General features: G+C 33.5%; 3 protein-coding genes across 7 annotated transcripts in view; all 3 read left to right on the top strand.

The window, feature by feature from the left end:
* Positions 1-30,934, top strand: part of LOC123705113 (roquin-1) — a 35,457-nt gene extending 4,523 nt beyond the window's left edge. For 2 of the 4 annotated variants that reach the window (XM_045653742.1, XM_045653740.1), the window contains exons 5-17: positions 1-71; positions 960-1,067; positions 1,556-1,889; positions 2,222-2,380; positions 18,116-18,251; positions 20,088-20,284; positions 21,540-21,666; positions 22,492-23,024; positions 23,244-23,335; positions 23,602-23,661; positions 24,980-25,042; positions 26,339-26,458; positions 26,836-30,934. The exon at positions 1-71 is cut by the window's left edge and continues 67 nt beyond it. In XM_045653742.1, the coding sequence (XP_045509698.1) occupies positions 1-71; positions 960-1,067; positions 1,556-1,889; positions 2,222-2,380; positions 18,116-18,251; positions 20,088-20,284; positions 21,540-21,666; positions 22,492-23,024; positions 23,244-23,335; positions 23,602-23,661; positions 24,980-25,042; positions 26,339-26,458; positions 26,836-26,904 (2,069 nt within the window). In that variant the 3' untranslated portion in view covers positions 26,905-30,934. The remainder of the gene's footprint in view (positions 72-959; positions 1,068-1,555; positions 1,890-2,221; positions 2,381-18,115; positions 18,252-20,087; positions 20,285-21,539; positions 21,667-22,491; positions 23,025-23,243; positions 23,336-23,601; positions 23,662-24,979; positions 25,043-26,338; positions 26,459-26,835) is intronic. The other 2 variants (XM_045653741.1, XM_045653743.1) reach the window with 2 other exon arrangements.
* A 5,525-nt stretch (positions 30,935-36,459) lies between these two features.
* LOC123705486 (neuronal cell adhesion molecule-like) lies at positions 36,460-43,748 on the top strand. Its single transcript, XM_045654269.1, has 13 exons — positions 36,460-36,526; positions 36,832-36,985; positions 37,068-37,240; positions 37,502-37,615; positions 38,537-38,737; positions 38,953-39,107; positions 39,339-39,483; positions 39,875-40,026; positions 40,355-40,568; positions 40,835-41,050; positions 41,227-41,394; positions 41,517-41,608; positions 42,581-43,748. Exons 1-13 carry the CDS (start codon positions 36,460-36,462, stop codon positions 42,680-42,682), a joined length of 1,953 nt encoding a protein of 650 aa, XP_045510225.1. The 3' UTR covers positions 42,683-43,748.
* A 3,199-nt stretch (positions 43,749-46,947) lies between these two features.
* Positions 46,948-71,592, top strand: LOC123704918 (calpain-C). 2 transcript variants are annotated; one of them, XM_045653409.1, is made up of 13 exons: positions 46,948-47,052; positions 55,980-56,128; positions 57,350-57,419; positions 58,556-58,667; positions 64,966-65,106; positions 65,188-65,410; positions 66,644-66,741; positions 67,004-67,236; positions 68,063-68,282; positions 68,610-68,949; positions 69,396-69,660; positions 70,438-70,496; positions 71,323-71,592. In XM_045653409.1, exons 2-13 carry the CDS (start codon positions 55,991-55,993, stop codon positions 71,347-71,349), a joined length of 1,926 nt encoding a protein of 641 aa, XP_045509365.1. In that variant the 5' UTR covers positions 46,948-47,052; positions 55,980-55,990; the 3' UTR covers positions 71,350-71,592. The 2 variants fall into 2 exon arrangements, with proteins under 2 accessions (XP_045509365.1, XP_045509366.1); XM_045653410.1 differs by lacking the exon at positions 70,438-70,496.
* The last annotated feature ends 497 nt before the right edge of the window (positions 71,593-72,089 follow it).

Genomic DNA, 72,089 nt, shown 5'->3' with positions numbered 1-72,089 from the left:
CGGCGATGCAGGAGGAAGTTCTCAAATTAGTTTTATTAGCCCTTGAAGACGGCTCTGCATTATCGCGGAAGGTACGTATTGAGTATTGAAACTCAATATTTTATACCTAAACTCAAACTCAAAATGTTCTTTCAACTAGACTCCATAGTGCATTAGAAGAGACAAAATATTGTACCGGTAAGAAAGCCACTGTTTTATCTTCACTTACAGAAATTTTCCTTAAACCCCAACTTTCATTTAACTTGACAACTAGACTCCTTATAACAGCGCATTAGAATAGCTAAAATGTAATATTTACCACCGGTTCGGAACGCCGGTTTCTGCAGAGCAGGACGGGTAATAAAAACTGTATTATCCTAAATTTCATTAGTAAATACTTGAAATTTTGGTCTTTGTATCTTGAAGTGTGTATTTTTAACTCTTATTAGAATTGTCCGCAATTTGACAATATAAATAATAGTGTTCTGACTATTCTCAGCTGTCTTTCGTAGCTGTTTTGTAAGGAAACCTATATTTTACAAATCTGCATCGAACGAATGAAAATTATGATACTATGTATCATAGCAATCTGTGCTAAAATAACTGAAAAGAGATTCTACTAAGGAATTGTGGCATATTTCTCAGTTGCCGATTTCCTACTCAAAACTGTACATATATCAAAATGTTTGCTAGATAAATTATTTATAAAACTTCCGTAGTGAATATTTCGGTTCAATATGTTAATTTATGGGAAAACTCTACACAATTCTACCAATGTCCTCTAGTGATTGGGTTTAAATTCCTTAGTGAAGATTCTTGACAACTCAAAAGCGCTTCTAAACGATGTCTAGTTGAATTAATAAATGTTTGAGTTTGAGTCAAATGCGTTAAATTAATTGTAATTTATTTTATTTCTGATTGCAATAATTTATATGTATAATAAATGTTGTGTGATTACTTACATTGAATAAATTTCACAGGTCCTAGTGATGTTCGTAGTCCAAAGATTAGAAGGCGATTTTCCTCAAGCGTCTAAAACAAGCATAGGTCATGTTGTTCAACTGTTGTATAGAGCTTCTTGTTTTAAGGTAAATATCATTTTTTAATCTATTATAATTGAGAACTAAAGAAGAAAGTTCAGAATGATTGGGCAAAATGAAATCGGTATCATATTCTATTCTTTGAGAGATTTTTAGTGTTCACTGTACCTCATGGCAACTAATGCAGTTAGTAAAATACTTTTACAAAATTAGATATGATTATTTATTATTTGATCAAGCATAAGTAGTGCTCTTAAAATGAATCGCTTGTATTGTGCCATCTGCATACTGTCCCACTCTGATATACTATATTTTTAGAATATCGATGATATTCGGATCAAGAATTGTGATTTTCCGAGCTCTATTTAGCTCTATATTTTAGCTCCATTATCTACATTCGCAAAACACATCTACTTTACTATTCAAAGTATTATCAAACAGCCAATTTACTAAATAAATAATTAAAGACTTAACAAAATCTATTAACAGTGAATGCCATATTAAAATAAACTAAAATAAACTTACCTTATGTCCAGGTATCGAAACGCGAGTGTGACTCATCATTAATGCAACTAAAAGAAGAGTTCCGCACGTACGAATCTCTGCGTCGCGAGCACGACGCGCAGATAGTTCAGATCGCTACGGAGGCTGGGCTCAGGATCGCACCGGATCAGTGGAGTGCCTTGCTATATGGAGATACAGCGCATAAGAGCCACATGCAAAGCATTATAGATAAACTCCAAACCCCACAGTCGTTCGCTCAGTCGGTTCAAGAGTTGTTCATAGCGTTGCAGAGGTCGGGAGACCCGGCACAACTCGTTGTTATGAGCATGCCACTAGATAGACTTGCCAGTATCGATCCTAGTCCAGGTATCTTAATTTTGGTCGCTAATTTGAGAAAAAAATCACGATTTTGTGTATAAACAGTTCGTTTTTTTCATTTTCCTGTAATGGTTTGCACTGATTTTGCTAAAAAACGCGTGTAAATATGTTTTTTTAAGTGGAATAATAAATAATCACCATAAAAAAATGTTCTATTTATAAATCTGACAGGAAAATTCGACAACATCGTAATTTTCCATCTTGACATTACGATGACATATTGCATTACGTTCATAAATAGAATATGTGTCCTAAAAATATGTATACTTTTAATATTATTATTTTGTAAAGGAAACAAAAAACGAACCTTTATTGTTTAGATGCAACAAGTCCATCCTGGCAAACGCTAGCGGAAATAATAACAGCCGTAAAAGAAGTCGTCTCCGGTCTCGTTAATTATTTACAACAACAGACGACGGGCCGCGACTCGAATCACAACCAAAAGCACGCTACCCAAGACAAATCGGATTCATCAGCAAGTAAGTTCATTTTTTGAATTACGAATTTTTCAAATTACGAATATTTCAAATTACGAATATTTCAGTACGACTATTCGAATTTATTGTATAGTCTATGCATTGAATGCATGTCAGAACGTGTAGGCGCTTTGACATGCGCAATAATAAAGTACCCCACACGATTGGGGAATAACCAATTCGCTTCCGTCGGTCGTGGTGTCCGCACGTGTGACGCTCGCTTTAATAAAATTGAAATTAATTAACCTGTGCTTAAATATGTTGTACGTGAACATTTTCAACATAAAAGGTAAGTTGGCGAATTTTATGCGAATTGTTTTGTCATTTTTGCAATTGCAATTTTAATTATATACTGTGTTTTCTTCGTTCTTACATTGATATAAAATATGCATAGCCGACATGGACGTGCAACAAGTGTTTAGTAAAGAAACGTGAATTATTTAATTTAAAACATTTTACATTCGTTCCGAGGAAATATTTGAACATAGAAGGATATATTTTACTCTTGATTAATAATAAAATGCTATTTTGTGTATTGATTTTTACGATACTGCGTCGTAACATCTTAAACAAAGGAAAAAAATTTGCAATTCAGCAGAAGCGACTTACTTCAAAAAAGCCTGCAAGTCATGCGAGTTATTCATTTCTTTTGAAAATACCATCTTTAGATTGATAATTTTACTACAGCTGCTCTTTTTTGTACTTTTCCAAATTTGTAATAAATAATCCAAGGAACCAAAAATCATTAAAATCCGTTCGGCCGTTTTTGGATTATAAATTGTGTAACAGGATTTGTTATAACTAATTACATATTACAATCATGAAAGCCACAACACAAATAATGCGGGTACTTGAAAAAAAAGTTTTTTTGACGCGACATCGTTTGACTTGAAGCGATGGTCCGATGGATTCAGACAATTCCTGTTTTATTTCTTATTTATATTAATATTTATTACATTCCTATTATTTAAGATCATATTCTTTAAAAAACTCTTGAAAAATATATCTAGTGATTTGAAAATATACGATTAAATTAGTAATGCCAATAAATTATTTTTATTTATCTTTCTATAATATTGATGAGGCTGCGCAAGCGCATGATATGTTTTGAAATAAAAGTAATACAAAATGTGAACTTGGTTTTAACTTTTAAGTGCTATATATTATACCTATACATTTTATTCCATTTTTTTTGCTGTTTATTATATTCTAGTGATAGTAGAATTGTGTGATATTAACATACTATTATAGTTATAATATGTATAATCTAATGGTATATTAATTAGTCAGAATAGCAACTGCGAAAAAAATATTTTTTATTAATAATATGTACTTTTATAATGTCGAAAATAAAATTTTAATTTAATAATGAACATTTATTTGACTTTCTATGTAAGCGTTTGTGTGAGCAAAGCGAATTTTGGAAAGTTGTTTGATTACCTTCTCGTATATAGTTATTGATAATCCATACTAATATTATAAATGCGAAAGTAACTCTGTCAGTCTGTCTGTTCATCACGCCTAAACTACTGAACCAATTTGCATGAAATTTGGTATGGAGATATTTTGATACCCGAGAAAGGACGTTCCTTTTATTGCGAAATATGTACCACGGGCGAAGCCGGGGCGGACCACTAGTTAATTATAAGTCGGATGGGAATCATTGTAACTACAGCGTATACTGATTAAAATCAAACTCAATTTTCGTTTTTATATGCTTTATTGGTACTATTGGAAAGTTACTCTTTTTAGCAATATTTGTGCATACCCGAATGCGCGATGGTGACAGTCATAATTCGAATATTAGTAGAGTTTATGAACTACTTCAAATTTATTTCAATATAAAATGGCAGACTTTGACGGCATTTAAGTTTCTTCTATACCTTATATTGGTTTTTATTTTCCAATAAACGCAATCATTAACAGCTGCTCCTTTCAGCTGATTTTTCTGACCTTTAAACAATTGGTGGAGGTTCTCTATTAGTAGCGTTTGTCTTAGTCGATCATAGGAAAAAGACACGATAACTTCGAACTTTATTTATCGATTTAAATTATTGACAAAAGAAAGTTACACACGTAAATTTATATTATTGTTAATGAATATAAAAATGGTGTAGGTATAAATTTATAAAAAATAGAAAAAATCGAGGCAGGATTCGAACACGCGTCTTTCAAGCAACCTCTTTTGGCGTGAATGATGCGGGTTCGAATGTAATCGAATTTTTTCTATTCTTTCATCATCATCATCATCATTAACAGCCCATGTTTGTCCACTGCTGGACATACGCCTCAGTCATGGCACGCCATTTAGCCCGGTCATTGTTGCCCAGCAACCCTGCGGATATCGTCACACCACCTATTAAATAAATAAATAATAAATAAATAAATATTATAGGACATTATTACACAAATCGACCTAGTCCCACAGTAAGCTCAATTAAGGCTTGTGTTGTGGGTACTATGCGACGATAAATATAATATTTAATAAATACATATATAGATAATAACACCCAGACCCAAGAACAAATAATTGAGTTCATCACACAAATATTTGCCCTGACCGGGGATCGAACCCGGGACCGTCGGCTCAGTAGGCAGTTACTTTACCACTGCGCCAACCGCGTCGTCATATTCTTCTTCTACCTATTATTTATTCTTTATACCTATTCTTCTTCTATTCTTTATAGATTTATATTTATAAAGCATTTCAATGCCATAACACCAAAAATATCAAAATGGTCTGTATCCCCGTATATTAAGAATACAAACTAAAAGTATATTTATACATTTATTTTATTTAATTTAAAAATACTATATAGATACTGAATTATAAAAAAAGAAATACATATACACCGTAACTGAGTAAGAGTATTGTTATATATGTTACCGGAAATGTATGAAATCAAGGAATTGTATATAAATCCTAGGAAATGTGTACAATTCCGATACCATTTAGGAAATCTATAATCTTCCTAGGAATTGTATACAATTCCAATATCGTATTAGGAAATGTATAAAATAAATGATTTCTGTAATAAGAAAGAAGAAAGAAAGAAAATACGTTTATTTGGCAATCAGTAAGACACAATCATCACAAATTCACAAAACATTAATAAAAGCAAAACAAAAACATACAAAAAAGAAAACAATAAAAATAAATAAATAAATAAATAGAACAATGTAATATGAAAGTGCCCCGGTATCGCCAAAAAGGATCAAGTTCAGCATGTGCCAGGCATATTATGCCTGGCGCTGGTTTTCAACAAGATCCCTTTAAGATCCGACTCACGGATGTGAGACGACGCAATGATAATAGTAATTAAAATAGTGTTTATAATAAGTAGGTAATGCATTTTGAGTGTATATATATAAATATAAATATCACAAATAATTATAAAATAATATAATAAAATAATACAATAAAACAGTTAGGTATACATATATATACATTACATTATACATCATATTAAATTATACGCAGGCCTAAAATAAAGAAAATTGACCCATGCTACAAACACATCAAATATTATAATAATAAAATTCAGTGAAAGAACAGAACACGAAAACAGAAAAAGAAACTAGACACTAGCTTATCATACGCTGCTCATCGATTAAGTAGTTTCTAAGGTGTTTCTTGAACGTGTTAATATTAACCAATAACCTAATCGGTGGGGGCAAGTCGTTCCATATTTTTGATACTGCATAGCGGAAGCTGCCTCTAAAAGTAGTCGATTTATGCTGAGGAATAATAAGTGGCTGAGCGCAACTTCTGCATGCAACATCCCGATTATTGGTTGTCCAGTTTAACTTTTCATAAAGGTAAATGGGCGTACGGGTCTTGATAATCCCAAAAATAAGAGAAGCCAGATGCAATTGGCGCCTTGCCTTTAGCTTGAGAATTCCATGCTTATTTAAGAATGGCGTGACGTGACTACGTGGTGGAATTGTGTAACAGTAGCGCGTACACGCATTCTGTACTCTTTGTACAAGCCTTTCGGTTCTGGCGAGGAGACGTGGACCGTAGACAGTATCAAAATAAAACACTGTATCGGGTAACAGTCTTACCGTAAAAGAATAATAATGTTCATATTATCTTACTAATTAACATTTCTTAAATCAACTTATATTCAATCAAATCAAATGTTCATTTGGTTAGTAATTAGTCCCCTCGTCCCGCTGTCCCCTTGTACACGTCCCAGTCGGATTGTGTAATATAAAGTATTTCTACGTAGTTTTAAAAAACACGAACCTAACCTAACCCACCCCCTTATCCAAACCAAAAATTCTGATGAGATTCTCCCCTCATCGACCTGCGTACCTTCCAATATTATTTCATTATACATTTCCGATTGCTATTTAGGAAATGTATAGATTTCCTAGGCAATGTGTATAAAATAATTTATTTCACACATTTCCGTGCGATTTTAGGAATTACATACATTTCCTAGGAATTGTATAAAATGACGGATTACATACATTTCCGGAAACATATACATCGTTTCGACTGAATAACCAAATATGAAATCTAATAGTATTCGAGATATTCGAAGTTTATTGTTTTTTACAAAAAGTGCCTCCGCTCCTGTCGGGTGAAAGAATTTTTAAAATCGGTCTAGTAGTTTATGAGCCTATTCATTACAATCACTAATTTATAATAAAATACAAATAATCACTTCTTCATTGTCATTTAGTACATATCTCCAAAATCTATTTGTACATAACGGAAAAAACGAAGATCAAAAAAATGAGATCTAATAGATAGGACGATCAGAAATGCATTATAAATAAGCCTTAAATAACGTAACAATACGCCGTTACAAGACGTATACGATCGATATAGACTTGTGCATACAAAATGCTGAATACAATATTATGTATGTACTAGGTTAATAGGTCTAGATGACAAGGATCAAATGCATATCTATGGTACCCTTGTTATTGATTTTGTGCGTTATAATAGACTAACAGCATAGTGTTTTGGAAGACCCAGATACTTTAACAGATACCTTTTATTGACGCAAAATTACATTGTTTGATATGAGAATGTAAAATGAATTAGTTGATACAATAATAATAATACAAGTGATAACTGCGTTAAAAACAACCGACTTCAAACTTGCACTTGCAAAATTTACAAATACCTACAGACAAAAATGCTCATAAAATAAAAACTACTGGGCCTATCCGAATAAAATTTTTATGGGACCAATTCGACACCATTCCGCATCGAACAAAAAAAGAATCACGTAAATCGGTTCAGAAACCTCGGAGTAATCGGTGTACATACATAAAAAAAAAATAAAAAAAAAATATACCGGCCGAATTGATAACCTCCTCCTTTTTTTTGAAGTCGGTTAAAAAGGCTGGAATACTAGGCAGTTATTATTACTTAATTGAATTTTGATATAACGGCAGATCGTAGCATTCTTTAATTTAATTCTTTTTGGAAATTCGCTAACGCTCCGTTAGATAAGCCCATAGCGCGTCGTGATCACACTAAAATATGCACATAGCGTAATTCGTGTCATGGCTCTAACGACGCGTCGTGATGGTCACAGGCAGACCAATAACCGAAATTCGTGTCGTGGCTGATAAACTATTCGTTGCAATGAAGAAAAGCCATGACGTCAAAAAATAATGAAAGTAACTTGATCAAACGTCAAACGTTAATTGCTATGTGCTATATAATATAGAACAAATGAAAGGCAATCTGAAATTTAAAGTTAACTTTACAAGCAATGATTGAAAATTCTTTCACAAGAAAGATTAAAAAATTAACTTTTACTGAATAACATATTATGTTATATGTATTTATACGGGTATTAATAAAAATATGGTAGTATCTAACGTAGACAAAAAGTTGAAGTGTAACCAATAACAAAAAAAACCTGAAGTATGCTCGTTTCACGCATTCAAAATGTGTGAAACAAACGCGCGTTTCAGGCGTTTGAAACGTTCCGGTTTACGAACGAAACGTTAACTGTCACTTAACTGACAGCTAGAATGGATCAATAATGGTTTAAAGTTGAAGTGCATCGCAACGAGCCGGCTCAACATATTCAACGGCGGTTGTTATTGAGTGATAAGTTACGTAATAAACATACGTAAAGGACTTGTTGACTGTATAAATAAATAAAACTTCGTACTTGCGCTCGGCGCCCAGCCGTCTCGTTGAACACGCGGGGGTTGGCGGTTTTTCTCCCCTGCACTTATTGATCGAAGTGCGCACAAAGACTTTCTGTCTAAAATTAAAATCAGTGCTATCAAAGTGCAGGTCATCATGTGTGAGTGCCTAAAATTAAGATTTTTATTTATAGTATTTTTTACCGCTCATTTGCAGTTTTTTTTTTATTACTATTATTAGACAATAACATATATTACATACTCATTTAACGTGTTATTTATGACATTATCTATGATTATAAAAATATATGTATATTGTACTTAGCATACATAATATATATTATATACATGATCAGAATGGCGGTTGAATTTAAATACGATATATCTACAAAATGGCGTATTGCAAGTGGGAGGTGGGAGGTGGGAGGAGGTGTTGCACCCATTCCCCATACACTGTGGGTAGCACAAGTGGGTAGCATGTATATTTCTGGAAAATATTAAACACGAAATCCAATAACCATTGTATTCCTATTTCGAAGAATTCCTCTTGTACCTCTGTTTTTCAATTCTCAATTTTTATGGATGGATAGTTTAATTTTAGATTTAAAAATAAACAAATTTTCATGCATCCGTTTTAAATTCAATAAATCATTAAAAAAATGTTGAATTTAAATTTCTCTTCACTCTTCGCAAGTCGCTTTCCGCACACAAAATTTTCATTAAAATGTATAAAACGTGTCTCGGGCTATTTTTTACCAAGCGTCTTTTAGGTGTTGAGATTCAAGTTCGATAAGAAGAAGTATTGTTACTAGAAAATTCTAAAAAGTGAGAAACTTCCGAGTAAATGATAATGTTATGTAATATGATAATTCATTCTAACAAAAAATGAAACCACCTTCACATGTTTTTAAGAACTGGACAACGTTTAACCAACAGGCTTTCAAATAAAAAAAGAAAAATCCAAACCGCTTCACCCAGTACAAAATTCAGCGGTAAAAAATCCAAAAAACGGAACACGGAACACAGAACACGGTTGAAAAGATGTAAACGAATAGAGTTGTCTAGCAATGTCTAGTATAAATAACTACATAGAAATCTTCATGCGTCGCTCGCTACTCGCGAAATTGACATAAGCGTATGATGTTTTACCTAAGGATTCGGTCACCCTACCAACGACGACGACGACTACGAACAAAATTTTCATCCATTCGAAATTAAATAAAATTGTGCAAAATACAATTAAAAATGAAATATAAGAATTTCCTGTCGTATTGGTGTTTGAAATTTCTTTTTTTTTTTTTGAGATCAATGGATAAAAAAATAAATTCAAATTCAAATTATATTTATTTGCAAGAATGTAGTTACAAATTATAGATGTTTTAATTACAATATTATGTGGCTAATACAATCTACCCATTGATTTGGTGTGCAAATATTAAAAAAGAAAGTTAATTAGTCTAATTATTTAAATGTACACACAATTCAATTTTCACAATTACGCGAACGCACTACGATTTACACGATTATATCACACACGTTATCACACACAATTCAGTTTACACTACTTCAAAGTCATAAATTCTTCAATTTTATGAAAATTGTTTTACCATTAACCAGTGCGTCAGTTTATTTTTGAAAAGATTTACTGGTAGTTCCTTGAAATTGTCCGGTATTTTATTATATATACATATATATATAGGTTTTTTCATAGAAACGGTGGCTCCTAGAAAAAAATGTATTTAACCTTTTTTATAGATAATTTTATGATCTCCAATTTTGGTTCAGGTGATTGTATGATAAACATACCGTCCTCGAATTTTTTTTCTTTCGAGTACCAGTACAACGGGAAATTTTAATATTTTATTTTAAACCAATTTTGTCTGGATGACAATTTTGGTCATGGTCGTCGTCGTCGTTGGTAGACTACCATTACTAAAATGTCCTAAGCTTATGTCAATAATTGTTTGTCTAAATCAAGAAGCTTATATCTAATACACTGGAGATTGCACTATGACCATTAACTTGTAACAAGAAAATATTACCTTGAATGACGTCAGTTATGTTTTTGTCTCTTTCTGTGGAGTGACCACGCAGGATTTTTCGAAATAGAAAAAACTAAAAATCATGGTCTATAAATAATAACGACATATATTTTTAACAGTATTTATATTATAATATTACTGGTCATACTTTATAGGTACATACAATTTTAATTGATATAGAATGATAGTTTTAAATAACTTTTGGCTACAAAGCTTGGATATGAACCAATATATAGCATTAACATCCTTTGTAAATAGAGGAAAGTTTTGTTTTGCGTCAGATGCTGTTAACCAAATTGTAAGCTACTCAGATCTTCTTTTTAAACGCGTTGCTTCGACGAGGCAATTTCAAGCCAAAATCATCAAAGAAAAACTGTTTATAGCAGCCTTGCAGTTTTTAGTCGAGAATGCAGGACATTTTATTTTCATCATGATGGAGTTCACATGAATTAAATCGCGAGCGAAAACGACTATTACGTTTTTATTATAAAAGTAACAAAAAAAAGAAGTGTGGCACTCGGGGACTGCCGCGGTAAATCTATTGCATAGCATGCCTTCAAGCCACACCTTCGAGCCCGTCGGAGTAGGGAGCGTGAGGTTTTTTCGTTACGGAATCGAATAATGACCATGAACCTTTATTGCACTTTACAAATAATCACATTCACGATCGAAAAACCCAACTGCACTACCCCGAAGATCTTTTAACCATTTTACCGTTTTCAAAATACTGGCAGCATACGTTGAAGTTTTGCGTTCCTTCTTACATGTAAAATTATTATTTGTTTAAAAAAAATAAGCCAAATAATCTACAGAAAACTTTTAAACGATGTTTTATCTTTTTTATATTTCCGGTTACAAATTTTACAGCTAGACCGGACATGGACTATATTAATTATTTAAAATAATAATTTAAAAAATACATTCATGAGTTTTCAATCTATAGTGGTTTAAAGTTAACTCAAAAATGGAGCATTTTCGTAAATTTTCTAAAAAATCTTAGAGAAAGTGTAAGAAATGTTATAGTATGCTATATATTCGTGATCTACTCAATAAGCTCTTTCATTTGATACCACACACGACATGTTTTGGAAATTTTTATTTTTTTCTTTGTATGCCATATTTAATTACCGGGGTGGGGGGAGGGGGGACCACAAAACTGGTTGGCAACATCTGTCTATAGGATGTCTGGAATCTATACAATATATATCAGAAGTCAGATTTAGGTCCGCTATTTTTGCAAACGAACATCTCCTTGGAGCCTGCTCTAAGCGTTTTAATATCACAAAACAGCATTTTTTACTATAGTCCTTTTCAGCTAGGATGATTCCTGTGACACTTCATTGTGTTCCGAATTACGTATTTTATGTTTAAAAAGCAAAAATAATTTTAATACATAATATTTTTATTTCAAGGCGGCATTAATACCAAAAATATAAAAATTAAACATCTTAAGCTACTCAAACAAAAACAGTATTGTTTAGTTTAATATAACGAAAAATAAAATAAAATAACACAAAAAAATAATACCTACGCAATTCGTGTACGTGAAATCGAACGTTGAAAAATTATAGAGTTGGAAAATCATATAATCGACGCCCATCTTGTGATCGTTTGTCAATCGCATCAATCGTCTGTACGAGTCCGTCAGCTTTGTATACAAGTTGCATTTTTATATTGATACTTTACGTGATAATGTGTTATTAATATTACTAATTGTTATTGTTTACTTTTTGTCGCTGTTGTTTGCTAAGATTCCTTAGTTAATTGTTGGCGAAATGCCGAAATAACTGATTTTGGTATTTTATTCAAATCGATTTCATTTCCATATAAAATATTATCGATTTTCGGAAACAATTGATTCGATTTCAGTAAAGGCAATCTCTACACGTGTCAACAATCGATGTGTCACAGGAATCATCCTAGTTGAAAAGGACTATAAAATTGCAAACCCATAATTTGATTGCATGACACTAATGTAAAATTATTATTTGTATAAAAAAAATGAGCCAAATAATCTACAGAAAACCTGTAAAACGATGTTTTATCTTTTTTATGTTTTCGGTTACAAATTTTACAGCGTTTTAATATCACAAAACAGTATTTTTTTACTAAAATTGTAAACCCATAATTTGACGTATTGCATGACACTAGATGCGCTATAGCACTGGCGCAGGTTGGTATTTGCTTTTGATTTCGTATTTTCTTTGACAAAGGCGATGGACGATTGTTATGCTCCATCTGCCTTTTATTTTGTAATATACGATTCAAGGTATATTATTAATTTCTTTCATGATTGAAATCAATATTCTGATTCCAACCAAATTAATTTCCCGACTTATTATATTTAGAATTTACCATCATATCAAAACGCCCAAAAATTTCCACGCTTGTCTCTATTAAGTATGATCCTTTACTCGTGTGATACAAGCTGAGCGTGAATATGAAATAAGTGCACCCTACGCAGATAGACTGTTTTGGAGTGAAATAAATTCCACGGTTAAGTGTGGGTAGCAGAAAAATAAAGTCAACTGTTCAAATCACAAACAGCAGTAGCAAATTTCCTGGCTGTGCTGTGGAGACGGCAACTGAGTTTCCTGTAGTTCTGTAAAAAGTTGTTTCCTATGATAGTGAACCACGGCGGTAACAAAAATGGTTCTTATTTCCGCAGCGTTCGGACTTGAAATAAATTTTTATCTTTACCATTTATTCCTTCGTGTCTGAACTCTGATGTATTGTAAAGGCATTGATAAGGGTTGACCAGTGTCACTATTGCCCATTTAAGGGAAATCTTAATACTGTCCTAAACTATATTATCAATTTTATTAAAGTTCGCAATATCCTATGCTTCTTTATCTTTCGAAGGAGGATCTTTTCAAAACTTTAAGGCACGTTTTACACAATTTAAGTAAGTAGCTATCTCCAAGATTTCTGCCAAGACGTTACGATTTATTTATTCATATTAAAATATTATTATCCAAGATTTCTGCCCAAGACGTTAGATTTATTTATTCATATTAAAATATTATTATCCAAGATTTCTGCCCAAGACGTTACGATTTATTTATTCATATTAAAATATTATTATCCAAGATTTCTGCCCAAGACGTTAGATTTATTTATTCATATTAAAATATTATTATCCAAGATTTCTGCCCAAGACGTTACGATTTATTTATTCATATTAAAATATTATAAAGAGACAATTAAGAGCTCTAAAGTTTTAAGTGACTATCCTCAGGAAGGGTCAAGTATTATTTTAGCATTTTTTAAAATCAACATTCAACTAACGTCACCCGTCTTCAGCGTTTACCGTCTTACCTCTGCCTCAATTTTATCGATATCGCTATCAATCTATCGGTACCGAAGAAAGATTCTGGTTTAAAGGGTGACTTGTACGAACAAAATATATAAACAATTGTTCCTTGTATCTCAATAAAAATATGCATAGGTAAATTAAAAAAATCGATATTAGTTTATTGTAAACATTAAAGATTTATTTAAATAAAAATTAATAATTATACATTGCTTAATATTGAATTACATCATATGAAATAAGTTTTCAGGAAAATCCTTTCATTTCACGTATTGTATTGTATTCATTATAAAGGTCCATGCAAAATATATATTTTGTGTCGATACGGATTTTAATACTAACATGATGTATTACGTACTTCAGATACCTGAAAATGCATTCATTTGTTCCTAGAGTTCTGTCAAAGGACATATTTTAATCAACATTTCTCATTAACATTTGCAGGTATTCCTTTTATGTTTACCAAAGGAATACAATATGCGTATTTGGTATATATTTCGTATGTGTGATCTGCTCAACGATACTTATCACATTTACGAAAGGTGTAGGTATTTACAGTCAAATGAAGTTAAATTTGTTACAGATGTGTATTTGGCTAATAGGCCATCCACACGTCTGCCGAACAACGTGACAAACAACAAACACATAGGGACGTGCTATACAGAGAAGCGAGAAGGAAATAAGTACATCTCTTTTCTTCGTGTAGTGCTGTCCCTATGTGTTCGTTGTTTGTCACATTGTTCGGCAGACGTGTGGATGGCCTATAAGATTTGTCGATCAAACTTATACGTCAAAGTAGCTTAATGCATTCAAAGTTTCAATCCGATCGGTTTTGAAATTGACAGAGTTTCATACAACCTTGCATGCCCTATGGGGGTAAAATTTATCAAAATCCCTTCTTAGCGGATGCCTATTGCCTACGTCCTACCTGCATGCCAAATTTCAGGCTGTGAGTTGATCGATCACTATGTACAGTTAGTCACCTTTGAATTTTATATATTTACATTAATTATTGGAGTTTTACGCGTAGCAACGCATTTGGCGATTAATTTTTTTATAAAGATGGTCGCATCATTAGCATTTTGATTAAGGCTATAATCATCATTATCATTATTGTGTAAAAATACACACTGAGATATCTTGAGTATATCAAAATGTAAATTCTTAAGCCCTTTTAAACAGCTATTGCTATGCAGAATCCCATTAAAAAGTCATATTACAATCTGGCAGACAAATATATAGATGTATGAGACCTATATCGTTATCGTCATAGCTACGCCAGCAATTGGATCCTGTCTGGATTTTAGACCCTTTTGGGGCGAGGGGCTTAGCAAAATATTGTTATCTAAATGTATATAACTGTCTGCCAGTCAGTGAATATTTGAGTTGCTCAATACGGCTACGTATTTTTATTATGAGGTACACTTATGTGATTGTTTGTAGGGCCGCCCCAAATGGTGGTATATCTTTATATGTATATACAAATATGATTACAAAGTAAAAAATATTTAAATATTTAAAAATATTTCTTACGTGCATTATTAGACAGATGGTTTTCAAGTTAGTTTACTATTATAATATTGCCTATTACGTGTTCAACAGAAGTTAGAGCCGTTAGGAGCAAATTAGGAATAGGTGCGGAAAATCTAGCTCAGTGATATCGTCGGCCACTTCACTTTTTACAAATTTAAGGTAGTGATCCACAATGGACCAGCCCCAAATTTCGTCAATCACTTAAAGAAGTCATAAGTTTTGTATAGTATTTGAGATTAGCATATCATTATACATGGTGACCGTCAGCTTCATATCCATTGATGAGTTGAGCTTTGGTAGGTAAAAAGGATCATGCCGGAAGAAAGTCATTTCTTATGTCATTTCGTATGAAAATTTGTAAGATTATACCACACCACTGATGATGTGAGAGTGGAGTACATTTCGTCTCGTATTGGGCCAGCTTGCACCAAGAATGGTTCCACACCCCACAGAAGACCGGTGTGAGATAGTAGCATGCTACTACTAAGTTTCATACGGTGAGCGGAGGTCCCGGAGGTCCATTTGCTTCTTCAGGCGCTCGTTAATCCATTCCTACTTTCCTGTACTCAAAACTAAGTTTATTCTTACGCGTTGAAGCATTTTCCCATTTGCAAATGTTCACAGCTGCTGGTGAGCGCTTAAGATCAGGCAAGCCAGCCATAAAAAAAACTGCGTCCGGTGGTCACACAAAGCTTTGAAAAATATTCTTGCCGATCATGCGCCGTACCTCCAGCTGACTTTTTAAATTCTTCCAGATACAAGAAAATAATCTGACAAATTTTCAAAACTATGGAAAAAGGCATTTATGTAATTCCAAGAAGTGGCCGGACCACATCGATCTACAGCTGTCGGTCACCATGCTTAGGAATAATAAATATCCTAACCAGTACGGGAATAATCACAAAATTCCTTACATGAAATTAGCTGACAATAAAGGTAGCATCTATACGTGAAAAACATCTTACAATGACAAGGCCCAAATCTTAGATTGCCCAAATCTTGCCCAAATAATAAAAAAATTAGATATGAAAATCTTTAAGGATATGCCTTGGAAATGTCATGTCACATAAAGAAAATTTTGCGTTCGTTGTTATTTGTTGTTAAATGTTGGATACATTTTTTAGTACCCAAAGTAGTGGGCTTTATCTTAAATATATTTTTATTTCTAAAATTATAACAAAATTGTTAAAATATTAACGTGCCTAGCTTATTTCGGCCAGGAATAAATGATAGACGAAATTATTTTTCGTTCCTTGTTTCCTTTACTTGTTTAAGTAGGATGGACGAGTTTAAGGATTTTAATTATTTGGCGATTTGCAACGGCCGTCTCGATAATCGCCCCATAGCATCGTTGTTGATTAATTGGTACTTGTCATATTGAGTGGAGAGGTGATTTAATTCGTTATAAAATGCGATATATAATCTGCGAACAATTATTTTGTTTCATCTCCGCTCAGGATCGATGATACAGTGCACGCAGGATTTGCACTATTGATTTATACCCCTCTCGAGCGGGGTGGGGAGCGGGAGACGCGCATGAATTTTCCTATCATATCTGGCATTAATCTGTAACAAAATATTTTAAAATAACTTAGAACATTTTTTATTTTTGTAATAAATATATTTTTTCTATATTACAACCATCCAAAGTATAATAAAAATATTTCGAACAATATTTTAAAAGTAGGTGGAAACTAAGTTGTACCTCTAGATATGATGGGTCCTAAGTATCTTGCAAAACTCATCAATTCTTGAATTTTACGTATGACATTTTGTTATATAGTATCGAAGACCTCTGGTTCGAATGATAGGAATGGTAGTTTTCATGTCCAAAAAAAAGTTTGTGCTTTGTGTTGATTCATCAATTTCATTCTAAACTAGCGGTCCGCCCCGGCTTCTCCCGTGGTACATGTTTACGTTTTCTCTACACATTTTGGGATTCATTTTTATATTATAAGATGATGGTAATATATTTTATATTTATACTTTAATATTTCAATGTGAAATCATGTTTTAATTGTTTTATGTTATTTTGAGACATTTGAATTTTGCGTCAATTACACGTTCAGTACCGTCAATTAGCAAATAGTTTCCGAATAAAGTACCCCCATGCTAATTGATTGAATCGAGAGCAGTGGTGGCTCAGTGGTGAGACCTCGGACTTCGAATCGATTCGAAAGTCCGGGGTTCGAGACCAGGCGAGCGCGCAGGAAATAAATTGATTTTTCAATTTATCTGCGCATGTTGTAACATCACCACTGCTCGAACGGTGAAGGAAAACATCGTGAGGAAACATGTCGAAGAATTAAAAATGTTCCACGACATGTGTTATCCGCCAACACGCACTTGGCCAGCGTGGTGGATTATGGCCTGTACCCTCATTGGAGGCCCGTGTCCCAGCAGTGGGAACGTATATGGGCTGATGATGATGATGTTAATTGATAAGCCTAAGTACACATCATTTGTTATCCTGTGCGAATGGGTGCTACGCATAATGGATCCCGTCCGGCAGGCGCGTCGGCCGCGCCGGCCGCGCCGGCCGCACGTGAATTGAAAAATCAGTTTGCGCTGCATTCTCGGCTCTGCGTACGCCGCACTCGCACATAAACGAGGGTATATTGGCCAATGCGTTTGACGAGCGTCGACATTTAATCATCATATTATACGGATTTCAATACTGTTTTCGATCTAGTATATTTAGTGCTCATCAACAACATTTGTCGTCAGGTCAACCGTCGCCGCAGGGTGGTACAACGCCTCCGCATAAAATAAAAACAGCTTTCTGCCGGGACGCGAACACTAGAAGTGGGTGTCCAAGGGGTAATAACTGCAACTTTTCGCATTTCGAAGACGATATGGACAGGTAAGGACTTGCGAATTATAGATTTCTAATTTTCTAGTTAATCTTATATTTAATCACATAAATAGAAGATTGTTTTGAATTATTTCAATTAAATAGTCTTTATACATTTAAAAGTCATCATTCAGACTTTCATACTAATGTAATACTCGAATTATTACATGAGTTTCTTATCCGGTAGACAAACTTTATTGTCAAGTAGTAACTATATTATAATGTGATTGTAATAGAATAGGACGGGAGACATTTTAATTATTATTAATAGAAGTATGCTTTACTTACATAAGATTAGTTAATATTTGTACAGTTTCGCTAAAATAATATTATTATTTGATAAGGTTCATCGTAGCATTCCCAACAACAATAATTTCGGTTAGGTAAGTTGGAACAGAAATGAATTTAAATCGTTGCAAGGGTATGTGCATGTAGGCAAGTAGTTAAATATTTCCATATAGGTATTAAATAATTAATTGAGAAACGAAATTTTGAAGCGTCACATGTTTAAGCTCATTTAAAAATATCAACGCTAAGAGCTATTTTTGTATTCATTGTTTTACTTGATTAAATTCTATACAACAAAATGGTATTTAAATGAATCTCGTCACAATTTTATGAAAGAGATGATAAAAATGTCGATTGAATAAACTCAAAATATGATCCATAATAAAAGGTACGACATGAACATTTAAAATTATAATTCTGATACATTACTATGAAAGGAAAATTTTTCAAGATGTATCAAAACAGCTTCCTGTTTGCATGTGACGTCACGGCAAAGATCAACAGGTTCACTTGTTGAATAGAACGACGCGACGTTCTGACTGATATTCGAATGATTTATCTCCTACGTGATCTTACATTATATACTACATGCATATTCCCTCAACCATATCGATGTTCGGTGTTCTAGGATATATGGAATTCTGTGTCAACGTATTTTAATTTGGAAAATTATGTGTTTTTATTTTGATGAGTCCGCAATGCAAGTGTACAAAATTTGATTGGCTGACGTAAATCTTTGGCTCTGTGTTGATCAATCTTCAGTTTAATTTATACATGTGGGAATGCGAATTATGTATTATACAATTTTAGTTATTCTGTCCGAATATTTTTTTTGAATATTTCTGGAAAGCAATGAATGTGCAATGACTGCATAATTAATTCGGTGTGAGTTGAAATGCTGCCGTTATATTAAGTTGTTTATTTACATATTAATTCTGCTTATTTGTCAAGAATGGATACATCATTGTGTACGAATGGTAGAAGTCGGAACATTACTGTTGTAGTGTTGTTTCGTTGTATGACTCAACAACAAAAACTTTATTTTTTTATATTTTTTTGGGTTCAGCTTCTTTTATTTGGTTTCATATTATTTTTGAATGTTGATGGAAAACCGTCGTAGGTAGTAGACTGAATTTGAGCAAAAAACGTTGTTGCTAAATTTATGTTTTTTTTAGGAATAATATACTTTTATAAACTACATATTCAAATTGGAAAAAATTCACATCACTAAACCACCTAGCATCATAAAGCTGTTTTGTTTCTTTTTCAAAATTTCAATGAAACAGTTGAAAATTAAACACTCAATTATTCTTTAACAAAAACATTACACCAGTAAAGAGTTGAGTGCTGCATAACTAAAACTTGGCTGGTCACGTCGCTGTTATGCATCTAGAAAAAAAAAACAGCTAATATATCATGACAACTATATCAGAGAAAGACAGAACATAATATTAGAGAAAGACACTACAATCACTGTTACACCAAGTTACACGTAGATTCACACGATACACATACACATAACACTGTATGTTTGTTGCACGTCCCGCCTGTCAATAGGTACCGAACGGTGCAAACGAGCACCACAATAACGAACGGGAACTACTCGTACATATCGAGTCTGCCGCCGATGTCGATCCCGCCGCCGACGATGGGCGGGCAGGTGCCGCTGCACGTGTACCAGCGGTTCCCCCCACCGCCGCTGCCACAGGCCCAACACGTCATTCAGCACCTGGAGGCGTTTAACATTGTGCCGAGTGAGTATACGTTCATTGAATCCTTTATTTTCCTTCCTTCCTGAAAATACTCCATTTTCCGTAAGGTGAGATCGGAATATATGGGATTCTTACCGACACAGCTACCTAATTGATGTAGGTAGTTGATAACAAAACGCAGCAATTCAACGACTGTTAATAAAGTGAGGGTAGTTTGATCAAACGTCGTATATAAACAAAGTCCGAGCCCCTAGGCACGATTCGTACGAATACGCCACGAGTCAAAGGAAAGACAATTTATAGTATTCGACACATGAAGTGAGACAACTACATTGACTATTCATCCACAAAAATATTAAATCAAAAGTTATGTCTTACAATTGTATTTCAAGTTACTACTATTTTTACATACACCTTTTAGTTTAGGATATTTAAATACGTGATCTTACGTATTTAAATATCCTACTTTCTTGGACGAATTTTAAAGAGTTTTGTCCATTCCGATGATAGAAATCATTGTTTCGGTATCACAAAGCAGCTTTAACGAATGTATGTTTCGTTCCGATTTGGGTATAGATAAGGTTAGATTAAAACTTTAATGTTGAATTTAGACCACGAGTAAAAAAATCAGAAGCAATTTCATAAAAATAAAAACCTACAAAATACGTCATAAGATGAATTTTACATATTATTAGCTTCACGAGTTTACGGTTTTCGATAGGTCTCAAATACTGGATAGCATATTTGTTATATTAAAGTTTGGATATGATGAAATCGAAGATGGTAGGTATAGCAGCAGCAGTATTTGTAATATGAATTATGTATATTTATAGAAGGAAATAAAATAAGAGCTTTTTTTTGTTATGACCTAATTCTTAAAATAAAAACTCTTTGAACTTTTGAACCCGTTGAGTTATCGAATCCTATGAAATGTTGAAACTCTTTGAAACATGGCGTATTCGTACGGATTGAGCTTTAGTGCTCAGTCGTTGTTTATTCAACGTTAGACCCAACTACATAAGCCCAACTACTGCTATAATAGTCGTTGCGACTGGTTGTGATTCAATTATGCAGTTGTTTAGAGTCGCATTACATTATTATTATATTCAAACTAGTTTTCAGCTCGACCTTAAATTTATAACATATATAAATATGAGTCTTATTTATGTTTACCGATCATAAAATCCAAAGAAAGTCAATTTTTTTAACTTTATTTTATTTCATCTTTTAACTACGTTTTAAATTGATTACAATCGCAAACAATCACACCACTTGAACAATCGCGAACTCATGACAGTTACGTTGGCAGCGATCCATTCCATGTCTTCGCCGATGCCGGCGATGCAAGCGGCGCCTATGTCGCAGGAGATGCCGCTGGCCAACCAGATGGCGGACGCGGCGAGGAACGACAATATGCAGCCGAGGTAATTGAACAATCTTACTTGTCAAATTTATGCTAATAAGAGCCAGCGCGCAAGAGCAACTTTTGTCTCTCCCAATAACTCTATAGGCTAGTAAGAAAGTGCGCGCACGTAGCGACGCAACTTCCTATAGAGTTGACGGGAGAGACAAAATAGTTGCGGAGACAAAAGTTGCTCTTGCGCGCTAGCTCTAAATGTCATTGATACTCTGCCATAGATACTTTTTGGGTAGATTTATATATCCTATAAACCATTTATGCATTCGTCGATAATTTGCAGTTGACAAAATGAATTAGCGCGTTTAATACCATTATTGCACATAGTGCAGAGTGTTTGTCGTCTTAATTGAATTTACAGAGTGATCCAACGATTGGTGGACATTAAATTGGATACTCGGGAATTCTACAAATATGTTCTCTACGGCACGGGTATAATTTTGTATGGAATACAATTACTAATTTCAAAATTTCGTTGAATTAAAGCGAATATATAATTAACGGTTTGAAATCCCAACTAATATTATAAATGCGAAAGTAAATCTGTCAGTATGTCTGTCTGTCTGTTACGCTTTCCCGCTTAAACCTCTTAACTGATTTTGATGAAATTTGGCACAGACATCTTTAGACCCTGAGAAAGAACATAGGCTACCTTTAATTGCGAAATATGTACCACGGGCGAAGCCGGGGCGGACCGCTAGTTCTGCATAGTTATAAATAATCGAACGAACGGGCATTAGGGAATTAAAAAAAAAAGCCCTTGGAGATGGAGCCCACGAAAGTTGAGATTCCTTAAAATAATATCTGAACAAATCTATCCCGCACATTTCAGGAACTATACACCAACTGGTATTTTGACCGGGCAGCAGCCAATGGGGATGAATCAGGGTAACGTGATGATGCAGCAGGAGCGGCCGTACTGCCCTCGCTATAGCGGGTTGCTGACGATTGCCAGTGAGGCGAACCAGCAGTACCGGCCGGATTACCTGAGCGCTATATACCAAGCCAGCTCTATGGCCAGCTCAGCCACCATGGCCAGCTCGGTCGGCGTGCAAAGCTCGGTCGGAGTGCAAAACTCCATGGGCGTAGCCAGCTCGATGGGCGTAGCCAACTCGATGGGTGTTCCCAACACGATGGGTGTGCCAAGTTCTATGGGCGTACCAAGCACGATGGGCGTACCCAGCTCTGTCGGGGTGCCAAGCTCTGTCGGAGTGCCCAACTCGGTGGGAGTGCCCAGCTCGGTCGGCGTGCCGAGCTCTGCCAGCTCGGTCTACCAACACGACCGCAATGCTAATGTGCAGCGCCCGGTTTCGAACCTCTTCGCGAACGTGCCGGAGCAAAACGCGTTCTCCTCCTATGATGATTGTAAGTATTTTTTATAAAAGATTTTAAAGGGATAAAATTTTTGATTAATGTTAAGGTGAACTGTGGGGTTTGGTGGGGTTTCAGTGTAATCTGTAAATTCGTTAGGCATGAGAATTTGAAACAATAAAGAAAAATACTTATCTTATAGGGGATTATGTGCATATTTTTTGTTTACTGTGAACATAATAAGATACTAAATATAATTTTAAATTGTTATAGTGGGCCTCGGCTCTGACATGCAGTTCCGCAGCCCGCCCGGCTTCCCGCCGATGTCCGCTCGACGCCGTGTTGACTCGTGGCCGACTACTTCGGTAATTATATATCAATAAATAATAATAATTCGTCACTTTACCCACACTATACTTTACACAATTACATGCAGTAAAACTAAAAAAAAATATTACATCTAACCAAAAAAAAATCCAGAAAATAATAACACTGTTCTTCTTAAAACAATTTGAAAATGTACTTAGTTAATTATTATTTATATAAAAGTGTAAAAAGATCGCTAGAAACTTCTAGAATAAAAGTAGCTTATGTAAAATTGTTTTTATTAACCACATTCATTTTGTTCTAGAACTTCGATTACAACTCGATGACCGAGGCCATGCCGCAGATGCAAGCGCCCACTGACAATGTAAGTTGTACAAAATACAAATTTAAATATTTTTTTGATAAATGACGGCTTTAACAAAAGTTTAATAATAATCCATGGATATTATATATTTACGAATGCCAAAAAAGGTAATTTATATGATATTATCCAATCATACAACTTTAGCAATTGATAAAAAAGTCTTAATAAAAAACTAAATTTAACTCATGCTTAAAAGTCTCGAAATTTTCTATTTTGTATATGATAATTCCCCTTTTTCATAGAAAATTACTTTGTCCCTATTGGAAATGATATTGCACTTATTTCCAAAGAGAGTCGTATTTTTTCAAAATATAATTTTGTCTCAGATTTTCCATGGAAAATAATTGTTTTATATTCCTTTCGATTTTATTTAATATAAAATCGCCTTATGAACTAAAAATAAATTCAACATCGGCTATAATATTATGATGTCTATAAAGGCGTACCAGGAATTTGCAATTACGCTTCATAGAATGTTCTCGCGATTTTGCCCAAGTATATCACGTTACTGCATCCCAGTTCTAGGAATTGTAATATGAGGATAAAATGCAATTACAAAATCTGTTTACCTGGAATTTTGCTCGCTATCTGTATCGATTCAGTGAGCTGCTCTGTGATTGGTCGACGCTACGCGAGCGCAACGCGTACGATCAATACTGTCTGATAAATTAATTTTCTATTTTACTTCATTGCGCCAACTATTTCCAGGAACAGATTATATTGTTGTTTTTTTTTTTTAATTTAGACGCAAACAAGCGTCTTCCAATTAGTTGGCAAATAGAAAATCCTCTCAATTAATATTTAATCCTGCGTGGGTAGTCGCGAATTTCTCAATAACGCCCACAGACTTTGCAGTTAATTTTATTTTTTATTATGAAATAATTTATTGCAAAGGATGTGGGTGTTGGAAAATATTTTCAAAACGTTCGTCTCACGTGAATTGAGCAAATACACTAACAGAAATACATAAGGTGATCTATCAAAGCGAGCGCTGATTGAAAAATAAATATAGCAGCATATTCTGGCGTTTTCTACTCTGTGATTATAAAAACATAATATTATTTAGATGGTTTTAACTTTGACTGTTTGAGTAAATATTTCAGTTCCTTTCCATTTATTACCCAACTTATAAACATGTCTCTTTCGAAAATACAAGTCATATTAGTTACGGTATGTTTATTTTACTAATTAAATAATAATTGATGAAAAATAATACCTATCGGCGACGCATAAGGAATATTCTTGCAACATTTCGGCTAATATTAGAAAATATATTGTCATTCAAGAAACTATCAACAAATTAATTTTTTTATTGCAGGCTTACGATTTCAATCTCATGAGGGATGCTCTGCCAGTAATTCCTGGACCATCTGATAAAAATGTATGTAAAACATAAACCATATTAAACTGTGAACTTTCTTGCTGAATCTTTAGTTGCAATTTTTCCTACTCTTTGCGCTGGGTGTTACTAATATTTTTAGTTAATAATGCACTTTTATTTGTAGGTCTTTAAATGTTTATTTAGCTTTTTTTCATATCTCTTCTCCTGTCCGTTTAGTATAGGCACTCGACTTGCCGATACGTATCTATTAATTATGATAAAGACTTGTGAGTGTATCTCGGAAAAATCAACAGGACGACATCTGAGAATTCTATTTTTTTTACAATTATATAAGAACGATACGAATGTGTGCTCATAAACGACGGTTTGAAGCTTCGCAATGGATCTTTCTAGAGCGCATGCTGGAACAATCGAGCGTCCAGGATCCTACGTCTTTTGTTCTCAAAATAGATCGAGTAATAATAACTGCCTTTGAAGCGTTTATTTTAATTAAATCCTATCGAGTCTCCACTTTCAGTGATTTCATTTGTTATTTGTTTTCTTTAATTTCTACGATTATGCCATGATTCGTATAAGGGAAGGATGGATGGTTGAGAACAAAACCTCCAAATGGCGACAAGTTCATGATACCAAACTTAAAATTATTTAACGGTTTTTAAGACGAACTAAATCTTTAAAAGTATTAAACTTTTTTATACAGAGTTGGTAGTTATTATAACTGAATTCATGATTTAACAACTTTTGAAAATATTATTTCTGACTTAATAATGTAAAAGTTAAAAATGCAGTAGATTTTTTTTTTTGTAATATTCCGAGTAATGCGATCGATCCAATAGACTATTTTTTAATTCGTATAAAACTAATAGGAAGATTAAGATCAAAAGAGAAAAAATATTTCGGAAATAGCAGAGCTTTAATTTTGTACGTATTTCAATGCTTTTCTAGTTTATTTTTCGAGTTTTGTTTCTACGGCTTAGCCGTGTCAATATAATTGTTATAATTCCAACAATGGAAGTAGCGAGCCCTGCTAAGCATGTAATACTAGAATCATTAAAGAATAGAATTTTTATTTTTTCTTCATGTACTGTTTTACCACGAGCTGAGAGAAATGGCAATAGTCGTCCCTCCTTCGTACGAGCGAGACGGCCTACCTGGCATTAATGATTCTTTTCTTTATTGGTTCGCGTTCAAACGCTTCAGTAGTGTGCTTTACTTTAGTGTGATTAGACTATTGCAATTAGAGTATAGTATGAGCGTTCGAAGCAAATGTTTGTTTAGAGATGTGTTGCATATTCGGTCTGGTGGACAAGTGGCCCTTATTGTGAATGCTTGCAGTTGAACAACAACATGGCGGGCGACAGGCGCGTGGTGGGAGCGGACAGATACTATGTGTTGCTTAGGGATCTGGTTTCCATCCCAGACAAGGAGGACACTACTAACGAGGACGAGGACGAGGTATTCAAACGTACCATTCACGGCGGAAAATGTAAACAAAAATATGCCCATCTACATGCTCCTTTACTATCGAAAAGGTTATGTGGATTTCGAAGCGTTCGACCTATGTTTGTTTACGTTCTCAGCCCACTTTATGGAAACAAGTTTGCCTGTAGGCTCAGGGCCGTACCGAAGCGGAACGGAGAAGAGACCATATGGAACACTTTGGATTTCTCGATTATGTCTTAACTAATAAAATAACAATTTTGTTCTTTATTCAATTAGATCTACTAAACGTCTCGAATTTAACATTTATTTCCGATATCCTTCTTCTTTGTATTTGTAATGTTATTCCTTGTTTTCCATTTGAATGTTTGATATGGATCTGTTTGTTGTAGCACGAGCTCGAGGAGGAGCTGATGGCCTTGGAGCGCCGCATCGATACTGAGTTTAAGAGTACCGACTAAATGAACACCTCCACGCTACATCTTGCACAGTCTTGCAATTCTGTTGATTTGTTTTGTTGTCTTATGTATAAGTCAAATGTGGTGCAATTAATTTTACAACCTAATCGGTTGACTCCGTGTACTTTATTATAGTTTTATTAAGTCTATTTACATTTCTTGTTTTGTTTATTTTTATAGTTTTATATTTACAAAATATGTTATGATTTATAACGTATCTTCCAGTTTCTTCCATGTATTGTAATTTTTTATCTATACACTTTATGAATTTTTTTACAATACCTGATGCAGTTTATCGTCATGGCTCTAATAATTAATAATTCATCGAAGTATATATTTTAGGTTGCATAAATTTTCATAGGACCAAAAATGACCCGCGGCAGTCGATCCCATGTTGGAGCGATTCACGCGCGTAATGAAATTTCGCATTTATAAGCTAAGTGTGAAAAGTATCTTTGTGTCCCGCGTCTACCAAAAAAAAAATACGTTTTTAGCTTTTTTTTGCAATAAAATAATACTAAAAACAATTATATCGGTTTCACCAAATTATACCCACAAATTAAAACAGCATTATCTCGAAAGAGTCTCATTTCTTTTACAGCAATGGAACATAGAAAAGTAACTGCGCCCCTTTTCATTCGAAATCATCAAATTAAAATCTTTGATTAACTCAAATGAATAGGACCATGTTTCATTCATCCGATACCTAAGTATTTTCTTGCAAGCGCGGGTTGGATAAAGGTTTTTCACACCTGGATTGAAATGGTGACCTATGGAAATTTATACAGCTTACTAGATTCAAAGTTTTTCCAAATTTGAAATTGTTAATTCAAATTGATGCTCTGCAGGCAGACCTGTGTCGTTTATGGAACTAAGAGTTCATATATATCGACTTAACTAGGGAAGCCGTCCAAAATTTACTTTGATAATATATTTTATTAACTTAAACCTCTCCGATCAAATTCCACATGTCTCTCATTATTATATTTGTTGAATTTATGATATTTTGCGATCGTAAATCAAATATAATTGCATTCATACCCTGTGTTAGACGTAAGTTTATATTAATTATTATTAACCATCTCGATGTCACAACTGAGTGTAACTTGTTGGTGTAATAGTTATTCAAGTTTATAGTAGCAGCGTGAATCGATTGCATGATCGATTGACGATCTATAATTTATCTCGATGTGAATTTATTCGTAAAACGTAGCATCAGTATAGGCCTAAAGAGAGGCGGATTAACTCGGACCGCGACAATCATCAAAATTCTATTTAGTAGTATTTGAAAATATATCATATTATACATGTTTAATATTAAGTGTTTCCTAAGCATTTCTGTCATTACTATCAGTAGGCAGTTACAACATTAGCTCGTAATCTTATCGTCGTCGGTGTTTTAGCTATCATTATGCCTAGGTGTCACTAGGCCTGTCGAGTCAATTTTATATTCCGATTCTACGTTTCCTTTGCAAATACCTCTAATCAAGATCAAGATGGATTTCAGAGTTCATATGTTTGAACGTGATGTTCCGTTCCGTTAAATTTCGCGCTGTCCCGTGGTCCCAATAATCGCTAGATTCACTTTGGTCGCGACGCGTTGATACTTTACTGAGGGGCGATTTTCCTTTCGAACGTTGTTCACTTATAGTTTTATAAGTTTTAGATGTATTATTTAACGTGCTTCTATGTTTTCGCCTTCGCTCTTCACCTTCACTTTATCGATTTTAGTAAACCAGCTCTCGTCGGAGACGAATAATTTTTTTAAGGATATATATCTACCATTCTTTAACGAAGGAAGAAGGGAAGTTGACGGTGACAAACCTCTATCGATACCGACTTTGACTGATTCAAGTGATAGGAGATGACACTTAGTATCTAACACGAGATGGATTGGAGAGTAGGATAATAGAACAATTCGCAAGTTTGTTCTTGTGCTTTATAATATAATATAATGTCATAACAGGGGAATAATAGAATCCGCGATGTGTTTTGGGCGTTGTGCATACGTATTTTATTATTACCATTTGAATGCTCCGTGTGGAACTCAAATTTCCATCCGGTGAACAACATTTATAGAGAATGATGGTGGGTGTAAAAAAATTGATATATCGGGAGCGATATTTAAGGCTGGTGATGCGTCTATATAATTATATATATAGATGTTTGTGTATAAAAATAATGTAAGGCTGTAATATACATGCAGCTGGAAGATTCAACTCAACGCCGTGCTGCCTACGATGTAATACACTTGATTTTCTTTTTTTTTTTACAAGTTATAAAATATTTACCAATTGGTTTACGAACGTTTTAGTTATATATACCTTAATATTTATATAAAAAACGCGTTATAAAAACAATATGCATTAATTGTTGGTTATACAATGTTGTTCGAATGATTTTTATTGTTTTTGCAATAAGCGTGTTTGAGGTAACTTTGTGCAGTTCTCAAATGAGTTCGTTTTATAGTTTACTGTCATATAATTATCTGTTAAGAATGAAATATTTTGAGTATACATTGATCTCGGATTGTTCTGAACTTTTGTATATTTGTAAAAATAATTGTGAGGACTTCAAGTATAAATTTAGTGCTATTTAACATGGAGTGCAATGACTAAACATATTTTTACTAAACAAATCAATGAACTACTCCTGTATTTTATTTATGGTGTATTAATTGATTTTATTTGTGTAAAAAATCGAAATGGTTTCATTTGTAAATTTTGGACAGATAGTTTTTTTATTTCACTCGTGAATTAGTCTATAAATGTAATATGTTAATGATACTGAGTTATACCAAATTGACTTTGGTGTTGATTTTTTCCTAGGAAAAGTTAGTAAATTGTGTTTTATGATGGTCTGTTTAAAGACCGCGATGCGACCGTCATCTCCGCACTTCGCTTTTGTAAGTTACGCGTGATGCATATAGTAGATTTTAATAAATATGTGCATCTACCATATTGTCTTTATTTTGAATTTAGTATTTATTTTTAGAGTAATAAGTGTTATTCTTAAACCCCAAAGGTTTTATTATAATTCAGCTATCTTCGCCAAATGCTACATTTAAAAATCGAAAAAATCAATGTTTCTTTGCAATGAAATTTAAATAAATCGTCCGATGTTGCTACATTTATTATCGTGAAGGTAAAAGTTAATTAATGTTAAATCAATCATATGTTTAAATACTATTTTTATATAACATCGAGTAACTCCGATACTGTGTTTTATTGTATTGTTGAAATTTGTTATGCACTCATTTTCATGTATATGACAGGCATTGATTGTGTTGATCATTTCGTCGCTACCAACTGCGTTACTTTACCTTGTGATTATTTATCTGAATATATATATATATATACATTTGTAATGTATTTATCATATTATTTATAACACTGATGTGTTAGTGTGATCCGGCGTCGGGTTGCATCTTTCGGTTATATTTTTATAGAGGTATAAATATAAATATCGGAGGCCAACAGTCTCCAGTTAACCTTTGCATTTGTTTAAGAATGCGTAGAAATTTAATTTTGATTTAACTATTTATCTAATATATTTAATGGCGTCGGAAAGCGCTAGTTGTAACCTACTACTACATACAGATGTATCGTTACTGTATTATATACCTACTAAGTTTATCATGTGATTTTTAAGGTTATAGTACAAGAACTGTGAACTGATCCCGTCGTCAAGATAACTGATTACATATGAAATAGTGTTAGTCAATGGCTGGTGTTTTTATTTAAACGTCGGTTATATTGTTGACGCGATCGGGTAAGAATTTATCTAGTGTCCCTCGCTTAATCGTTGGTGTTTAAAGCATTGTGTGAACTTGTGAATCCATAATACATAATATAATCTATGATGTCGATACCTAGAGTACATTTCAGCGACCTTAAACACTTTCGATATACAATGTATGTGTATTTTAAACGTACCGAAGACCTATATAGATGCATTTCTGCGATATTATTAGTTTTTGCTTAAGTTTTGTTAAAACTTTTTTCTTAACAAAATAAAAAGATTTTTTGTGGTATATACTGCTTTTCATTGTGCTACCCCTGTTTAATAAATATTAAAAATATTATTTTTTATTGAGAGAAATCTGGAGCATCTATAGTTATGAGAGTATATCACTATATACTTGAGTTATAAGTTGAGATTTAAGTGGCAACACTTACGATTCAACAGTAAATTCTGGTAACGATGCAGATGGAGACATGTAAAATTAGTCTAACTCTCAATGAGGTTTTGAAAATCATATAAAAAAACTGCAGCAGAATTATTGTCGCGATTAACATGCTATCAAACACAACGCCTTAGGACTAATGGCAAGGAAGAAGAGCCATGACTCGTTCTGAACATTCATTGGTTTACCCAAACACGATTTACAGCCCTTTAGATACCTACCTACTTGAAACAATTTAAAGTTGTCCTATAAGTTAGATCTCACAAACCAAAGCCTTATAAAAGGCAAGTTAATTTGAAAAATATCATAATATTACGAACGAAGAATAAAAAAGGACCAATAGGCGAAAGACTCAAGAAAGGCATTTATAAATACCACATTAAATACCTATATTATGCTGCCATTTTATGGAGGACAGATTATATTTTACATTGAATTGAAATGTACTCCTATCAATGAGTGTTAAGTATGAAATTCGAGGAATCGATTCGGCTTTATAGGGCGCAGTATTATCATAAGGGGTGATAAGTGACTCATGTATGAATCACGCTCTAATAAACATGCTAATGTGATAGCATTATAGTTATACTAACAATAACAAGTACTAACCACAATTCTGACAAATAAATTTTCATTTATTTACTAAACTGAACATTTTCAGGATATACCTATTTACTGGCTGCTGGATTTAGTCGCTGATAACGTCGGTCGTGTTATTTTTAAGACCCTACATATTATATTCTAGATACCTGGAATCATTAATTGTTTTACATACATCCATATATCTTTGAAATGTAGGTGTTATTTGTGTAGTTAAGATATAATTTAAACTCTCCTATCTTTCAAGTTTACCTATATTAAATTGTTAAATTTTATTAAGGTGACTAGTAGAGCAAAACGCGAGTTTGCTGCAAAATTATAATGCTTTAAAGTATATGATTAACTGCAGTAAAAAATCTCAGATAAGTATATGATATTCTTCAGGAGATAAACTAGTTCGATAGTGTGTTGAAAACACAATACAACTTATTCTACTCGATAGAAAAAATCTCAAAGGTACCTCTAAAAAAATCTTTTGATGCTTAAAAACCATACTAAACTACATGCAATCATTTTGTTTTTTCGGCAAATAATTCTACAAGCAACATACTAATATAATACTATGTTATTTTTTTAGTCCAATCAATAGATTTCGTGTAAATCGTAAATTCTTAGTGCCCTTAGTGCCCTTACGCACTAGCGGTTAACCGCGCGGTTAGACGCTTTCCCATTTTAATATGCAACCGCTTATATGATTAGTGCGTACAATCATAAGCGGTTGCATATTAAAATGGGAAAGCGGCTAACCGCGCGGTTAGCCGCCCCCGCGGTTAACCGCTAGTGCGTCCCAAACCAAAAACGTACGCATGTGTGCGTGAACGCCTATGTACCGACACTACCGGCCGAGGCCCGTTCGTAATGATTCGCGTATGGCGTCGGGCTGCAGCTGTGGCGCGGCGTGTGTGTGTGAGTGGAATGAAATGCTTGCTCAGGGCAGCGCCTTAAAATCGATTCATTGACGTGCCCTTACGCACTAGCGGTTAACCGCGGGGGCGGCTAACCGCGCGGTTAGTCGTTTTCCCGTTTTTAATATGCAACCGCTTTTATGATTAGTGCGTACAATCATAAGCGGTTGCATATTAAAATGGGAAAGCGGCTAACCGCGCGGTTAGCCGCCCCCGCGGTTAACCGCTAGTGCGTAAGGGCACTTTAGGATTCTACAGCGGATAAATAACAGATGCATCCATACTAATATTATAAATGCGAAAGTAACTCTGTCTGTCTGTCTGTTACTAAATCACGCCTAAACTACTAATCCCGGGAAACCCACGGGGCGGAAACCTAGTATTTTATATATTATTTTATCATGATCTGCATTCCTAGTAATTGTTGCACTTTTAAGATGTGTTAGTCCTATATTAAATAGCAATATCCTGTTTAAATTACATATTATGTTCATTTCGTATTTAGGTAATTTTCTATGTTGATTGATACAAATACTTCTTTGCAGCCATGGTAAAACAAATACGTATCTACTATCTACTTACATAATATTCTATAATTATTGATGTAAGTATACCGTATCGGTGGCTATTGAACGCAATCTGCACCCTCGAGAAGACGTGATCCAGCGTTCTCGGGGCCCTTATGAAATTAAAATCCGAACATATTTTTGATTTGAACGTCAAAGCAATCACTTGAGTTCATTATGTTTTTCCCTCTGTTCCTTTAGAAGGGTTCCGCAAATGTCTTACTCCAGAAACAGACGTCAAAAAACAATAAGTCTTCCCCTTTTAAATTATAATAAAAAGCATTTGCTCATTGCGTGCGTGTTTAAGTGTGTAAAATACACAATACCTCAATTATTTTTACATTTTAATATATTAGATTTACAACAAAATATAGGTAATATTCATGGTAACTAGTCCATATAATGTAGGTACTAAGTAGGTATTAATATGTTAAAAAACTTAAGGATTGTTTCAATAAAAGCCGTTGGCAATCAAATACACCAATTAAGTCTGTTTAGCTCCAAAAAACTAATTATTTGGTTTGATACTAAATCAAAAATTTATCAAAATAACTTACACGTGCCGTGATGATGCAACTTGTCATTTTAAAACAAGCTATTTCCTACAGATCCTTAATCGTTTATTACGCAAGAAATGTACCTACTCTGACAAGACCTCCTAATGGTAATTGCACGAATGCACACTTAATGAAAAGGGTTTTAATGAACTGGCGATATGTGGCTCTGGGGGAACAGCAAACACCCCAATATTAAACGCCAGTATTTGTAGGCCCATCCCGACGGTCTTTTTTCAAGTAAATGCGGATCCCTAATCTTTGTCGCATAATATCATGACATTTTTTATTAATATAGGGCCTAAGTACAATACGGTATACGAATTAAAACAACTTTATTATCGTTGCCTTAGTGTTCTGAATAAAAAGGACAAATAAAAAAATTTATGTAACGCGACATTCATAAGTTTCATTCTGGGTAAGTTTAATATGGATTTTTTTTTTGTTTTCATTGCCGTGTGGTAATGGTATTTTAATTATTGTCTTCACATGAAATTCAACAAAATACAAATTCGATTCTTTTTATATTTCATAGAATAATTTTGCCATAAAGGAGTACCTTTTCATCTATTCTATCATACATATCTATTTTCTCTTATCTTAGTGAATCTCAAAAAATAAGGCATTGATCTACTTACAAGGTTTTAAAAAATGTGTTGACTATAATAATTGGAAAGTAATGTAATCAAATATTTAAAAATTAAAGCCGAGTGAACTACGGCGAACTGATAAACGCGAAGTATCTAAGAAAAAACTTCAATAGAGATGTGCTGATTAGACGTCTCAATTATAATTTCTTAAAAATAAAGCAACAAAAAAAAACAAAGTAAAAATAAAAAATCCGCCACAAAATGGTTTGGTATGTCCACGTTATGATTTCCCAACCCCACAGCACCAGGTATGAAAAGGCAGAGGTGAAAAGTTTATTTGTAAGAAAGTTTTTAACTGAGGTACACGCATATTGAGTGAACTACATACTAAATATTATTTATTAATTTGTGAAGTAACTTTGAGGTATGTATATTACTTATTTCAAATTTTAGAGCTGAGCGAATTTAATTAATTCCTTCTTATCTTTAGCGAAAGTTTTCCATTATTTATTTATTTTTTAATTTAAATAAACATTTCCGTGTGTGTACTAATAATATGTGAAGTATTGGATTAAATAAGTATATATATGCGTATCACTGTATGGTATAAAACAAAGTCGCATTCTCTGTCCCTATGTATCTTTGTATGTTTAAATCTTTAAAACTACGCAACGGATTTTGTTGTGATTCTTTAATAGATAGAGTGATTCAAGAGGAAAATTATAAATAAAGTATATGATTTATTAGGTTTTAGACAAAGTAGGCGAAGCCGCGGGCGGTAAGCTAGTACATGATAAATTAAAGTAATAAAAACGGCATAATATAATTGTTATTAATTTAATATTATAATAAAGCTATTAAAAATTAATTAGTAAACAAATTAAATTACTTTTTATGATATAGGTACTTAGGTATATAACTAGATATTTTTCAACAAATTTTTTACAAAATTGCTTAAATGAATGCCTACACCTAGTATTACTTATTTGTATAAAAAAAGATTCAAAGACAACTAGCATACACTACAGGAACAACAAAATATATAAATAATATAATATAATATAATATATAAATAGAACTACAAAACTTTAATTACCTATTTCTCGCATATTTTCATAGGATATTTTATCACCTACAAGATACCTCTTTTTAAATCGATTTACTTTTTACTTTGTACCTTATTAGTTACGACATGCAGCTACAATTTTTTTTATTAATTTATAGATAAAATTTTCTTTAATTTGTTATTTATATACTAATTTTTTATAGGCATGTATCCTCTGGACATATTTTATAAACTTTATTTTAACAAAGTTTAATTTTTGAATATACCTAATACGATATATATTACTTACGCTCTCTGCAAAATGAAGAAAACTCGGTTTTAAAGAAAACATTTTTTTTTGTTTGAAAAAACATTTACTAATTACAAAACGTCATCAAAACGCCATAAGGACCTTTTCTTCTATTCCTACCCTAGTTTATAGCACAATACTACACGTGAGTCATGCCGAGGGAGGTTGCGTGTATGGATGCATTTCTAAACTACCACTATAAATTGACCTTTCACCCGCGTGACTTTCCGAGCGACTCCTATTAACGAGAACCTAACGTAACATAAACACAGGAGCTCACCTAACACTGGCTGTGCGACGTAGATAGGGCTGTGCGTCTGATTGTATTATTTTATTTTTTGTTTGTATGAGTCATTGCGTTCATTCATGATTGATATGTTTGGGTTATGTGTGGTAAATAAATTAGGTTTCTATGCTATCGGATATTTAAACATTGCTATTTTAAATAATTAAGAACTATTTTTGTTTAGTTTTGTGTTTTTTGTATATTTATCGCATTGAGCCCCAAGCGGCCCGATCGGTCCACGACACAATAGATTCCCTATTGTGTCTGTGATTCCGGGGCCTGAGTTATTAAAAAATGTGCATCAATATATTATGTACATAATTTAGGAAATTGGGAGCATACGTACACCACATTATATCTACCATTTTAACTTAAGAATTTGTTTCACTTGTGCTTGTTTAAAAGAGGCCGTTTATTTTCGTATTGTTATTCGTTCAATTTCGATACTGAAAAAGTACACAATAAAACATCTTGCGTAAAATACATAACGAAAACCCTTTTGTTTCAGCCCTAAACATGATTTCAAGACTAGTGCTTTTCTGCCTTTACAATATCTTCAAAGGCGCTTTTTGTATAGATCCAGGTATTTCAATTTCTTTACAGTTGTTTATAAACTTCCGCAGGAAGGTTGAAGTACTACCTCTTGTTAGCAGCCTCATTATTTATATTTGTTTTGTTAAATTAATGTGACTAAATGTTCCTTTATAGGTACATAATATAAATTATTGCGTTGTTTTTTTGCTATGTCAAAAGGCAAAAGCAAGTACATATTTCTATAGTATTCTAGAAACTAGACTTAGGTACAAACAAATATCCTTACATACTTACAAACTTTCGCGTTTATAATATAAATATTATTTATAATCAAAGGTATATATTTCCGTCCAGAAGTCGTAGTTCTCCGAGCTGTTCGCGGCCGGGACGCCCGGCTTCCGTGCGGACAGGGTAAAGTGTTCCTTGACGGGCCAGATTCGTACGTGCTGTGGCTTAAGAACGATAGAGACTTTCTATATAGATTTCCCAATGAAGAGACGGAAAGAAGGTAAATATACATTGATTATACGTAGGATTTTGGTATATTTGTTAGAACTTATCAAAAAGTACTTATTATAAATTTGGCGCAGGGTGTTAAACCACGATCGTATATTCGGAACATCGTGTGACACCGGGGCGTGCTACGACGACACTTCACTGCTTCTAAAGAGGGTGACTGAACAGGACAGCGGCTTGTACCGATGCAGGGTGCACTACCAAGCATCGCCCTCTCTGGACTATGTGATAGACGTTAGGTTAGTTGGTAAGTAGACTGTTTGTTTCACACTAAGGAGTTAGAGTTCTACATAAAAAACCTTATAACCTTGAAATGATGTAGCTTTTATGTCATGAAGTAATATGTAGCTTAACAGTTATTAAATACGAAATTAAAACTATTTGGTATTTAATAGCTTAGGTTTTAAGTTTATGGAATGAATGGTAAAAATAATGCAAAAAATATAAATTTCACGTCGTTACTTATCGTCTGCAAAAATATACTTAGGTCGATGATCTTTGCTTTTAGATTCGCCTGGCATTCCACGGATATTTAACGATGCAAAAGAAGAAATTAAAAGAGGTTATGTGGGTCCGCTCAGCCTTGGATCAGATTTAACTTTGATATGTGAAGTAGATGACGGTAAGTTAGTTCAGGATATATCGCCCATTTTTGCAAGTGACTACTATAAAGCTGATTTTCCGTTTGTAGCTTTATTTTGATGAGACACCGAATAATTTCGTGTGAGAAACTCTCGATTGTGGTAGCTAACAGAGATAACAAGGATAAAAATTTTTGATTTGATGGTTCTCAAATATTTATTACGCAATTTGTAGGACAATATGTCTGTTGAATTATATAAACATTAACTAAGTGAAAACAAAAAAATCAGCTTATTAGTAATCATTTATGATGACCTCGTTATCGATACACTTTGGAAAGGGGGACTCTTTGAACCAACCATAGATTTTGTAGGACAAATATTTTTTCGAATAATTTAGGTAATTATCTTGAGATTGAACAAAAAAAAATTCAGTTAGTAATAAATATTTGAGAACCATCAAATCAAAATTTTTTATCCTTGTTATCTCTGTTAGCTAGCACAATCGCGACTTTCGTACACGAAATTATTGGGCGTCTCATCAAAATAAAGCTACAAACGGAAAATTAGCTTGATAGTAGTCACTTGCAAAAATGGGCGATGTATCCTGAACTAAGTGGCACAGAAAAAGAAAAAAAAAACGAAAGCAAACAATATATTTCATGGTTTTGTTATTAAAGTACAGTTTCGGAAAATGTTTGTGATTACTGCCAATATGCTAATAGGCCAATGTACGAAATTATATTAATGTATTGTGCGAGCGCAATATAGGTGACCAACTGACCACTGACCAATGTCACGACTTGTTGATAAAGTCACTGAAAGTCTATTCAAAACTCTATTATTTGTTCAATATATCAAGATGTTGTAAAACCATATTAAAATAATTAATATTCTTTGCATCAATTTTTTTCCAACTTAAATCTAGACAGCAATTGTAATTACATGTATTTCCAATACAGACCAACCGGACACATTAGTGTACTGGCGTAGAAACGGGGTGGTGATAGAGCGCGCGCACTCGGTGAAGCCGGGCATGTTGCGCGCGGACGTGCGCGTGCGGGGCGCGACGCGGGACGAGCTGGACGCGCACTACGAGTGCCTGGCGCAGAACGCTGACGTCACCGAGCCGCTCAGCGCGAGCGTTGTCATCAAGATGTACCGTGAGTACAACTGGCCGTGAACTACCTACGCATAATGCTGTGATGCGACAATAACCCCTTTGTGTACGTCGGAACTTCGTAATGATGCGTCAACTATTTATCGGATCAAAACAATCCTTACTAGTCCTTACTCCTAACTATATTATTTATGTGAAAAAAAAAACAAATACACATTCATTAAAACTGTGAACTCATATTAATCTTCTCTACCACAGTGCCACCAATAAAAGTTGAGATCCGTTTGAACAACAACTTTGATTTCGAAGCGGGCCAGCCACGGGTGGTCGACTGCGTTGTGGTAGGGTGCGTCCCCCCTCCCTCCATAACCTGGCACCTGGGGGACACTTTACTTAGACCCAGTGTTCATAAGGTAATAATTACAGTCATCACCAATAATTACATATGTGATTCGAGAATGGAACACACGAATTCGAGAATCAATCCAACGAGCATCTATCCTAATTCCTAACTGGTCAATTAATTCCATAAACGTAGCGATATTTTTAAAATACAGATCGTTACTTCGTTAATACATTAGCTAACCCTATCTATTTAGTTACACTATTATGGTTTTATATAAATTATAAATGTTTAATTGTAGGAACTGCATGACGGTAACTACACAGTGTCGTCTCTAACGCTCGCCCCGTCGTTACGCGACAGCAAGCACGACTTGGTGTGCCGGGCCCATAACTCTCATCTACCAGCTGGTATTTACGAGGATAAAGTTACGCTCAATGTTGGATGTAAGTTTATTCAAGATTTTTATTTAACTAATTTCGCATACAAGATGCAAATGTATCGTAGACTTCGTCTCATTTCACCTTAAAATCGCTTATACAAAATATGCCTAAGTGTTCATAGTGATGCGATCACTAAGTGATACCGTTGTAGGTACACTGAAATAATAATACATAAACTAGCGTGTATGCCGAGCACACGTGTCAGACGTGAAACTTCTTTGGCAAGATTCAAATTTACCAAAATCGTAGCCTTACTCCAAGGTGTGACGGTAGTGCCATGACGCAAACCTTGAAATTTTACTCTCAACGCGACTAAAGAAATTTCACTTCAACAAAACTGTACTTTTCTATCTTGTTATTCTTTATTCACTTTGTATTATATTTCTTCAAACAGATCGTCCGTTATGTATATCGAGCAAGGAAGAAACGATAGGAGCGGTGGAACGTGAGGCCGAAACAGCGACCTGTGTCGTCGACGCATCTCCAGAACCTCTGCAGTTTAGCTGGACGTTCGCTGACTCTAGAACTCTGTACACTAGTGTAAAGGTAAAAATTAAATATCTTTGTCTCTTTACTGGCCATATTATTTTTAAGCGTTTATTTTGTTTATTGTTTCAATGCCTTTTCAGAAGATATAAAGTAAAATAATGACATAAGATAGCTATTCGGTTTCGCACATCCCTTTTCAACTCGTGATTGTTAACTACAGCTTGCGAATACACTCAATAATATTGCGGCGACCCCAGAAACTTGGCGATAAGCTTCTATTTACAGTTTACATTACATGACCCAAAAATAAAGTTTCGTCCTATAAAATGCAATATCCTGAAATTGTAAAATTTCAATGGACTAAAAATACGATAATGGTATCTAGAAAGTGTCCGGACACCACCACCGCTACTCGTCCACGCTTACCTGGTTGCCGCGCGACAGCGATGTCGGCTTGCTCCTCTGCAGAGCGACCAACGCGTTTGGGGAACAGAAGAGACCCTGCTCATACACTATTGCACCTGGAGGCCCTCCCAGGGCCCCGGATTGTGTAGTGCTGCGATCTTACCCTAATGCTGTACGAATTCAGTGCCAAAAAGGTAAATAAATATTATTTCATATTTTTGATAACGTGTCAAGTGAAAAAAGACAAATTAAAGATATTTGTACCTACTGTACACAAAGACATTTTGAAACTTGTTTAAAATGTCTAAAAAATAATCTACCCTTATGAAATATAATTACATACGTATCAAAGTATCAGAAAATATTGTATACCTACCTAAGATAATATATGCCATAAAACTTTATTTATATCTATTTTTATCCCACACTTCAAGCTGATATAAAAAGTTATTTAAAACAGGTTGGAATGGAGGAAGACCACAGGTTGTATATTTGGAGCTTTTGAACACGGATGGTACAGTCATCCACAATGTATCGAATGCAGCCGGTCACTTTCAGCTCCCTGAAATGGAGGATGAGCGTAACTTGACAGCAGTGGTGTACGCCAGCAATTCTAGAGGACGCAGTGAACCAAAGACCTTACATCTTCAGACAATTACTCCACTGAGCGCATCTGGTAAAAAACCTAATGTTTTGTTATCAATTTGCTTTGCTAATGATTAAAAAAAATTCAATATTTTATAATGCGGCGTAACGCTGCTATAACACCGTCCGAGCGTTAAGTTTATTTATAATAATCGATATTCAAGCTAATAAGGTATATAATAATGTGTTTGATCTATTTTTTTGCAGCAGTAAAAGAATATGCGCACACGCAAACTTGGACGAAGTGTTTAGAAGCCGCTGCAGGAATAATAGCCGTGGTAGCTGCTCTCACCGGCACAGTTCTATGTATTAAAATATTTAAAAACAAGAGAGATAGCCTCGAACAAAATCCTGATTTAGTTCCTCGTTCTGATGGTAAGCATGAAATAATATTAATGGCAACGAATTTAGTACTTATATATTTATGAAAAAAAAACTATTTTATATCTTAGATTCATTAAGCTTGCATATCAAAACTAGGTACCTAACTGTTTCAGGCACATTCCACCGAGAACCAGATTTTACCCGAGAAGAAAGATTGTTAGGTACAACGAATATTACTGTAAATCAATTGGCTTCTTGTCAAAATGTAAGTATTATGCTTTATTTTAGTAATAAAATAAGAATTTTCTTAAACATTTTTTTTCAAAAGTGCGTATTAAAAATCTGTTGTATGTATAATTATAGATGATATAGGTATTTGTGCTATTTGATGATCCTAATATGTTGTTAATTTGACCCCTTATAGTTTCTTAACGTAGAAAATATTATAATTTCTGTTAGAAACGATGCTTTAAAAAGAGCTTTATATTTTTAAACCAAAGTTCTTAACCCTCTTTAACTAACAGTTTATTGCGAAGTCACATATCAAACAACTAACAATTCTTTCTCGTCATTATATTAACAAATATTGAATACTACAATTAACCATGACTAGGCACATGTTCGGTCGAATATGCCTACCGGTACCGTGTTACATCATACTTTTACTACTACATACATTATTATGTTCTACTAAGTATACTAGGAAGAAGTTTTATTTGAATGGTTATTCCTTGAATCCATTTCAACTCCTCCTCGAAAGTTGTCCTCAAATCTTGACGTAGTTGATCTGCCGTATGAAATTCCATAATACCTTCTTATGCAAATAATTACTAGCTGACCCGATAAACGTTGTTATGCCAGTCATTTAACATTAGAGTAAAAAAACAGTACACAACCTATAGACCTTCTTTTTGAGGTCAAACTTCTTTCGACGTGTTGAGAGTAAAATTTCAAGGTCGCGTCATAGCAGCACCGTCACGTCATTAGTAAGGCGACGATTTTGGTATCTTTATATCTTGCCAAAGAAGTTTCACTTTTGGCAGGTGTGCCAACTACACTGTGTTGCTTTTGATAAGACTTCATGAGCATTGAGCATACTACATATCATAAAATTTCATAATTTTTTTTCAAGCAATTTCCGAAAAGTATAACAACTAACATTAGAATTAAATCTTATACTTATATTCATAAGAATAACGTCAAAAGTAGGTATATAAATATACTGAATTGTTTGCAGCAATACACGTCATCCCCAGTGCCTTCATGCCGCGTTCTCGTCGGCTGCGCGCACCCGACGCCCGACGCTTGCCCGACTTCACAACACTCGTATTTCGTATAAATAATAAACGAACATAATAAACGACCCTAATTAATGTATCCTACATTTAGACATCTAGTCAAACTAGTCTACTTCAATAAAATTATTACTACGTTAAACATATCGATATTAACGAATGTATCAACGGAAATAAATTCATGTTTCATTTTACTACTTTTACAATTAATATTGAAATGAAACTTCTTTAGGAGCGTTTAGAGTAAAATTTCAAGGTCATATCATGGCAAGACCGTTACGTCATGGAGTAAGATGACGATTTTGGTAACTTTGCCAAAGAAGTTTCACTTCTGATACGTGAACTTGGCACATTCACTCTTTTTGCATAATATAAAATGCCTTCTATGTATCTTGTATTCTTCTATCGTATGCAAACGAATACATTTGTAAAACGCGAATCAATTCATTGTCATAATTCAAATAAATAGCTTACATTAATGTTACTGTTGTAAAAGTAAATATGTTGTTATTCAGTTTTATTTCAATGTCGCTTTTAAGTTGAAAAACTCAAATGTCAATTAAAATTACCGATTAGGCGGGTCTCCACAGAGCGAGCAGCCTCGCGAAGCAATCAAAATAACCGATAAGTCCATGGAAAATGACAACACAGACTTCCTTGCCAGTGTCACGGCCTCACTAATCGAGCTGTTCACGCAGTGACTGCTTCACGTAGCGACTGCTTCAAACAGCATCTGCTTCACACAGCGACTCCACACAGCGACTGCTTCACGCAGCGACTGCTCGCTCGCTTTGTGGGCTAAACGATAATTGTGAATAAGATGCAATTGTTTAGTTACTGGGACAGTGCATGAGTCAATAAATATGTTAGACCTTTTCACCTTGGAGATTATTAAAATGCCTTGTACATTTTGGGAGAGTTGAAGATTTGTACAACTTTATGAATTATTAAAAAAATATGAAACATGTTTAGAGAGCATAATATTAATAAGTTTTCAAAGCGATATCGAATAGAATTTTGTAAATCTAATATATATAAATCTCGTGTCACAATGTTTGTCTTCAATGGACTCCTAAACCACTTAACCGATTATAATAAAATTCGCACACCATGTGCAGTTCGATCCAACTTGAGAGAAGTTTAGTTTAAATTTCAAATCGTTTTAGAGAAAGCGGGCGAAGCCGCGGGCGGTAAGCTAGTTTAATTATAATTTACAAATTTAAGATTAAGATTTTATATTGTTACATTGTATATTGTACTGCTTTTTCGCGCTGTATTTGTATTATAGATAATTTTATATCCAAGTAGCATGTATGGTATAATCTGATTTTATTGTCGTGACTATTAGCTATTATGTACTCTTTTGTGTTAATCATAATGATGATTTAATACACTTTTACATAAAACAGTATTTTTATTAACATACCCTATTTTGATATCCTTAGATAATGAGTTATAGTTTACTTTAAATAACGTTTTTACTTTAAAGTCTAAGATTTTCTTAAAATAAATAATTTATTACAGATTTAGAACAAGTTTTCAAAATTGCATATAAAATGTTTTCTTTTCCTTTTGTCGTCATATTTTATTTACATGTATCGTTAATATTAAAAAATCTTAACGATATTTTTTTATTTAAGTGTAGACACATTAGCATACGAATTGCAAATGAAATAAAAAAGCATTCCTAACCTTGCGGTTATCTCACAGATTAATCACACAAAAGCTCTTAAGTGTCGACTGTCCGTTTAATTTGCCTTTTAAATAAAAAGTACAAACTTTAAAAAAAAATTAGCAAAAAATATTGAAGTTCTATCTTAAGATTGACCGTTCTTACGCAATTCTTACAATTGCGCGCGTTGATGTCTTTAATTATAGAGATCTTACTTTTATGTGTATATGATATTTGTATTTATTTATCACTTTATCGTTCTCATTATTTTTTTTTCATTAATTTTCTATATATATGTAGTAAAACATCGATAACGTAAAATTGTAATAGATAATTAATACATGTGATAGAGAATTTTGACAGCCCAATGTTTTCACCTAATATATTTAAAATACAGGGTGTCCCAAAAAGTAGTGATGAACGGAAGCTGGGAGGTAGAGGACCTAGAGGGCTATCTGAATCACCCCCATGTATGTTATGCGATTTTTCGTATTTTCGGAGTTATGACGTTTTTTTCAATTTTTCACCTATCGCCGAGTACGATGATATTTTCACTCATGGTGACGTCAATTATTGCGCTAAATGCTTGATTTTTTATTGTTTGCTAAGCTGAAAGATAGGCCAATACAGTATGGTAACATTTACTATCGTTAGATGTTTGAATGGAATAAAAAAAGAATTAAATGCCAAGAAAGATAAAATTATCCAGTATGTTCACAACTTCAAGGGCCCGTAAAAAAATAAAATCACATAAAAAAAGTTTTCCGTTTTGCTTTTAAAAACTTGCTCTATCTATCCGGTAGCTACCCTGAAAATTTCATTTTATTATTCAGAAAGCTTCAATCGAAAAATTGAAATCTAAATGTGGTTAGTGCAAAAATTGAATTAACATGATGAATAATAAAAACAAATTAAAACCAATAACAAGGTGTTAAAATACCAGAAATTTTTAAAATGACCCCCCTGTTGCTTAATGCAAGCGCGACATCACCGTAAAAAGTTGTCTTTTAAATTTCTGAATGCTTTTTATCATTTTTTATGGTTTCTTTTGCTACTATGAATTTCCGGGTTATTTCGTCCAAATTGTGGCAGTCTCTCGTCTTTGTAGTATCCCCACGGAAAAAATCAATAGGGTTTATGTCCGGGGACCGTGGAGGCTAGGTTAAAGGGCAAAGATACCCTGAAAGATGGATTGGTCGTTGCAGCCTGCGCATGCGCCGGTGACGCCTGCCTTAAAGCCTGGCCTCCACGGTCCCTCGACCTAAACCCCATTGATTTGTTTCAATGGTGATACTAAGAAGACCTCGGCTACTTGAGAGAATGCCACAATTTGGACGAAATAACCCGGAAATTCATAGTAGCAGAAGAAACCATTAAAAATGATGAAAGGGCATTCAAACATTTAAAAGACAACTTTTTATGGTGATGTCGCACTTACATTGGGCAACAGCGGGGTTATTTTAAAAATTTCTGGTAATTAAACACCTATTTATTGGTTTTAATGATCATCACGTTAATAAAATTTTTGCACTTACCACACTTAGATTACAATTTTTCGATTGAAGCCTTCTGAATAATAAAATGAAATTTTTAGGGAAGCTACCTGATAGATAGAGCAAGTTTTTAAAAGCCAAATGGAAAACTTTTTTTTATGTGATTTTATTTTTTATGGGCCCTTGAAGTTGTAGACATACTGGGTAATTTTACCTTTCTTGGCATTTAATTCTTTTTTTTACTCCATTCGAAGATCTAACGATAGTAAATGTTACCATACTGAATTGGCCTACCTTTATGCTTAGCACACAAAAAAAATCAAGCATCTAGCGCAATAATTGACGTCACCATGAGTGAAAATATCATCGTACTCGGCGATAGGCGAAAAATTGAAAAAAACGTCATAACTCCGAAAATACGAAAAATCGCACATACATATATGGGGGTGATTCGGATAGCCCTCTAGGTCCTCTACCTCCCAGCTTCCGTTCATCACTACTTTTTGGGACACCCTGTATATGTGATGATAAATAAATAAATTTCCATACATTTTAACATCATGTTCAGATCCTGTATTGGTCACGAATGACAAATGTTTGGAATCAACTTACAAAAAGTTTGCATTCGAAATTTAGACCATTCTAGAAAGTTGAAGGGTAGTCCCAACAAAATACTGGCTTGAAGCTTTAATCGCTTTTAGTCCAGGGCACGTGCAACAAACCCTAGATCATGTTAATGAACATAGCGGAAAATAAGCAAATCCTGTTGTACTTTCTGACTTCTGTTAGGTATCTTAAATGATACCTTATAACCTAAATACAAAGCACTTATAATACTAATGCTCTATAGCAATATTAATTATAACAAGATATTGTGATAATTATTTTATACTATATAAAGCATTCATCACTATCTTTTACTTTCGTGTTAGTTGTCTAATTATTAAATTTTATATACATTTAACGAATTCATCAACTAGATAGTGCTCCGGCAAATAAAACTAAGACAGTAGGTATGTAACTTGAAATATTTGAAGGTCCGTGCTTTCCACTGCGCTCGAACAGCGCGTGCTTTCGCTTTCTTTGGTTAGCGGCCGCAACCTTATCTGAGGAAGGGGGGGCTCTTTCGAGAAGTGGAGACTTCGCTAAAGAAACCAGTTACACAGCCGCGCACTGGCGTACGGTCAACCGAGCGTGTAGTGAACATACCAATATACAGGGTATTGTGTTGTGTGTGTACTTCGCTAAGGTAAGAATTACACGTGCATCTTTGAGTGGAGTTTGTGAACCTTTTCATCATTATTCACCTTGATTCAATGAAACCACGGACTGTTGTGCAATGTGGTCCGTTCGTGTACTGAGCATCTGAGTGGCACTCTATAGTGTTTTGTTTTTGGAAGATCAAGAAAACGAGTAATCAGAACATCGTTTGGTTCAACATACTTTTTTGTAGGATTAGGAATGTCAGGCAACTCCTCATACTTAAAAATTGTTAATGTTCTACGGTTTGTATACAGTCTTGTATAATACGAAAATTGATAAGTTTTAATATGGACTAAAAAAATTGATAAGTTTTAATATGGACTAAAAAAATAGATAAGAATTAGGTACTAGCTGGAATTTGACTGAGACTATATTGTGGAGGAAAGCAGAGCAAAATATGTATGAAAATTCTACCTATCGTGATAATACTTTTGTTTGTTTATATTTAGACATGTCAACGAAATGTCAAGTTATTATTAAGTAACATGTTAGTTACTACGGTTAATGACAGTATTTACCACTTTCATACAAGATCCTGTAAACCATTACATGCACGTATTCGCCGTTATATATCGTGCTACATTTTACCACAAAATAACAAGCTGTTAGCTTCAACATTCTTGTCTTTACACATACAAATATATAATATATTCAATTTAAGGATTGTGTTACACACACACACCTAGATTTAGGTATAACATTACACAACAATGGCTTAGCTATTTGATATACATATTATAAAAATTGCTAGGTAGTGTATAAATTAGAATACGATATGGACTGCAGACTAATGAAAGAAAGGATTACAATAAAACACCTATGCATCGTTTGCTTTCCTAATTACAAATATTGTAAACAAACTTATTTAGGTATAAAATAACAATTTCTCAATTGAACAAAGCAATGTATTGAAAGCAAATAAATGATAGGATTCTTAATTCTACAAACAAAGACACACCAAAAGAAAAAAAAGAAAAATACATTAACAATGAACTCTATACTTTCGTTCCAAGCAAAGCGTGTGAAATTTTTCGTTGCCCTGAAAGGCTAAAAATAAGTAACGATATACAAAATAATTGTGAATGGTTAAGTGAACCATCGGAAAAGCACGTGTGTGTACATCCGGTAGTTTACCTACTCTGATATGAAATAAACAAATCACAAGCGACGGCGATATTGTACGATAAAATGATGCAGGCGAAATACGATCGGCCGGCCTTTGACATTCATCGCTTTAACCCTACTGTTAACCAATACTGCCAATGAAAAATAAATACACAAAAAGTGTCTTATAATAAAAGTCTCTCGTCATGCCCGATGCACAGTATCCGCGAACATGACTAAGTCAAATAACTAGTTTTCCAAGGTCGAATAAAAGTTCCAATTATCTATTTCGATGTTTGAAATCTTTAGCCATCAAAATTGGCGGATTTGAATTAAGAGAGCAGTATTACTTTTGAGAATTGGACATAGTTAATTAAGATAATGCGAAGAAGTTATACCTACCTACAATTAAGACCCAATAATACAAGTTTAGAATAACAAGCGATGTATGAATTTATTTATAACCCGCTGTCAGTCGGAGCCTTGCACTTGGCTAGCACCATGGCATTAGTCTTCGTTTCCACACATGGATGCGGAGTGGAGAGCTGAGCAAGTGGGTCGCCATGACGTGTACCACTCACCGCCCGTCTAGATCGCCAAACATAATATTATTCTTTTATTATAATTTAAATATAGTTACAATACAATTATGTTGAAAATGAAAGCGAATACATATTATAGTAACGAAATGAAAATTACTATAAAATTTAGGTACTTATGTGTTTTTTGCGTCGTCGATTGTTGTTTGTCCGTTGTCGTTTGTTGAAATAAGCTAGCATCAAGACAGGTCCCTCGCTCCGCACTCAACAACGCAACGCTGAACAATCTTGTTTTAACCAGCATCCGACACGCTCGTTAAATCAACTAAAATCGGTAAACGCTGCTATTTTATACGTAATTGCGCCACTGCAAACAAACGTCCTAGTTTTGCGTCGAGAAGATAATATCTATCTTTAATCTGCCACATAATAAAATGGAGTAGCAGTATTTCTGTAGAGATTGTTTTATTATAAATAGCGATATTGTAATGGCTTATTATCTAAGTTATTACATTATTTATGTTTATTCGCTATATGGAAGATGTTTAGTGAGGTGCAATAATAAAATCTAGCTGGGTTTACGTCATGAAACAAGTTACCCTGCCAAAGATCCTTTATACTTCTGACTGAGTCACACAGCACACTGCTCCATAAAAGTTGACATGTAGACTTGTTTGTATCTTTATTACTATTGCTTAGAAAAATAATCATTATTATATCAAAGTAGAAAGAACGAAGAAACGAGCGTTTCTATGATAGGCACTGCGTATTCTAACATTAAAATATTAAATTAAATTGACATAGAATTTAAAACTGATATTTGCGATTTTATGTTTCAAATTCTTCAGTAATTACAAAATTCGGAAAAATTTTAAGGAACTTAACTGTAACGGTATTTTCGCTAAATATGAAAGAATCAAGATCAAGATAATAGTTGGTTAAAAGTATGTATCAAGACAGTTATAATACTTTACTCGAGTCAGAAGCTCCCTGGCTAGGACTTCGGAGTTCGGACTTTCAATGGAAAAGTTGCGGGGTTCGAGACAAGACTCGTGCAAAAAATAAATTGATTTCACATTATCTACTTCATCAATGCTCAAACAGTAAAGGAAACCGGCATGAATGAAAAGTTCGACAACATGTGATATCTGCCAACTGCCAATAATTACTTAATAGTTAATACTACAAAACTGTACATGATGCTGTGTAGGTTCATCAAAATTCACACTTTGGCTCAATTTTTTGTAGCGGCCGTTTGAGAATACACTGGGTAGGTAAATAAGGCCGCTAAGTATGTCAACTACGAACACAATTATAGTTTTCTCTCTGCTCTATAGAAAATACTGTCGATTGTTCCACTTGACAATGGAAATCACGTCTTTATGTTTTTGTCATCGAATGACAGATATTGATGATTTACGTTATGACATCGACTGTCTCTTGTTGCTCTTGAATCTTGAATACCTACAGTATAAATACGTTATACCTAATAGGTATCCCACCAAAAACATTTTCATGTAAAATGTTGCCAAGACGAGCCCATATGACACGCACTGTCAAAAAGTTATCAGATCTCATGTAGAGCCAAGCTTCTAACACTACACGCCCTAACTCTACAAGGCCTAACTTCACAAACTCTACACCTTAGTCAAAATATGTGGCTTAGCCATTTCGCTACATTCACATCGGCGTAAGGTGAAAAATTAATTCACTGTTCATTACTTTTGTGTTATGCTATAGTTCTTGTAGTAACGAACGGCCAAGCCACATATTTTCATTAAGGTGTAGAGTTTGTGAAGTTAGGGCGTGTAGTGTTAGAAGCTTGGCTCTACATGAGATCTGATAACTTTTTGACAGTGCGTGTCATATGGGCTCGTCTTGGCAACATTTTACATGAAAATGTTTTTGGTGGGATTTCATTTCTTTTTGTAAGTTGTTTGTAACAAAATTTTATATGTCGATTAATTTTTTTTTTTTAAATGGAGTACCTATACATATATATATCTAGGGGAACCAAGTTTTAGATTATTAGATTAGACCTCTAGCGTTATCAAAATTTAATTTAAAATTACAGGTCTCATACAAACTCCCATCCCCTAGTTTAAGGGGTTGGGGGATGAAAGTTACAAGTTTTATATTTTTTTTGTTGTTTGTGTGCATACATACTACTAGCATAATACTAGCTTACATACAAAATTTCAGCTTTCTAAGACATTAGGAAATACCTTAAGAATTTTGATGGTCATCAGTGAGTCAGTGACGAAATTAGCGATTTTTAGATATAAATAAAATCTGAAGTATAAAAGCTAATGTAGTTAAAACTTAATATGTTCAATAAGTCCGCTATTGACAATATATCCCGAAAATTTTGTTGATCTAGCATAATCCAAACCCAAGTTATGAGGGTTCAAAAAAACGTCGAAGCGCTTCGAGAAAAGGTAGGTAGTGCCCGTGCGCTTCGCTTGTTCGCTTGGCTCGTCTTGGCGGGGGCACTACCGTGCCCCCAGATGATGTGTATGATCTTACCTACCAACATAAACTATAAAGGTAGCGGTAGGTATTTCTAATGATTTAGGTGGCACTACATGACACGATAAGTAGGTTGGTGTCTATTAATTTGCAATCTATAAATAAAGAAGTATGTATAGTACCTAACTACTTAGGCTGTTTGCAGAGCTTGACCGACCATCAGTGCGTACGTCAGTCGCGCTTGTCATATGTATGGAAATTCATAAAACCGTTCATAGCTAGACCGACCATACGCACCCGTATTGTCATGCGCAGTGTCATAGTCATACAATTATTGTTGATGCGTATCGTCAGGACCGACGGTACGCACTGACGGTCGGTCAAGCTCTGCAACCAGCCTAATGAGATCAAATAAACAAAAATAAACAAACATTTTATAAGTAAGGAAGTGTTAAGGTGTAACGCTTGTATCACTTAGATAGAGCATTGGTTTAATGCTCAGTGCAAATCAAGAATTGTTTATCGTTATCTATCTGTATCTCTACTGCATTTTCACACAGCTGACCACTACAGAATCCACAAACAATAGAGCATTTTAATCCAGCTTTTCTGCAACTACATGCTTTGCTGCATCCTTTTTTTACAGTGGCAAGAAATTACACTTAAAAGCATCTGAGGTGCTGCTTTCTCTGTCGTTATTATTGGAGTGAGCCTATTGGTGTCATATCTCCAGCCCCAGTCTTCTGGATTTTTTTCAATTCCATACCATTTTTGGACTTGGTGGTATGTCCTAAACGCATGATACCATGCAGCGTCCATTGTTGGCGGCAAAGAAGCAAGTTTAAATTTACTTTTTATTGATAACTAAGGATTCCTTATCCATGTCCCCTCTGTACAAAGTTACTAAAAAGCGTGCTCCAGCGTCTTCGATTTCTTCTGGTCAGGACGGACGACGAAATTTCATGGTTGGAAACTAAAAATACAGACTATGAAACAGAAAATTTCAGCGACGATAATGAAGAAGCCACCATTAACCAGCCCGGGTCATCAAAGAGAATTAAAAAATGATAGCTGTACAATTTTTAAACAAAATTAAAATTATAATTATGATTACTGTAAATATTATTATTTCCGTCGCTTGTAACTTTTTACCTTTAAGACTTACAGAATAATCATGTATGCAAAAAATGTAGGTAATTTTGTCTTCTTTGAACCCCTCATAGACACTTTTGTGATTTAGTAAACAATTGAGAAATTATTTAAAATATACCTAATTTTAGCACCTTTAATTCAAGATGGCGGCTAGCGCCTGGGTCCGTCAAGGTCGAAAACTTAGATTTTTATTAACCTTTCATACCTAAACAATATCGTTTCAAAATATTTTCTACGCCACCTTTTGTAGAGCATAAATACCTACAGACTGGATTAGTATACTAACTAGGGTTGCCAGATGGCCGGGATTTCCGGGATTGTCCCGGAATTTTGCGTGCTGTCCCGTGTCCAGTAATTTGACTTAGTTGTCCCGGAATGAAAAATTACTAGTTTTTTACTACGGCTGCAAAAGTCAAACCAAACAGCGCTCTCGCGCAGCGAGGTGAGTGAGGGATGAGCGGCTTGCTTCACGTCGCTCGACAAGTCGCCACCCGCACTCCGTTAGTTTTTTATATAAGATTATTATCTACCAGGTTTTAGTAATCGTTATAAAGTGCTCAATATTAGTTCTATATTTTATTTATGTTACAAAATACCTGATGTTGATTTTCCATCAAAGTTTATGTCAAACCCCGAAGCTGGGGCACTCGTAGGTTGGACTGGTCAATCCTCAGGCCTGACATAATTACTTAGTCCAAATAAATGTAAAAAAAATAAATATTTCGGCCTTTTACTTAACAATTTTCGTCAAACCTGGGAAAAATTAATTTGGTCAGGCAAACGTCAAAATAACATTTTATTAAATCGGGGATTGACCATTCAAACTTGAATTAGGTATAAAATGTCTTATTTCCGTATATTTGAAAGAATTTTATCATTTTAGCAGCTTTCAAGTCTTAAGAACTGATTTAACTCTGCCAGTTCTGATACCTGATTGCAGGTCAGTTTACTTGATTTTCACTTTGTATTTGAGATGCTTTTAATCCAGTCAGTCAAGACAATCAATTCACAATAATTCCAACAGTTTTCAAACTTCGGTCAAGTGAATGGTACATTGGGACGACAATGAATCTCATTTTGTAACCTTGTCCACAGTCTGGAACACTGTTAAAATTGCAATTAAATTATGTTTTGCTGTATGGTCGTGAAAAAAATTCCAAAAGTTCTGCAAACTTGGGGACGTTTTCGATATAATATTTCATATCACGTATTAAATTTGCAACCAATCTCAATGTACGGAACATCTTTTGATATTGAATATAAATGTTTTTTTTTATTAAACTGAATGAAAAAGTTCTAAAAGTTCTGCAAACTTGACACAGATATCGGAAAAATATACCGAACGGTTGAATAAATTTGCAACCTTTTTCGTTGACCGGAACATGTTTATTTATAATTATTTTTAATTCGTGGTCATTTTTTCGAGTAAAGTGGTCTCGGAATAATTACAAAAGTTTCGGAACTTGGTTGCAAACTTCGAAAACATCTATTCTGATGCGTTTACAAATTTGCAACCTCATACGCGATCCAGAACTTTATGCAATTTGCAAAAATGTAATTTTTTTTTTTTCACCTTCAAGAAAATTTCAAAAGTTTTTCAAATCGAGGGGACTGTTTAATTCCAAAAATTAATTCCGAGACCACTTTACTCGAAAAAATGACCACGAATTAAAAATAATTATAAATAAACAATATGTTCCGGTCAACGGAAAAGGTTGCAAATTTATACAACCATACGATATATATTTCCGATATCTGTATCAAATTTGCAGAACTATTAGAACGTTTTCAGTTTACTAAAAAGAACATTAATATTCAATAACAAAAAATGTTCCGTACACTTAGGTTGGTTGCAACTTAAAATACGTGATATGAAATATTATATCGAAACTTCTCCAAGTTTGCAGAGCATTTGGAATTTTTTTCACGACCACACAGCAAAAACTAATTTAATTGCAATTTTAACAATGTTCCGGACTGCGGACAAGGTTGCAAAATGAGATTTATTGTCGTCCCAATGTACTATTCACTTGACCGAAGTATGAAAACTTTTGGAATTAATGTAAATATTCGATTTCGAATGTCGATACTGAGTTACTGACTGATGTATTTGGACTATATTATGGAGGTCCGAGCTTAGTTTGTAAAATGAGGTATGAAAAAATAATATTTTGAAATCTTATTGTTTGTTTAAATAATTTATTAGTTAAGTAATTTAAAATGAAAAATTATACTTTTTCTGACAGGTATTGATTTTAATGTTTAAATAAAGGATTAGATCGAGGATTGACCTAATTTTGCAGTCGCTTCTAGAATTGACCAGGCCAAAATCAAAACAGAACAATTTACTTTCGACGTTTGATTGAATAGTTAGGAGCTTTTAGGTTTGAGTAATAATACTTTAGTCAAAGTGCGAAATTCAAATGTATTTCGAGGATTGCTCGATGGCCTTTGCCAAACCTAAGATAAACCAGCCTTCGACGAAAAAATTGTGTTTCGGAATAACAGATAACTGAAAGGGTATCTCAGTTTCTTTTTTAAGTTCTTTTGTCATGTTGATGTTCAAAATTTAATATTTAGGCCTTAAAAGTTGCTTAGGAAAGTTGATTTAGAATTTTTTTTTCAAAAAAAGTTTTTTTTTTCATCAACCTATAGTAATTCTTACTTAGTTTAGCCTCGGACCAAAGACCAAAACTGATTACGTTCGGGGCCCCAGAAATGTCCCGGAAATGATCAGCCTGGATCTGGCAACCCTAATACTAACATAGTATAAAGAGAACACTTACGAACCAATTATTGATAAACACTGACATAAAGTACAACCAAATAATGGTCTAATATACATAAGTCGCCCTGCATCGGCGTGATAATAGAATGAGACCAATTTTATAATTTTAGTGTATAAAGAAATTTTATCTACACGTGATAAAAGAAATAAAAATTTTGCAGCATTCTGTGCACGTTACAAATTAACATATTAAAACAATTTGAATTCATACAACCGGCCGTCTGGTAGCCTACCAGACGGCCGGTTGTATGAACCGTTTCTAAGCGGAGTCACCTACCACTGGTAGGTGACTCCGCTTAGAAACGGTGTGTGAAAGAAAAGATGCCACCGAAATAAGCAATATTATAAATAAACTAATGCTCCGCGCGGTGTCACCCCCGTGGCTCCACTCGTGTTGGTCGTAGCGTGATGAAATATAGCCTAGAGCCTTCCTCGATAAATGAGCTATCTAACACCGAAAGAATTCATTAAAATCGGACCAGTAGTTCCCGAGATTAGCGCGTTCCAACAAACAAACAAACGAACTCTTTAGCTTTATAATATTAGCATAGACAGGTGCCAACCCATTGCCAACCCGTTTACCCGGGCGCACTTTTTAAATTTTTAAGTTGATTTAAATAAATAAATGTTTTTCTTTCTTTATTTACAAGGACGTCAAATCGTCAATCGAATATATTATATACTAAAAATAATTAAAATGTGTTCAGTTGTGAGTGGTGTAACTTACACGACTTTGTTTGCAATAAAAATTACAGTGAAATGTATTTATATTCTAATATACTACAAAAAAGTAAAAACAATATCATAAGTTACATACAACAAAGGTCGTATTAATTTCCATTAACAACATGTATGTTTCAGTAAGCCGGGGCATGGCGGATTATACAGAAATAAAGACGAACTGCCTGCAAAAGTTCCAACTATGGGAGGACCCTGATTTCCCCGCCACACAAAGTTCCGTGTTTTATCATCAAGTCCCACCTTTCCAATTTGAATGGAAAAGACCACACGTAAGTATTTATCAAAAAAAATATCCTGTTTTCTTAACAATGAGCCTGAAGAAGTCTTATAAAATAATAATTATAAAAAAACACGCTTGAGCTCATGAAATTTTTACCAAACCTTGATTATAAAGTTACCGATCCCTGATAAGTGTGTTTAAACTAGGTCAAAATCTAGTCTAAAGGAGTCGATTACATACTAACATAATACTATATGGGAAGCTAATAAAAGCGTGTTAACAAAAAAAATAGTTTTTTGAATATTTCAAGGTCAAGCCGCAAAGAATATGCAACTCCCATATAAAGCAGATTGTATTATTTGCGTTTTGAGAAAAATTAATCAAAAATTATAACGAATTGTTCGTCAAAAAAAATGAACAACTAGATAAAATAATACCCAACTATCTAAAATAGATTTATAGCGTGTTTAAATTTTTACGACTACGTTATTTTTTATAATGTTTGCTGAACAACGTTTAGCTGTTAAACAGTTTAAGCCACATAAAATTAACGTAGGTGGCTCTTAAAGGTTACTTCATACATATTATACATTAAATAATACACATAATATTGGTACTACCTACTTTTACTTTTTTGCAATAACTATCGTTGCATAAAACTGAATAATAAATACTTATCAGAAACACAATATGATACAGTCTTGGTAAAAGTGAAAGTTGTTACCCTATATTTATTATAATATAGTACCTAAGTAAGTATATATTTGTTATAACTTCAACTATCGCCAATGAGGGCACATAGAAATCGTTATTAAAATATATATATAAATTGTTTGTCGGGATACTGAATATACTTTTCATTTTTGTTTTGTTGACGTTTTTATTTTACAATTATTATAGGGATTGTTACGTATTATATTGTTATATTTAACGAATAGCTATTACTATGACTACTATTTATATGAATGGTTTTACTTATACAAATCCCTCTATCTGTAGTAGGTATGTTCAATAATAATATTTTGCAACTAAGATATTCATGATTTTAACCGATGACGATTGCAAATACTGCCTTGTCTGGGCGGCAAGGTCTACCTCCTACGTATAGGTAGATATTTATTTGATTATTCACATATTATGGAGATAAATCCAAATAGGGTTAATTAGAAATCTGTTTATAAACTATTCAGGAATGTTAAGAACGGCAATATACTGATAATTAATTCTCTTCGTTTATATAATTAATAAACTAGTATTGTATCTTCTGCAGGAACTATATCTCAATCCGAAGTTTATTCACGAAGGATACGAGGGCTTCGATGTGGTGACCGGTACACTCGGTAAGGCATTGTGAAATTATTTCGTAACATATAGATTACAAACTAACTCAAACTGTCGCGACTTCAGCTTGCTTATAAGCTTGACTGTTTCAATATACATGTACTACCTTATTATCAAGGCGTTATGTAATATATTAAACTTATCCTTATAAGATTCGGCTGTAAGGATTTATAAAAAACTAATAAAATGTATATAGAGCATAAGCGCGAATGTTAAAGTTTAATATTTATGATTGGAAATATGGATGTTTGTAACTCTTTCACTTAAAAACGACTGAACGGATTTAGATGAAACTTTACAATAATATAGGTTGATGGAACGCGTAAGCTACAGAAATACTTATGTACCTACTTACGGTGAAACCACGTGGCACAGCTAGTTGTTTATATAGGAGAGCGACCATGTTCTCTTTATATGCATCTATATTATTATTATGTAGGTGTGTAATGTAGGCAAATATTAATTACATAAGGAAACTAGACTTAACTAGTTTGCCAACGCTTAAAGATTTATAACCGCTATAATCTACGAACAATTTAATTAGAATCGGCATTTGTTGATTATAATATGTTTTGCTTCCTGCGAAATCAATTTATTAAAAGTTTTCTTATGAAAACACATTAAATGCCCATATTCTTTGGAAGACCGCAAAGTTAAATATTGATAGAGATACGAGACTCAAAATTGGCATAGTCCTATGTTTAATATGTTTATCTAAGTATTGTTTATGCCTTGCTAATTGCTAAGCGAAATAAAACTATTGCACAGCTGCTTTTAAAAATGTGATACGTAAATAGTATTGTTTTAATATTCTTATTTATTAATCTTTATTAACATATACCTACCTACCTCAAATTTCACGCTATAGAGGTAAATCTGGATTTCTTATAAAGAAACCATACATGTGTTGAATTCCGAAAAAAAAACCAGGAAATACCCCATGATGTTAAAAATTGTATTTTTATCTTATAACTAGTATAAAGTAGATTGTTTTTATAGTTTTATTAAATGCATTGCGCTTTAGCGAAGAGTTCTACTGTGTTATATAGGTATTGAATGTATCTCTCACTATTGTAGTAAATCTGTAAATAATAAAAATATAGCTTATTACATATGTTTTTAATTTATGTTTCAGGTGACAAATGGCTGTTATCGTGTTTCGGGATATTACATATGTATAAAGGCCTATTTTTTCGAGTAATTCCCGGAGTACAGAGGCTTGATACTAACTATGCTGGCGTATTTCGGTTAGTTGCAAAATATTTATTTCAAGCCACATTTTTGATACAAACCGTGTTTGTAGATAATATTTGACTTTGTTTGTATTGTACTTGAATACTAACGGTTAAAAAAATTCAATTGTATTAAAATCTAAACACGCAATTGACAAGCCTTCTAAGGAGGCATGCGTAGATATCTAGTATCTGTTAAGGATTACGGGGATGATTAAAGATACAAACTTTGATCATTGAAGCGTGCCTTTATTAATCACCAAGAAGCTTATATCTAATACACTGGAGATTGCACTATGACCATTAACTTGAAACAAGAAACTATGACATTCAATGACGTCAGTCATGTTATTTGTCTCTTTCTGTCGAGTGACCACGCTGGTTTGTAAATTCAGGATTTTTCAAAATAGAAAAAACTAAAAATCATGGTCTATAAATAATAACGACATATATTTTTAACAGTATTTATATTATAATATTATGGTCATACTTTATAGGTAGGTACATACAATTTTAATTGGTATAGAATGATAGTTATAAATAACTTTTGGCTACAAAGCTTGGATATGAACCGATATATAGCATTAACATCCTTTGTAAATAGAGGAAAGTTGTGTTTTGCATCAGATGCTGTTTACCAAATTGTTAGCTACTCAGATCTTCTTTTTAAACGCGTTGCTTCGACGGGTCAATTTCAAGCCAGAATCATCAAAGAAAAACTGTTTATAGCAGCCTTGCACAAATTTCAGCTAACTTTACAAAGTTTATTTTTCAAAAGGTATTTTTTTCTGGGTCGTAATCCTCAGTAACCTTGATGGGCACATATATTTCTTTTTATTTTACTTTTTGGAAAGCTGAAATACGTAAAACAAAAAAATATGAGGTAAGTTAAAAAAGTATAAATTTCAATGTAAAAACGAACAATCTTATAACTACATGTGAGTGCAATACCGATGTCATGTGTTGTTTCATTACTAGTAACAATCTTTAAAATGGTGTTCTAAATTTTCATCATAATATTGTTATTACAATATATTCTCTTCGCTATCCATAAAAACTCGTCATCATGGTTACCTTACTTGTTAAATCTGTTTATTGAAAACTTGTTGAAAAATGATAAAGTATTAGGGAAATAACAAATTTAACATGACTGCTTACTAAAATGATGCTAAATTAGACAATTTTTGCCATTGAAATGATTCTAAACAGGTAAATGCAGGAGTATTGAGGAATATTGTAAATAACGTAAATATACACTTGCCTGTGAAATTCTATGCCAGAATTTGGTGTCCAAACACTTCTGCAATTTTGCACAATACAATGCATTCTTTATATTCGGAAAATATTCATTAAATAAGCAACAATATTAACTTAAATATTCGAAGCGACGCAATTTTTTTGACACACATGCCATATTGACAAAGTGAGAGTTGCTACAATTTTATTATGGTGACTACCCATAATCAGGGAGTATCGCTTTTTAATAATTGGTTCAGATACTTAGTTTATTTAGCATAAATAATAATTGTCTCATCCAACAATGCTTCTGAATGACGTTGTTGGCAATTTATCAACAAACTCATGTACAAAAACTAACCTTTTGCACAGAATATTACAGCATACATAGTAGCCTTGGGAAAACTTCGTATTAACAGTGGCAATACCAAGTTAGGTGTGAAAGTGATAAAAAACATGAACTGGGCAATATTTTCTTGTTACACGTCAATGTTCATACCGAAATCTCCAGTGTATGATATAAGCTTCTTGTTAATCACACAACAACATGGGGAACCTCTTACATCTTGCAGATTACAGACTATATAAAAACTTCCTTCATAACTGACAGTTGACACAGTGTCACAACAAACGCAGTGTTGCTACATACAATATTATATAAATCATTGTTAATCAACACCTCCCCCCAATGATTTATATCAACATAACTAACATTACCTACAATGAATAAGTAAGAACTAACAATACAATAATTTGTATTAACCAAAACTAACAAACTAAAAATACACAATGCGAACTGAACTTTATTCCAATCCAAATTTAGGTACAAAATAATTATGGGAGATTTTATTTAATGGTTTCGTAAAAATATCAGCTATTTGTTGCTTTGTAGGTATATACATAACACAAATTTCCTTACATTCTATTTTATGTTTAACAAAGTTGTATTTTACATCCACATGTTTCATTCTTTTTTGATCAGGATTACATACAGAAAATATTGTACTTTTATTGTCTTCATATATGGTAGTGGTATTACAATTAACGTCTAACTCATTTAATAATTTCCTAATCCAACAAGCCTCTAGAGTTGCTTCATTGAGGGAGTATAACTCTGCCTCAGTAGTGCTTAAAGCTACAGTGCTTTGCTTTTTGCAACGCCAAATAACACTGTTATCAAATACTTTAAATATATAACCAGTTACAGATTTCCTATCTTTATCTACAGCAAAACTTGCATCAGCATATCCAACTAGTGGTTCGGAATTACAATTCTTAGTATATTTTAAATTATAATTAATGGTACCTTTAACATATCTTAAGATCCTTTTCAAGCATTGCCATAACCTTTCTGATGGTCTAGATTGATATCTTGCTAAATATGAAACAGAAGCACACAAATCAGGTCTTGAACCTACTACAGCATACATTAAAGAACCTATACAAGCTCTGCATTTATGCTCTAAAGAGTAATCAATCGTACAATCATCAAGATTAACATTAACTTCCATGGGTGATTCACTAGTATTTGCTTCAGACATACCAAATTTTGTTAATATAGACTCTAAATACTCTTTCTGGTTAATATACAAACAATCACTATCTTGAATAATATTAATACCCAGATATTTTAAATTTTTAGATCCTAGATCTTTCATTTTAAATTCTGTATATAACATTTCTTTAACATTATTTATCCTTAAATTGTCCTCACCCAAAATTAGTAAATCATCCACATACAACTATATAAATTAATTAACTAGGTAAATACCATCCTTAAAATATAAACAATAATCACTTTCTGCTCTTTGAAATCCTTTACTCTTCATAAAACTATAAAATTTATTATACCAATTTTTTTCCATACAGACTTCCATAAGACCATACAGTGATTTATTCAATTTCAAAACATAATTTTTATCTATATTTATACCAGGTGGGGGCTTTAAGTATACAACATCATCAATTTCACCATGAAGGAAAGCACCTTTAACATCCATTTGATGAATTAAATAGTTCCTTTGAACAGCTAATGATAAAAGAACTCTGAGAGTTTGTAATTTCAAAACGGGAGAATAAATTTCATTAAAGCTACCTTCCTGTTGAAATCCCCTTGCAACTAATCTAGCTTTATATACATCACCCGCCTTTTTTGTAAAAATCCATCTACAATCAATTAACTTAACATCGTTTGGTTTTTCTACAACTTCCCAAGTTTTGTTATCCTCTAAAGATTTAATTTCCTCATTTACCGCTTCATACCACCTATCCTTATCGTCATAAGAATCTATATCATTATACTTTTCTGGAACATTACCATTAGAACAAGACAAAAATGATGCCATTAATATATCACCTAAATCTGAATCATCAGTAACAAAATCTTGTAAATATTTTGGTTTAGTTTTCTTTCTATTTTCCCTAGAATTAACATTATCTATATTCCTTTCTTCAAATTGTAATGATTCTAAATTATTATCAGAAATTAAAATTTTCTCAGTACTATTGGTTTGGGTTTTATCAGGACTACTACTACCAACCTTCTCCTTCCTATCCGAGATAGACTCTGCATCAATACTAACCGTTTCAGGTGACTCTGAACATGTTTCTTCCCTAAACAATACGTTTCGTTCTATGCATATTCTCCTTTTATTATCATCCCATAATCTATATCCCCCTGGAGCATAACCAACCATTTTCAATTTCATACCACGAGGGTCTTCATTCGGAGTTTTTGAGGAATATGGGCATATGCAGATGACCCAAACATTCTGAAATTAGATACATTAGGACGTCTTCCTTCCCACATTTCAAATGGTGTAACATTAAGAGAAGCAGTGGGACTACGATTAGTGACATATACCGCATATCTCAGGGCCTCGCCCCAAAGCTCTTTAGAAAGTTGTGAATCTAACAATAATGCACGCGCCTTTTCAGTCAGAGTACGATTCATTCTCTCAGCTACTCCGTTCATTTCAGGATTATATGCAGCAGTATACTGCAATACTATGCCCTTTTCATCACAAAAAGATTTAAAATTTCTAGAAATATACTCACCACCATTATCTGACTTTAACTTCAATATACCATGACCAAAATGATTACTAGCATAATTATAATATGTCTTGAAATATTCAAAAACTTCAGACTTGTCTCTTAATAAGTAAACTGCAGTGAAATGGGTAAAATCATCTATGAAAGTAACAAAATATTTATATCCGTCCCACGTAGACGGGCTAACAGAACAAACATCGGTATATACTAGTTCTAAGGGTTTCCTAGCCTTATACATTCTCCCATTAAAAGGAAGGCGTGTAATATTAGCAAGTATGCATGATTCACAATGTTTATTTTCTAAATTTTTTTCTTTCAAATCAGTTAAACCATAACCAACCATATTTTTATTTACTAAAGTTTTCAAACTACTATAGCTTAAGTGAGAAAATCTTTTATGCCAAATTTCTACTAAATTATCTTTTGTGTCTGATTTTTCACCATAATAACAATCATTAAATATTACTTCAAATTCTACAAAATAAAGGGATCCTAGTCTATGCCCAACCATAAACAATTCATTGGTTTGTGAGAAAACTTTAACTTCCCCTTCATTGAAGATGATCTTTAAACCATGTTTTTCCATTTTGGAAACAGATATTAAATTTTTCCTTAATTGTGGTACATAATACACATCATTTAATATAATATTAACCTTAAAATCACTTAAATAACATTTTATTTTTCCTATACCAACAGCTTCTAAATCAACATCATTTTTGGCAGCTGAAATTTTAATTGGCTTATCCAGTTTACAATAATTAGAGAATAAATTAATGTCATTTACAAGATGAAATGAACTACCTGAGTCTATAACACATTTAAAACTATTCTTATTCTGCTGTTCAGTGTCAGCGCTAAAGGACATAAAACTTACAAATTTGTTACCTTCAGTATTTTCAGTGCCGGTAAGAAATGACTTTCCTCTACCTCTCCCCTGGGTCTGATGACGAGTAGCCTTACTGTCGTCTCGGCCTCCGTTGTACTTCCAGTCGCCACGTCCACGGCTGTGAAGTCTCCAGTCACCAGTCCTGTGTCGTGCCTGCTGAGTGCTCCTACACTGAAATTTTTTGTGTCCGGGGCGTCCACATCAATAACACAAAAAATTGAAGAATCAAGGGATTTGATCGCTCCTCTGTTTCGTTTTTCCTCTTCTCCAAGCAGTCTGTTTTTCACAAAGTCCATTTTCAATTCCTCCATAGTTTCCAACGCCGTGATAATGCATTCATAAGATTTCGGCATGGATAGTAGTAAATAGTTAACCTTTTCTTCTTCAGAGAGCTCACTGCCAGCATCCCCGAGTTGTGCAAATAGCTTTTCCATGTCAATAAAATGTTCCATTAAAGGTTTCCGTTCATCGAATTTCATATCGGATAATTCTCTTCTTATAAATAATTTAGATCTTGTACCTTTCTTCTTAAAGCTGTCTTCCATGCTTTTAATCATTTGATATGCAGATCTGTCCTTCAAGTATTCGAGATGACTGTCGGCGGTTGCCGCTATTATAATAGCCTGGGCTTTAGCTTCCAATTGCTTGTTATTTGTAGATTTACTGAAATCCTCCTTTTCGATCGCCTCTATTGCTCCATTATCCCGCAGGATACTTTTCAATCTAAACTCCCATGCGTTGTATTTGTCCCCCGCGAAAGGGACAATTTGATATTTCTCTTTTGACATTTTGTCCTTTAATATTTATAAATTTACTTTAAAACCGATGGCTTTACTTGGCTGTGTTCCTGGGCCCATAACCCTGTTAAGGATTACGGGGATGATTAAAGATACAAACTTTGATCATTGAAGCGTGCCTTTATTATAATCACACAACAACATGGGGAACCTCTTACATCTTGCAGATTACAGACTATATAAAAACTTCCTTCATAACCAAATAACTGACAGTTGACACAGTGTCACAACCAACGCAGTGTTGCTACATACAATATTATATAAATCATTGTTAATCAACAGTATCTACTACCTAGTAACAAAATAGATTTTATATTCCTTTATGACCAATTTTCAGATTTTGTATATGGTGGTGTGGGCAATGGGTAGAAGTATTAGTTGATGACCAGCTGCCCACAGTGCACGGCAAGCTGGCTTTCATGCACTGCAGCCATTCAGAGCAATTATGGCCAGCCTTATTAGAAAAGGCTTATGCTAAGTCAGTATACCACTTTTTAGAACCTGCCATTCAATCCTGTATTGCATGATGTAGTCTACTGTATAGTTTTTATCATTGCAGAATGCACGGATCGTATGAAGCTTTGAAATACGGGAATCTTCACGATGGACTTGTAGAGTTAACGGGGGGTATAACAGAGACTATCCCACTCGCAGATATAGAAGATCCAGTTAGATTGCACAATTTATTACAGACCACAAGTGTTGTTACAGCGTACCATTCTGCAAATTCTGTTAAAAATATAGAATCTGGAATACGCTACAGATTGTATAATATGGAAAGGGTGCGTAAATGAACTTAGTTTAATTACATATATTTATCTTACCTCTTTATATCGTAGCTTCTATTCTTATAATTACTATTACCTACTAACAATACCTATTAGCTGATTGAGCCGACTTTACCTTGGACAAAGATAAAACAATACTTACCTACTACACACACCGGCACAATTAGCGGAACAGAAACCTATACGTGAGAACATCGTCTGGGATTTGAACGAATGGCAGCAGGTTCTCTTTACTGATGAGTGCAGAGTTCTCTTAAAACAGATCGATGGGAGACAGCGAATATGGAGACACAGAATAGAACGCCAAATATAGTCTAATTTTGAACACACAGTGGCTTATGGTGGGGCTCGATTATGGTTTGGGGAGGGATATGTTTGAGAGCTCACACGGAGTTAGTGATAGTCACAGGAGGGACCATGACAGCAGATAAGTACATCAGAGACATTTAAGAAGAACATGTTTGTACCATTTGCCCCAATTATTGGTGACGACTTTATTCTAATGCAAGATAATGCTCGGGCTCATAGTGCACAATCGGTACAGGCATATCTGAGCCACGTAGGTATACCGGTGATGCAGTGGCCAGCAAATTCCCCCGATATGAATCCGATAAAGCATGTCTGGGACTTGCTAAAAAGAAGGGTTAAATCCAGAATGCCACCCCCCAACAATCTGAATGAACTTGGAAACGCTTTACTTGAGGAGTGAGAGCGGTTGCCTCAAGAAATCATCGATAACATAATCTGTAGCAAGCCCAGACGAATGGAAACCGTAATCAGAGCAAGAGGGGGAAACACTCGTTATTATTTTTACTTTAATTTTATTGTCAAATCATTTAATGCTTACTTTTTTTTATTTTTTTGTGATGGTTCATAATCATCTAAAAATTTCACTTATTTCAAATTTCTTTATTTTTCAATAAAAAATAACGAAGACTTTTCAAAGTCGTTGTTAAAAGATGTTAATCAACTTGTTATTTGGTGTCTAATTACATTTTCGTCAAATATATGCGTTATTATCTCATAGTCTCACTTTTTTTTCTGTTCCGCTAATTGTGCCGGTGTGTTTATAATAATTATTTAAAATCCGTTTAAAAACAATATATTCATATATACACATTTAAGTAATTATAAAAACATTTTGCTACTACTAATAAGTCGATGTGCCATGTAACAGTTAGGTAATAGCAAAATATTTAAAATAATATTGTTGTCGTAACTGTTCAGGTAGAAACCCCGGGAGGTTACATACACTTAGTACGCTTGGGAAAACCTCTAGCGGCCGGAGAAAAGCCTTTTAACCACCTGGTTTTAGACAAAACAACGTAAGTATAAATGTATAAATCATTCTCACCGTTATAGCGCACACATAGGACCAAATAAAATACTCATTACTTACTATCTTGATCAGTACCTACCCTTAAACCTAAGGTCTAGATTTTTCTGAGTTAGCTGCTCATAATACAAATTTGTACCTACTGGGTAGAGATAATAATCATCAATAACACTTAATGCGTAGTTTCTTTTTCGACTCCGAAATTAATTGCTGACGAAAAAGTTATCTTTACATTAAATCTTATTTTTAAGATGGAATTCAATACCAATATCAGAGCGAGACCGATTAACATCTACTACTACGGGTTTCTGGATGCTTTATACGGACTTCATAAGCATGTTCGCCCAATTGGATTTAGTTCATATTAGTGGAGAAAATAGTCAGATAGAGGCTACTCTGGCAGATAAACAAAAGTGGCTGATAAGGTCTCATCAAGGGAGGTGGATGAAGGGAGTCACGGCCGGAGGTTGTAGAAATCATGCTGGTAAGATTATAGTAAACAGATCATTCAACTAGCTGCGCTCCGCTGATTCACCCGCGTGAGTTTGCTCCATGTTTTCTCCTGTTATAAATGGGCTATATAACACAGAAATAATCCTTCTGTACTCCGGTTGTCTGGAAAAAATCGCTATTTAGCGATAAGACCGCCATTTAATTTAATTTATCATTAGATCAAGTTCATATTTAAGTTATCTAAGAGCAATAAAGGATAAATAAATAAAATAAATAATAAATAAATAAATAATTTTCCAAATCGGACCAGTACTTCCTGAGATTAGCGCGTTCTAACAAACAAACAAACTCTTCAGGTTTATAATATTATGTATAGAAATAAAGATTGTAATGTTAAATTAATGACTAATTCTAATGTAGGTATTACCTATCTGTATATGTTTCCAGTACATTTAGACTTATTACAGAAACTAGTAATATGAGAGGAATGTAGTGAGAAAAGAAGAGTGAACTAAGAAAGTGCTACTTTAATAATTTCATGCTAACTAGTTATAGATAAAGAAAACATGAAATTTTTAATTATTTTATTATTATAAACTTAGATTATAAATTTATAAAGAATAGAAAAATTCGATCATGAGGCGGGACTCGAACCCGCAACCTTTCGCGCCAAACCGGGGCGGATGCCTGACCGATTCAGCCACTCGTGAATTTATTCTATTCTTTCAGTTTTATGTGTCTAAAATCTCACACTATGGCGCGCGGTGTGTAGGGACACACCGCGCGCCATAGTATGTATTACGCCACATATTGTATTAGTTATTTATATTAACTAAGTCTCACATTGATATTTTCAGAATTTTTCCACATGAATCCACAAATTCAAATATTGGTTAGTGAACCGGACACAGTGTTTGTTTCACTCAGTCAACATAGTATAATGGAACCGAAAGTTATAGGCTTTAGTATTTATAGAATTTCAAAACCACTTACGGAAATTGCACCATCCACGTTATTTAAAAAAATCAAGAGCTCCATTAATTCTAAATACACCAACAGCAGACAAGTTAGCGAACGGTAAATTATTTTGGTCTATTTTTATATAAATAATTACCAAATTTTCTGTGTGAATTTATTTTGAACGGCAAAGCGAATATTCTAACTTTAATAAAAATATTTAAAATATCAAAATTATTGCAGAAGCGACTTATTTTCTCTCATGAATATTTAATTTGTGTAACTTCTGACCCGCTGTTTTATTTTAAAAATATGCCAAAATTAATTAATAAGTAGAAATCCCTCATTTTTATCACAACTAATATAGTAGTAGGTATGCATGCGCGGTGACAATAAAATATTGTTACAGCTATTAAAATGTATAAACATGAGGTTATATACTTTCAGATGTGAACTAGAAACCGGTGCCTATTTAATTATACCTACAACCTTCGAACCACGACAGGAGGGAAATTTCACACTCCGAGTTTGTTCAATAAAGCAACACAAAGTCAATTTATTAGATTGTTTTCCACAGACATTAAAAATGGCTCTGTTAAAACCGCCATCTCAAATAAATTCCAATACTTTTCAACTGTACGACTCGCAATTTCTTCAATTAGCAGACGAACACAAAACTATAAATGCGTTTGAACTTCAAGAACTGTTGGAGAGATGTTTGCCCAATGATTACATTAAGAGCTGCGCAACAATAGAAACGTGCCGGCAAGTCGTGTTGTCTATGGAAGTATCCTTTTTAAAAGTTATTATTCATAGCTTAATTATGTAGGTGCGTATGTTGTATATTTAATTAAATATACCCAAACAAACTGTAAACTGACACTGAGATATGAGCGAGACTGATTTATTATAAAATTACCCAGACTCATAAATATTTACTTTCGTCTTTCAGATAATAACTAATGAGTAATGATAATAACGTCATAACATTCTATGAACTATTTGCTTAGAACCTTATTGATATCAATGATGCATTAGTATAATGATAACCTACGTACGTTGCAAGAAAAGAAAAACTCAAATCAATATCATAGCATCGAATTCGTTTTATGAACCTTTTCCTAAAAATACAATACAATTGCATACCTACAGCCGATACAATTAAATTTAACTTTCGAAGGTTCCGCAGTTATTTTTTATAAATGTTAATAATTTTCTAACTCTAAATAACAGAAGGATGGATTGGGTCGTATAACGTTAAACGACTTCAAGAATTTAATATACAGTTTAAGATATTGGCAAGAAGTTTTCAAGCGATATTCCACCGAGAAAATGGGAGTGTTACGAGTAGAAAGATTTCGTGATGCGCTCCGTGACGTCGGCTTTGCTGTGCCTGAGAGAGTCATGGCCCTTCTAGTGCTCAAATACATGAGAAAGGATGGCATGCTGAGATTTGGGGATTTTGTATCTGCAATCGTCCTTTTGCATAGGGCATTCGGTAAGTAACGGGTTCGTCCACGACAAGCAATGAATGCAGGCATGAATTTACATCAATAATTATTTATTATTCTTAACCACCGTACCTTTAATAGTCAGAACTAGTCCAACTTTAAATGGGACCAAACGTGAAGCATCGGCTTTTTAATGAAAAAGAAATATCAAAATCGGTTCACTGACACGCAAGTTGTGGGTAACAAGCACTTAAAAAAATAGTCTACCTAATTAAGAACCTCTTCTTTTTTTTGAAGTTGGCTGAATAGTTACATTATAACCCGACCATACCAAAATTATTATTATCGAAAAAAATTATAATAAAATGATTAAATTTATGGTTTTTATAAATAAAAAGGAATATTGCAATTTTTATGCAAGCAATATTTTTTCAATTATTGTAGTTAATGATACTGTCTTTTTAAAAATAGTATTAACATTTGCATCCATTTTAGTGCAATTTAAATTCATCCTATTTTTAAAGACCAATGGATAAGAAAAAGTTCTTAATTACCGGTTCTTCATTAACTACCATTTTTTTTTAATAAATTGCCTACTGCCACATAAATATTCAATTAGATCTAATATATCTAACAATAACATTAACTAATCATTATCGTATTCTTATTGGTAAAACAGCTTTGGCCACTAATCAAATTGTCGCTTATTTTTCTCTTTAATCGGAATATAATATATGTAGTACGAATAAAAGACAAATATATAATGGACTACTTACTCTAACGGTTTATCTTACGGAGTACCATATTTTATATTCCCATTTCAGATATGTTCTGCAATAACTGCTCAACGAGTACATACAAAATGCAATTAACATTTTCTGAGGTGGGTATTATAATATTGTCTATTTTATAAATAACAAACAATTTATGATCATTGAGATATACATATGGAGATGACACCGCCTACATCACTTATGTTCCGCTCAACATACGCCATATGGCGTAACTGCACGCTCATTTTTTATTTGTTTTAAAGTGAAACGCATCAAATATGCCTTCGTGTGTGTTACGATATTGCACAAATAATACAAATAATACGGAAAAGTGCAAAGGAATAACTTTCATCGGTAAGTATACAAATAATACGGAAAAGTGCAAAGGAATAACTTTCATCGGTAAGTACTTAGCTAGATAATAATTTTTAAAACTTAGAGCAAAAAAATAGCGCACAGATTTTGTTCGTGGTGTCTCCTCTATACGTAGTAATATTATCTCAATGTTTATGATTCGCTTTTAAACATTCTGTAATGTATTATATTATTATTTATTTATGTCGACACATCCTAACAGTCTTGATAAATATAAGCCTAAGTACGCAATACTTTCTGATGACTGATTAATAAGTATAAAATTTAAATAAAAAAACGCCTCGGCATCATATTCTGGACAGGAACCTATCTTCAATTTAATAAACTAAGGTGTTTAATTTCTTTTGATGATTCAAGATCATTGAAGTTGTTGTGCAAAGACCCCATCGGAATCGGTACATCCGTTTGAAAGCTACGATGCCACAAACGGACGTTCACATTATTTTTGTGTCAAGGGTTAAAAGAATAGATTGTTTAAAATACATAAGAACGTACAAATCGAAGGTTAAAAAAATGTTTTAAATGTGTTTCTCTTATTATATTATTGAATGTGTTTTTCAGTGGCTGAAGTTGGCTTTGACGTGCTAACATTAGGATTCAGATAAGAGTTGCTGCTAATACAGGTGCCAAATCAGCAGACATCGGTGCTTAGAAAATATAATATAAAACATTTGTGATAAACGAAACGATATTATATGAATTAAGAATGTACTTGTGGTGTAAACATATGATATGCATTTATTATTATAGATTTACTATAGTGTAAATATCATATTTTGAATGTAATCTACAAAAGTAGGACTTAATTATTAATAAATTGATATGACTTTATGTAGTGTGTACATATTATATTATTATATATTACCTAGAACATAAATAGGTATCTATTATATTAGAATTAACCAGCGATGCAACAAATTTTCGAGAAAACCGTATTTTGAACATTTTTTGTTTGTAAAAATAACGAGTTTTTTTTTATAAACGTAACATATTTTTATTTTATTTTTTGTTTCGTCTGGCAACATTGCTCATTATTATTAATGTGGAAAAAGTAAGTATATGTGTACCTCTTTCTATGAAATTTCACATTGTACATACATATAACATATAATGCATATAATATATATATGGGTGATTATACAAAAATGGGGTAACTTTTAAGGATATTTTGTTTACTATATTTTTTATATCAGATTATTACAAATTAGGGTGTTTATAATAGCTAATCTAATGAATATATTGTTCCAAATCGGGCCAGCCACTTTTTTAAGTAGATTGTGAGATATTTTAAATTTTCTGGATTTGGCCTCCAGGGGACTGACAAGGCT

This window comes from Colias croceus, chromosome Z (genome assembly GCF_905220415.1).
Source record: "Colias croceus chromosome Z, ilColCroc2.1".
Lineage (NCBI taxonomy): Eukaryota > Metazoa > Arthropoda > Insecta > Lepidoptera > Pieridae > Colias > Colias croceus.
Note: the sequence above shows the minus strand (reverse complement) of the source record. Positions and strands in the feature narration are given on the sequence as shown.

Excerpts from the sequence above, each read along its gene's own strand:
- LOC123705486 (XM_045654269.1), top strand. The coding sequence starts at position 36,460 with ATGATTTCAAGACTAGTGCTTTTCTGCCTTTACAATATCTTCAAAGGC. Across the intron at positions 37,241-37,501 it reads GATAGACGTTAGGTTAGTTG|ATTCGCCTGGCATTCCACGG; the intron begins GTAAGTAGACTG and ends CTTTGCTTTTAG. Across the intron at positions 39,484-39,874 it reads AGTTACGCTCAATGTTGGAT|ATCGTCCGTTATGTATATCG; the intron begins GTAAGTTTATTC and ends TTCTTCAAACAG.
- LOC123704918 (XM_045653409.1), top strand. The coding sequence starts at position 55,991 with ATGGCGGATTATACAGAAATAAAGACGAACTGCCTGCAAAAGTTCCAA. Across the intron at positions 65,107-65,187 it reads TTAGAAAAGGCTTATGCTAA|AATGCACGGATCGTATGAAG; the intron begins GTCAGTATACCA and ends TTATCATTGCAG. Across the intron at positions 65,411-66,643 it reads GATTGTATAATATGGAAAGG|GTAGAAACCCCGGGAGGTTA; the intron begins GTGCGTAAATGA and ends GTAACTGTTCAG.